A 72,089-nucleotide genomic window follows, 5' to 3' on the forward strand; every position below is an offset into this window, starting at 1 on the left:
TCTCTCTCTCTCTCTCTCTCTCTCTCTCTCCAAAAAATATATATGGACCATTTAGCCCAAAATATAACAGTAAACAAACAAACAAACAATCAATAAACAAACAGCAATGACCCCCCTTAGGTCGAGAGGTGTGAGGGTAAACTGCCTAACTTGGTAACAGTGTATCATTAACAAACAATTCTCCCTTAATTAATGTCAAGAGTTGTTTGCTTTACTTAATTTCTTTGGTTATTTGATGCTTGCTTTATTCATCTCCTGTTTGTGTTGTTTGTTTCTTGAGGTGTTTTTATTGAGTGAAATTTCGTGTTTGTTTCGTGTTTTTTTTTGAGATTTTTTATTGGTGTGTTAAGCAGTAGTCAGTTGGGTCTTATACGTGTAGAGGTCAGGTTAGGTTAGGTCAGGTCACGTCAGGTCAAGTTAGGTCAGGTCAGGTTAGGTTAGGTTAGTTGTGGAAGACTTGTTAATACAATCCTTACTATTTAATTTGTTTTCGCTAAGTATTTTTGTTTATTTTTTGCTGAGGTAAGAATATATTGTTACCTTGGGTGGTTTTCCTGAATTAAAATAATTTCATTCTCGTAAGCAGCTTTTTCTTTCATTTAGACAACTACAATATTATTTTTTTTACATGGCATTTCTTCATATGTAATTTCTTCATCATGAGAAAACCACTTTCAGAATTTTTTTTAATTTTTAATTTTTTAATTAGTCTTCATACATCAAAAAGCTTTAACCTCTAAACAAACCAAAATAATAATAGTGTTTTTTCGCGGTTTGTTTTGACGTCGGAATTATTTCACCTCGAGGTATTCCAACAGATAAATTAATTCCCTATTCTTGGCGTCTCTTTCAAGTTATAATTCTGCAACTCCTCGGGCGATGTCTTCAGAGGGTAAACACCGTCTTGAGATGGATGTTGTGTGTGTGTGTGTGTGTGTGTGTGTGTGTGTGTGTGTGTGTGTGTGTGTGTGTTTATTTCCTCACTCTCTCCCTTTCTCATTCTCTCTCTCTCATTTTTCTCTCGTACAGTCTCTCATCCTCTCTTTATCTCACTCTCTCTCTCTTATTCTCTCCCTCTCCTCCCTCACTCTCCCCGGCCTCCCACTCTCTTCCCGGTCTCTTCGCTGTAAAGGTCAGGTCAGTTGATAAACAAACCTGGATCAGATCACTTGGAGGAGGATTCTTATTTCTCTTGTAGTCGAGGCTAAAAAAATAATGTTCCCCGTTTTGTGTGTAGCTGAGAGAGAGAGAGAGAGAAGAGAGAGAGTCGAAGAGTGTTGGAAGTATTTTGAGTTTAAATTTTTCCGCTCTAGTGAAGTTCTTCTCATTCTTGTGTTTTATTTTTTTTAATTTTTCCTTTGTCTTATTTTGTCCTGTTGTTGTTGTTGTTATCATGTGTTGCTGTTGTTATGTTGTTGTTGTTATCATGTTGTTACTCTTGTTATGTTGTTGTTATTCTTGTTATGTTTTTGTTATTATTAGTATTGTTATGTTATTGTTGCTGTTGTTCTTTTTGTTACGTTGTTTTTGTTGTTTTTACTGTTGTTATGTTGTCGTTATTCTTGTTATGTTATTATTGTTGTAGTTTTAATTTTCCAACTTTTAACCTTTTATAATTATTTACGCGTCATTTTACACGAGAAATACAGTCGTGTAATATTGTACGTTACATAAAAGGTTACAGCGACTATAATAAGTACTTATATATAATATGTCTATACTATATGTACACGATAGAGAGAGTAGGGAATGCAAGTCTGAAGGGCAGCACTCTCGCCACCGATATTGACCAGGACGTGGTGAGGGAGGGAGCACTGCAGTAATGGGGCCACCATGATCCATAACTACCATAATATAGCAGCCTTGACTACCATGACGTAACCCTGACTACCATTAACGTAACCCTGACTACCATTGACGTAACTCTGACTACCATTGACGTAACTCTGACTACCATGACGTAACCTTGACTACCATAACGTAACCCTGACTACCATTGACGTAACCCTGACTACCATAACGTAACCTGACTACCATTGACGTAACTCTGACTACCATGACGTAACCTGACTACCATGACGTAACCCTGACTACCGATTGACGTAACCTGACTACCATTGACGTAACCTGACTACCATTGACGTAACCCTGACTACCTTGACGTAACTCTGACTACCATGACGTAACCCTGACTACCATGACGTAACCCTGACTACCATTGACGTAATAAACAAGAAACAAAAGAGCATCGGTAGACGGATATAAACACTTATTACTAGGAAGAGGATTGACAGCGGCGTACTACAGGATCTAATTCCCTTTATAGTTTCTACCTATATGATCCAGACTTAGAATTTAATAGCATAATAGGATAAAAACTTGAGGTCGCTCGCTAGTGTGTTGGGTGTGTGAGATTATACAACTTGGTAATAGGGAATGAAGAAAAACTAGTTATAGGGAAAGGAAAAAACAACATCTAGTTATAGGAAGGGAAAAAATATACAGTAAAGGAAAAAATAACAAATTATAGGAAAAGAAAAAAAAAGAAAACGTTTATTATATATTTTTTTAGAGGGGACTGAAAAAAAAAATTCTGGTGTGTGTATTTTTTTCCCTGTATGGATGATTTAAAAGGTACTATGGTAATGCTTTTATTTGGAGGGTGGGGATGGGTAATGTTTGGGATCTATACTATACATCACCGCTCAGGCCACTATCACCATACCGATACCATAGCAAATCTCTATAGTCACTATTACTGTCTGGGATATTTCTCTGTTATCACCACAACCACCACCACCACTACCCTCACTACCACCACTACACTACCCTCACTACCACCACTACCACCACCACTACACCACCACCACCCCTCACCCTACTACCACCACCACCACCACCACCACCACCTCCACCCACTACTACCACCACTACCACACCTACCACCACCACCACCACCACCACCACCACCCACCCACCACCACCACCCACCACACCACCACCACCACTATCCACTCCAGCCATTCCTCATCCCTGATTGGTGGGAAGGTATATATAATAACTCCACTGCTCTAGGTGGTGGTGGTGGCGTGTCTACATCTATAAAATAAAGACCTTGGGGTGGGTAGGGCTTTATATCTCCGTCAGTTGCCTGGTGTATTCAGTATCTTCGTCAGGTGGGTGTTGGCAGGACGTGTTGTTGTTGTGTTAAAGTAGAGAGATTTTTTTTTCTGTGATTGGTTGTCTTCGTTGTCATCATCATTATCATCACTATCATCATCACCACTATCATTATCATCACTATCGTCATCACCACTATCATTATCATCACTATCGTCATCACCACATCATTATCATCACTATCGTCATCACCACTATCATTATCATCACTATCGTCATCACCACTATCATTATCATCACTATCGTCATCACCACTATCATTATCATCACTATCGTCATCACCACTATCATTATCATCACTATCGTCATCACCACCATCATTATCATCACTATCATCACATCATTAACCAATCGGAGACTTATTACCTCACTGCCCTGATGAAGGAGTGAGCAAACACTAATCTGATTACTAGCTTTTGAGTTAGATTGAGGAGGAAGAAGAGGAGGGGGAGAAGAGGAGAGAGGGGAGAAGGAGGAGGAGGGGGAGAAGAGGAGAGGAAGAGGAGGAGGGTGAGAGAGGAAGAACAGTACAAACAAACATTACACCTAGATTCATGAAACAATGTTGATTGAAAGCAAACAAAACTAAACAATTCTGACTACGACCTGTTTATTTTTTTTTTTATCTGTTTCATCTCTATTGTTTGTGTTGTATGTCTTGTTTACTCTCTTGTTTGCTAAGGTTATTAAGAGCTCACGACACCGTTAGCTTGATTGTACTCTCTCTCTCTCTCTCTCTCTCTGCCGATATAAATAAACAACATAAGTGCACTTTATTGGCACTAAGGGCAACATAAACACACTTTTACCTTAACATAAATTCACTCGCAGACACACTTTTTCCTTCTTCCTCCTTCCTCCTCCTTCCTTCCTCCTCCTCCTTCCTCCCTCCTCCCTCCTCCCATTTTCTACTAAATTTTCGTAACATAGAAATAATTTAATACGTCACCGTCACCATCGCACCATCGCTTCGCCCTGCCTCTCTCCTCCCCACACTCCAACACTCTCTCTACCTCCTTCCCCACCTCCTCTCTGCACACCTCCTCCCTCCCACCTCCCTGCCTCCTCCTCCTCCCACTCCCCTCCCTCCTCCCTCCCACCTCCTCCCCTCCCTCCCTCCCACCTCCTCCCTCCTCCCACTCTCCCCGCCTCCTCCCTCCCACCTCCTCAGCCTCCTCCTCCCACCTCCCCGCCTCCTCCCTCCCACCTCCCCGCCTCCCCTCCTCCCACCTCCCTCCCTCCCACCTCCCGGGCTCAATAAAACTCCGTAAAACACCAAATTCTCTGGAGTTTTTGGGAAGAAATTTATGTACGTTTGTTGCTGGTTTTGTTTTTTTATGGACTGTGTGTGTGTGTGTGTGTGTGTGTGTGTGTGTGTGTGTGTGTGTGTGTGTGTGTGTGTGTGTGTGTGTGTGTGTGTGTGTGAAAGAGATTCGAGAGAGCGGTAATGTGTCTGGGTTTTGTTGTCTCCAAGGCTTGAGAGAGAGAGAGAGAGAGAGAGAGAGAGAGAGAGAGAGAGAGAGAGGTTACCACCACCCACCCACCCACCGACCCACCCACCCACCCACCCCGTCACCGCCACCTTCAGGTATTCCAGTCAGCCCGTGAGTATATCGTCGCACCACACACAATATTGAGCCTTCAGTTTAATAAGTCTTCCTCCTTGACTAAACCTGAAGGTATTTTTCTGGCGTGATTTATTCCTGACGAAGATGACCTTCCTTGACGACAAATGTGCTTGGCATTTTTTTCTTCTGGGAGTAGCCATCCTCTCGTAAACAAATAGGTAAACAGTCAAACATTCACAAAATTCCACCATAAGACAATATACTGTACAAAACAACAAAAAAAAACAAAGAAACTAACATTAGCTCATAGGTGACTAACTGTAATTTGAACGGATACATATATATATGTATGACTGTATCGTATGTATGTATGTATGTAGGTATTGTATGTATGTTTGTATGCGTTTATTGTATGTATGTATGTATGTATGTATGTATGTATGTATGTAATATGTATGTATGTATGTATGTATGTATGTATGTATGTATGTATGTATGTATGTATGTATGTATGTATTGTATGTATGTATGTATTTGTTGGATTTATTGTAATTAGTGAAGGTTATTAGATGATTTTTATTTACATGGTTGTGAGGTGGTGGGTTAGGTTAGGTTAGGTTAGGTTGGGGATAAAATGAGAGAGAGAGAGGATACTGTAAAAAATTAAATAAACAGAAAATGAAACGAATAGAGAGAGGGGGGGAGAACGAACTACCTAACGACCAGGTGGCCTGTGCCCAATCCCAAGAACCTTTATCAGAAAAATATTGCACCAAAAACCAACTCAGAGATTTTACAGGAAAAGTTTACAGAGATTTTCAGGTGCATATCGGAAGGAAGGTTTATGTGTGTGTGTGTGTGTGTGTGTGTGTGTGTGTGTGTGTGTGTATACGTATAAGTCAGGGTTATTTGCCAGTGTATTATTATGATTAAAACACCTGTAAAACACCTGTACTAGACACATTAAAAACCACACACTCACTCAATCTCCCCACACCCACACCGCGAAATTGCCGCCAAATTACAGATGTTTATCGGTAACCTCTCCTGTATATTTGGCAGGAGTTGATGATGTCCACGTGGGGGAGGGGTGAGGGGGGGTGATGGGGTAGGTGAGGTGAGGGGGAGAGGGGTGAGGGAGAGGGGTAGTGAGGGGAGGGGGTGAGAGGGAGGGGTAGGTGAGGTGAGGGGGTGGGAGAGGGGTAGGTGAGGGGGTGGGGAGGGGGGTGGGGGTGGGGTGAGGGGTGGGGGGTGAGAGGGGTGGGGGAGGGGGTGAGGGGGGGTGAGGAGGGGGTGAGGGGTGAGGGGGGGTGGAGAGGGAGGGGTAGGGAGGGGGTGAGGGGGGGTGGGAGGGGTGGTGGGAGGGGTGATGGGGGTAGGGAGGGGTGAGGGGGGTGAGAGGGAGGGGAGGAGGGGTGAGGGGGGGGGGGTGGAGGTGAGGTAGGGAGGGGTGAGGGGGTAGGTGGGATGAGGGGAAGGAGGGGTGAGGGGGTGAGAGGGGGGGTTAGGATTGAGGGGTGAGAGATAGATAGATAGATAGATAGATAAGCTTCTCAAACATCAACACGCGATCAAGAAATAACACCGACACAAATATCTGTCTTTGTGTGTCTGTGTGGCTGTCTGTCTCTCTACCTGTCTGTCTGTTTGTCTCTGTCTGTGTCTGTCTATTTCTGTTTCTCGCTCTCTTTTTCCCTCTTTCTTTGGCTGTCTGAGGTGAAAACAAAACAAAAGAAGAGAAGAATCACATTTCACTGTTACCAGATAATGGAGTGAACATGTCGACCAATTCACCGTTAAGGCAGGCAGAGGGTAAACACGAGGCGGGGTTGGCTACACTGCATGATACTTAACAATGTAGGACCCTGCGGCTCAGCGTCGGGAGCGTGACCAAGGAGGGAAGGGAGCCCCCAGGTCCTTCTGTAGGAGGGTGGGGAGAGGGAGGGTAGGGGAGAGGAGAGGGAGGGATAAGGGACGGGGGGTGTGGGAAGGAAGGAAGGTGAGAAGGAAGGAAGGAGAGAGAGACTAGGTGGGAGAGGAGGAGGAAGTGAGGCTAGGAGTTACCACGTTAGAAACACCACTTCTTGTACGATCAATGAAGTTAAGCAACGTTGGGTCTGGTCAGTACTTGGATGGGTGACCGCCTGGCATTAATAACACCAGAGGCATAAGGACTCAAATGGAAACAAGACATCTCAGGGTTCTGTCAGCTGTACTTGGTCAAAAAAAGGTAATTTATGGCGATTTTGTGGTTGGTTGGTTTAATTGGTTGGTTGGTTGGTTGGTTGATTTATCTTGTAATATAACGAATCACTTGTAGATGACACTAAGCTATATTAAGGCTTTATATACCGGGTGTTATAGGGAAGGTTTGTTTTGAGGGGCGTCGAACGTAAACACGAAATTATAGAATGGTTGGAAAATTGTTACCTATAGGAACAGATTTTGCCATAGTTTGTTTTTCATGAAAGTGTCTGTTTGTATGTATACAGTATAGTAGAACTAAAACAGAATCGAAAACAGAATCGAAATCTCTATCCAGGGAGCCATGCATCGCGATCCTCCTTCCCGCCCCCCCCAAACAAAAAGCAAATCGCCAAACCACATCTCTTATACATAATCATTATTTCACCGTAGCTGACGTTAGCAATAAACAGCCTTGATGAGGCAGTAAAAAAGAGTTATAGAGCAATAATATAAATCTCATCTCCATTTACTTACATTAGTGTTTAGTTAGTATGGAGAGGAGGGGGTAAGGCGGAGGGTGTTTACAGAGTGGCGTTCGCGTAGATGTATAACGTCAATAGGGCTCCGCTAGTAGTTAATGTGAACGGTGGATGAAAAATAGTCGCAAATTGACGCTCTGGGAGGGGGGGTAAAGGGGTGTTTTGTTTTTATGTTCGTAATATTTTATTTTTTTATTTTTTATCGCGTTATTAGAGACGTTTTTATCTACGCTTTAGAGACGAAACGATCACGAAAAACACTGGTTTTTTTTGTTTTTTGCATTTTAAAACAGATTTACTATGTATTTTTATTTATTATTTTTATACGATTTAATTACGGGCGGTCAAATATCATTTAATTTACCTGGATAAAAGTGAAGGTAAAAGGTTAATTATAATAAACAGGGTAGCCAGGTGGGAGAGGTGGGGTTACTGTGCTTGCATCCGGGGCACCTTAGTCCACCCAGTGTTAATGGTACCTGACTCTTATCATATATAAAGTACAGGGAGCTCTTGACTAAATTGAACCCACGTATGAAAGAGAGAGAGAGAGAGAGAGAGAGAGAGAGAGAGAGAGAGAGAGAGAGAGAGAGAGAGAGAGAGAGAGAGAGAGAGAGAGAAGAGTATACGGGTGGAATATATACGGATAAAAAGTAAGTATTGTTAGTTTATGATATTTTATGGTGTGATAAAATAGCGGGGTGTTTTATAACCTATTGGAGGATATATCAGGGTAGACCAGGATGGAGGTGTGTTGGAGGGCTGTTGGAGGGCTGTTAGAGGTATGTTGGAGGGCTGTTGGAGGGCTGTTGGAGGGCTGTTGGAGGGCTGTTGGAGGTATGTTGGAGGTATGTTGGAGGGCTGTTGGAGGTATGTTGGAGGGCTGTTGGAGGTATGTTAGAGGGCTGTTGGAGGGCTGTTGGAGGCTGTTGGAGGTATGTTGGAGGGCTGTTGGAGGTATGTTGGAGGGCTGTTGGAGGGCTGTTGGAGGTATGTTGGAGATATGCTGTAAGTATGTTGTAGAGAGGGTGGGAGGCAAGATAAGGCTATAAGCAGTCTCCTATGTCATGTGGGATTTACGTATCAGCCCAGAATATTTTTGCTCGTAGAATATTTCCCGGCGTCACAGTGTTGAGTTAGCGCTTTAAGATAATGATCATCTGTGTGAATTCTGGTCTCTGAGATGGTAAACTATGTACAGGTTTTGAATTTTTTTTTTTTTTGTATACGTGAGGCAAAAAATGTTGATTGAAGTCGTTTTACAATGAGGCAAAAAAGAAAGAAAGAAAGAAAGAAAGAAGTTAAATGGTCTTAAATAGTTATAGAATGAAGTAAAATTTGAAGCAAAACCTGGCCATCAATGGTTATAGAATTAAGTAAAAAAAATGAAGCAAAAAAAAAAGTGGATTGGACTCGTTTTAAATTCAATGAAAAATCGGACTCAGATTATCTTAAGACTCTTGAGGCAAAAAATCATTCCAAACTGAGGCAAAAAAAGAAGGTCTATTGTTCGTGGCTCTGTTGGTTCTATTATACGTGGCTCTGTTGGTTCTGTTATACGTGGCTCTGTGGGCTCTATTATACATGGCTCTGTTAGTTCTGTTATACGTAGCTCTGCGGGCTCTGTTATACTTGGCTCTTTGGTTCTTTATACGTGGCTCTGCGGGCTCTATTATACGTGGCTCTGTTGGTTCTGTTATACGTGGCTCTGCGGGCTCTGTTATACTTGGCTCTGTTACATATCCGACTCTGTAAAGCCTCTTCTAATATGTCCTTATGTACTTTGGTTGAGAAAAAAAAAAAGAGAGAGAGAGAGAGAGAGGCATCGTTTGTGTTAATGCAGTCTATAGGTTAAAAAATATATACCTTTGTAGTCACGATATTTAACACACACACACACACACACACACACACACACACACACACACACACACACACGTAATTATTATGAAAAAGAAACGGGTAAAGAGTTTATTTGCTTTTGCTGTTATTTTGCGTCATCTGAGAGTCGACTAATTATGAAATGATAGTGAACATGAACAATTCTCTTACCCTCCTGATGAACATAACATATGAACAATTATACATACATGAACAGTTCTTCTTCATTTCAATCGTGTGTTGAAAAAACACTTCAGGTTCAACGGCTAGAAAAGGTCAAATTAATAATATAATTAGTCGGTGTAAGAGAGACGAGTTACGTAAGATCTGGATTATATGATAAAATAAATCTTATTACGTGTGTGTGTGTGTGTGTGTGTGTGTGTGTGTGTGTGTGTGTGTGTGTGTTAGCCCCGCATGGTAGTTGACTTGTAACTTATTCACACACACACACACACACACACACACACACACACACCACACACACACACACACACACACACACACACACACAAACAACACACACACACACACATAATAGATTCAACAGTCAAATTAGTGTGTGTCATGCCATCTACAGGCTCGTAGTACTATTATATTTCCATAGAGTTATTTTAATGTGTTTTCATCGTCTTGCACTGATTATATTTTAGCAGTGAGATAGTTCTTTTGTGTGTGTGTGTGTGTGTGTGTGTGTGTCTGTGTGGTTTTGCGCTATATTGGGATAAATGAGTAACTGGCCATTGACAATTAGTGTATTCATAATAAGTAAAGAGGATTAGCTTCATACCTGACTAACCTAAACTAACCTAACCTAACCTGACCTGACCTGACCTAACTTGCATCTTAAACGAAACAGAAAAAAAAATCACATCCGAATTAGTTTTCATTAACTTGCAACAAAAACAATAAAAAGTTATTCTTCTAGGGCAAAAACTTCAGTTGCTTTGTAAAACACACACACACACACACACACACACACACACACACACACACAGGAGGCAGAAGAAGTACTCACCAGGTGGACAGCAGCAGCAGGAGGAGGAGGCAACAGGTATACCTCCACCACCATACCCTCCTCCCTCACTCACCTGACACTCGGTCCAGGTGAGATTCTTTCCTCCTGTCTGTCACTTAACCTTCGTCTCGGTCACTTTCTCAGTTGGTGACAGTGACGGGTGTTGTTGTCCTGGTGGCCACTTGTTCTCATCCGTCACACTCCTCCCATACACCGACCACCACTTTTAATGAAGTTTTTTTTTTTGAGGTGCTTCACGTCGCCGCCTCCGCTGTTGTTCGTGTCGAGGTTGGTTCACGGAGACAGTAACTCGACTATTAGTGGTCAGTAACTTGACAATTAGTGGTAAAGGTCTTGAAATATGACAGCAAAGACGGTCAGAAGTTCCTCTAAAGGATATTTTTTCATCACTTGAGTTTGGTGTTATAATTGTTTTCGATAATTAGTAAATGAAGAAGTTTTTTTTTTCCCCGATCAAATGTCTGGATATTCTTATTTACGAAGTTATCCCAACGATATAATGAGATATTTCTATAATACTCCCTGACGCAGAGAGTATGTTTATGTGGGGTTCCCGGGAGAGTACAGCGCGCTTCTCAACAGAGCCTGTGCGTGGACAACCTTGCCAGTGTGAGTATCTGGGAGAGAGTGAAGCAGACTGCTCTCACTCCTCACCACCACCCAGCCAACCAGCGGCACCACCAACACTCCCTCAGTCACCCACCACCTGCCGTCGGTTGGGTGTCGCGTGTTCCTGCCTCTGTCCCTCTCTGGTGGGGTTGTGTGTCTGGGGGACGATTGACTCAAGAGAAGAAAATAGTCAAGATCAAACACAGAAAATAATATATTTCTCTATGACTAATTGTGTTTATCGTCTCCCACTACACTTCTTATTAAATGACAACTATTTTTTTTTTATCAATTTACATATCAATTTATAAGTTATTACAGAGATTAAAATAAAAATAAAATCTTTGTATCTATTTCCTGCGCTTACACGGGGGAAGAACAGAGACACGTGTAATCAACAAAAAGTTCCTCATTAGGTCACACTTATAAATCACTAGAACAGAACAGAACAGAACAGAACAGGAAGATAGTTGTATCCATAAGTCTGGAACCTAACTTAAAACACACTCTAATATTCCCTCGTATTTTAAACTTGCAGCCTCGATCACTGTGTTAATCCACCTGACACACACACACACACACACACACACACACACACACACACACACACCACCGTATGACGACATCCTTCTGATACTGCATGGAAAGCAAATTATAGAAAGGCAAGGTGAATATGGAGAGAGAGAGAGAGAGAGAGAGAGAGAGAGAGAGACTATCAGATACCCATCAGTCTTTCACATCAAATATTCTTTGACGAATATAATAATACATGCACCTCGCACGTCCGAACAAGACCACAGATTAAAATAAAGAAGCATTTATTTATCTGTTCCCCCATTTCAGTTGGGCGCCACACATCTCAGTTTCCGAGAGAGCTGCTTCCTCCATCTCGTATTCAGTCAGCGGTTTGTGGTGTTTCAACATTTGGTCAATTACAGAGTTGAAATACACCATATACATCACAATACAACAATTACAAGGGATTCTGAACCCTCTGTTTCTACCTGTATTTATTTTTGACTAATTATCCCTTATATCTTGTTCCAATATTCACTCTGAAACTATATATATATCCTTTTAAAAGTAGTAAATAAACTCTTGAGGGTTTTGGAGCTGTTTTTTCATAGGTTTAGATGTTGTGAAATTATTGGAACTCTTTTGTATTTGTGTATTTCTTAAAAAGTTTAATTTCTTCTTAATAATTAATATATATCTTGTTATTCTGTCTGTTTGTTTGACTGTCCTCCTGTGTCTGATATTATAACCTATTATTAAATAATTTATAGTTTAAATATGTAACTTAATAATTTGTTCTGTCGTGAATTAGAATAGGCGAAGCACATTCAAGCTTCTTTACTTGCATGTATATGGTAGGCAGAAACAGTCATGCAATCAGGGCGAGAATTGTCACTGTTTTTAGGGTGACATTATTCTCATATGTAATGCAACGTGTGGACTCAGGGTTGAAGGTTACTGAGAGGTTATAGAGGTGGATGGGTGTAGTGGAAGAGGGAGAAGGAGTAGTCTTGTGTTCATTTTCTTACAGCAGTTTCCGGACAGATGAGATGTGTGTGTGTGTGTGTGTGTGTGTGTGTGTGTGTGGCGAGACTTCCCTCCATTTTCCAGAAGATTAAACCCCTTGAGCCACAATGTCCTCCCCCATGAAAAGAATCTTCAGTAAATAATAGACTCAGGTTGTGGTTGTTGTTATTGTGTGAAGAGGAGAAACAAAATCGCTATAAAAGTTGTAGTATGTGATGCCTAAGACCACCAAGCGCTTAATGTTCTCCTGGTGTTGTGGTTCTCAGAATGTCTTAAATTTTTCCTTTCTCTATACTAGACATTTTGAAAATTATGAAAAATAAAGGTATTATTCGTTCTACTGATGGTCTTGTCACCTTTGTCTTCTCTGATTGACGACTTCAAGACTGTTTCAACATCTTTTTATTCCTCTTTGCTCTCGGGATGATGGTGATGGTGCCATGATATATTTCCGCTTAGATACCGTCAAGAGCACCCAGTCTCAGTCCACTTCCCAACTGCTGACTCACCGTGACTCGAAAGATGTGTTACTCCTCCATCGGTTATCGAGGTATCAACATTGCGTAAATCTTGGGGTATCGAAGATCACTGGTCAGCAGCAGGTCTTCAACTCGAACATATCTTAATGGTGACGCGACGATTACTGTGGATTATGGCATTAATTCCTACTTAGTTTGTATCAGTTGTTGATGGTGAAAGTTTCCTCCGCCTTTCTTTGTACCCTAGTCGATGTTTCACCAGTCATGAATCGCTTGAGACAGGAAAATTTTTATACACAACGTCTCATGGCCGCTTCCTCCCATTCTACGAGTAAACGAGTCAAGAATTCTTTTTTTAAATACCTTTATCGCCATCTTGTCATCCTGAGAGGTTCCTGCAACACGAAATAAGACTTTAATGTGTGGATGACTAGACACTGTAGCCTTGACGCGTGAGAATCTCTACCGTAATGACTGACCTTCTCATATGATTCCTCTTGTCCAGCGCTGAGGAGTTTGTTATTGTGGGAAGTACAGGGACAGTGTAAAAGGCTTCTAAGATTACATGAAGAATCCCCACCCTAGCTTGTTTTACCTAAGGATTAACCATTTTAACACTATTTGGGGGTTAGGTTATGTTTTGGTTCGGTTAGGTTGGGTTAGTGATTCATCTTTTAAAGTGGTTAAAATATTGGAACAAAAACGAGACCTGACGTAGTGTGGCTTCTCGGTAATTATATATGTCTAGATTATCCAACTTTCATATTGACGAGATATCTTTTATTTACTCTTATCAGGGATCTCAGGTAGTCCGTCTTAAGATATCGCCTGTGTGAGAGATGGTCTGTCTATCAAGACCATTAGCCGAGAGTGCATGATTGGACGGGGCTCTTACCTGTGCATGATTGATCACACCTCTTACCTCCGTCTGAGTGAGCAACACAGTTTATCTCTACCCCGGTGATGGGGTCAGACACAGCACAGTTCACCTCCACCTCGTACAAGGGTCGGACACAGCACAGTTCACCTCCACCTCGTACAAGGGTCGGACATAGCAGAGTTCCCTCACACTTAGAGAAAAACAGTATTAGTCAGATCAGGAACGGCTGCTAACATTCCTCTCCCTAAACACTGCCGATAAATAAAGTTAGCAAACTCTGGAGCAAACTTTAGCATGTATAAAGATTAAAATAAATTTGCACGTGAAATTAAGGTACTGAGCAAAGATATATTCTGTTTACCCTGGTAGAGAAAATAAATAATTAATGATTAGCAAAGTGAATAACTAATTGACAGGTGAAGCTAAACAAGTGTATAAGAAAATAGAAAAAATAGTATAGAGAATTAAGTAAAAATAATATATGAAGGGAAATATATAATAATAATAATAATAATAATAATAATAATAATAATAATAATAATAAACAGAGATGGAAACACGAACTGATAATTGAATCTCCATAATTACTTCTCCCCCCCCCCCGATCCCCCAGAAAAAAAAGCTGTATCAGTATTAATTTCGAAGCATTACTGAATGAGCAACTCCCTGTCACTTTCACGCCACACCACGCCACACCACACCACGCCACGCCACGCCTCACCACGCCTCACCACGCCTTTCCACGCCACGCCACGCCCCACACGCCACGGAACACAGAGAGATACAGAATAACTAATCTATCATTTCAGGTTGGAGGCAGCGTGAATATTTCTTGAAAAGTGAAATTAATCAGAAGTATTTAATTGTAACTAATTCTGATATACATCTGCGCTTGGAGGTGTGGAGGCTGTGTGTGTGTGTGTGTGTGTGTGTGTGTGTGTGTGTGTGTGTGTGTGTGTGTGTGTGTGTGTGTGTGTGTGTGTGTGTGTGTGTGTGTGTGTGCGTGTTGTAGCTTGCGGTTGTCTTGCATTCAGATACACGGCTGCCTCACCTCACAGCGCGCAGGTGAGTCACACAACGTCAGGTAAAAGTCTAGGTATTTTTATTAAAGTAACTACTAATTCTCGCTAATTAACTGTAAATCATAAAATTGTTCTCCTGAGGCAACAAACTGAGTGTTTATGCAGTCGTCATTGTCACATAAACTACGCAGCACAGGTAAATATTAGGACCTTACCTGAATATTTCTTAATTAGGTGCTACAGGTAACCCTTCCCCTCTATCAGTATTATCGTTCACTATTTTCTAAGTCATCCATCACACCTGACAAGCAGATGAATGATGTGGGAGAGCCTATGGAATTATAAAATCGCTTCACAATTTATTTTTTGTGCATTTCCTTTTTTTTTTTCAGTAAGACTTAACTAGATCAGTGTTACTAAGACTGTATGGGAGGTTTAGTATTTCTGTTGTGTTGCTTTTCGCCCAATACGCTTGTGTAGAGGTTTACTTAAGAGGTGGTACAGTTGTTGTTGGTTCAGGTGGAAGGTGTTAATTAGTGATCTTGGTTGTGTTACCTGTGTTGGATGAAGTTGGTCCATAATCTTCTTTCTTCTTGTTCTTCTTCTTTTTGTTCTTCTTGTTCTTCTTCCTGTTCTTCTTTTCGTCTTCTTATTGTCTTCTTGTTCTTGTTCTTGTTCTTTTTTTCCATCTTCATTTTCTTTTTCTTATTATTATTATTATTCTTCACCACTAACCTCCTCATCATCTTCTTTACCCCTGCTCGGTGTTGACTCTACACACACACACACACACACACACACACACACACACTCATCCTTCAACAATGAAACGAATTACGTCATGCACTTAAGTCAGACGACCAAGACCACCTCATACTTCGCCCTGTACACAGAGAGAGAGACTTGACCTGAGTTTGTTTATCTAATACCATAACAAACATACGGGTTCCTTGGCTTCAGACCAGATTCTAAAAGGTTCTTACGATAAATATTCCTCGTAAGTGAATAAGTAATAATGTTTGTAAAAGAGTTAACATTGGCTAAAGGGATAAAAATAACGTCTGAAAGTAATAGTAGTGGTAGTAGTTTGTTAGGTTAAAGTGAGACATTTTAAACCAAATTACTTCACTTAGTATACCACTTAGAGGAAAGGAATTACCAGACAGAAACTCTCTGGTAAGGATTTTCTATGTTAATTTCTTCCCCTTAAGTGGTGTTAAGTGGATGTATCTAACTAAAGGAAAGAAGATGTAATATAATTATTATTGTTTTGTTAATGTTATAGCCTCTGATGTTATTCTGGTGTTTTAACTTAAAAGTATTAATTGATTAGGTGTGTTACTTAGTTCTTTAGGAGTAGTGGAACGAAATCTTTGAAAAATCTGAAGAAATCTGATGTTGGAGTGTTACAGGAAGTGCCCATGCCTGACGGGGACGTGACTTAGGGGCGCCTCACCCTCAGGAAAAGAGGGTCATTTTTTTTCTATCATTTTTTCACGTCTCAAATGGAAGAGAGAAAATGTATGTATGAGAGAATGGGAGAGATAGTGAGGGAGAGATGAGGGAGAGGAGTTACTGACAGAAGGAAACGAGGAAAGAGGAGGGAGAAGGCCATCTGGGAGAGGACAAAGAGATGCCGGAAATTACTCTCTCGCCCCAGTAAAAGAGAACAGGTCAAGCCATCGAGGTTTTATAAATGATTCTTACCCGTGTGTAGTGAAGAGGAAGGCGGAGTGAGGGTGAGGGGAAGTGAAGTTAGTGTCAGGAAGAGGGGAAGGAGGAGAGAAATCAGAGGAAAGGGTGAGAGGAGGCGAGGTTAGTGCCAGGAATGGGAAAGAAGGAGAGAAGGTAGAGGAGAGGAGAGGAAGAGAAGATGAAGAGCAGGAATGGAGAGAGTCACCTGATGGAAGAAAGGAACGAAGGAAGAATGCACACCATAATAAAACTGAACAGGTATAACAGTACAGGTGGTTCGTGTTACCTGTATGACACCAACTGTCTTAATTACCAGGTGCTTGGTGATGCTCCCGGCTGTTCCACTAATGGGCGACGCTAATGTGTGTGTGTGTGTGTGTGTGTGTGTGTGTGTGTGTGTGTGTGTGTGTGTGTGTGTGTGTGTGTGCGCGCAACGAATTCCCATATTTATGCCTTCATTATTCACAGGGTAAAATTTCTAAGCCAAAAATTTCCGCCAGATAGACGATCAGTAAATTCAACCTCACTTGAGCATAATATTTGTATTGAAAAGCCATTTATTTACAAAGAAGAAAAATCCCTCCAAGTGATTTACAGACGAGAGACATTTACAATAATTCAAGATTTTAATTTACACCGGAGTCACTAAAGTCAGACTACGAATGCAAAAACATAAAAAATAAAAAAAATTAAAATAAAATATATTTACAAAGATTTTATTCAGATTAAATTCCCTTCAGGGTTTTTACAGCAAGAGTGTTGTAAATTGCCAAGAGGGGTGAATTAAAAGATCTTTACATACGACCTTTAGTTACGACACTTGTTTGAGTACGTTCGGGTAACATACGAATTTTAGCTGGATTATTCTTGTTGTTGTTGTTGTTGCTGCTATCAACTTTAATATTTTTTACTGGGCGGAGTTTTTTCTTGTGGTAGTTGCTTGTGTATTTGTTTGTTTTGTATGCTGCTGTTTCTCTTGTTGGTCCAGCTGTATTTGTTATTATTTGTTCCTACGTATAACCAACACAGTGTTATCCCACACAGTTTCGTCGTCAGGATATACACACGCGGGACTTTACTCAGAGATTCCTGCCTATCATGTTACCTCCTCATCGTATAACCCCGTGAGTGGCTTTTCTCTTGTAAAATAATCCTTTCCTTACATCAAGTTAGTGGTTTACAGTGTCTTCCAGCTCGTTTTTATGTGTACATGGGAGCCTTGTCTTGACTGTGTGTGTGTGTGTGTGTGTGTGTGTGTGTGTTTAGATTGGGTCGTATCTAACGTGATGCTCCTGCCAGACGTATATCGTGCTGTTGTGGTGTGTTGGATAGATGTTTACGGGGATTACCCCACCCGGGCACAGGTCACTGACCCACAACAGGGCCTGGGGCGAAATATTAATAATAATAATGATAATAATAATAATAATAATAATAATAATAATAAATACAAAAATTAAAAAACAAACATTAATAGTGGGAAACGATATATGTATGTTGTGTTGTCAATAGTAAGAGAAACAATTGAGACCCTGCGTGGTGAGACAGGCAGACAAGCAGACAGACAGACAGAGAGACAGACTTTGAGCCAGTGATCATAAAGAAATATATTCAGGTGTGTTCGGGAAGGGGAAAATGTTTCTCACCTCAACACCTGAAATTGTTTACACACACACACACACACACACACACACACACACACACACACACACACACACACACACACACACACACACACACACACATACACACAGAGTATCGGGATAACACTGAACCCAGGACACGACCTCTTAAAGTTGGGTTTGCATGAGGCTGGTCCTTCCCTTGCCTGGGGTGATCTGGTGTGCTGACGGCCCTTTCCCACGCCAAGCTGGGGGTCAGGCAGCTTTGAGCCACACTGAAGATTCAATGGACGGCCAAAAAAAAAATGATATTACGACACCTGTAAACAAATGAGTAAGTGTGTGTGTGTGTGTGTGTGTGTGTGTGTGTGTGTGTGTGTGTGTGTGTGTGTGTGTGTGTGTGTGTGAATACTGAATTAGTATGAAAGGAAGACCATAATTGCATTCGTATATCCCAATCGTTCTCTTCTTGTTGTGTGTATGAGAGAGGGCAGCAACAACAACAGCACATATTGCTCCATGACACAACCTGATTGGCCCATTAATAAAAGAATAAAAAACTCGTCACAGCCACAAATTACATCAATAACACTGTAGATTTTTTGTTGTTATTCACAGGAAAATATTTCGATTGTTATTTTCGAACACAATTCTTTTTATTTTTTTTTCCGGATATTTTTGTACAGTTTTAGGACACTTTTTATATATTTTTTAACTTCTTTTCGGATATTATTTTGGGGTCAGTTTTTGGACACTTGACCGGAAAAGTTTTTGGACGAATTTCGAAGTTCTATTAAGAGTGACGGTGATGTGAGAGTGAGTGACGGAGAGTGATAAGACAAGTGTGTAGCAGTAGTAGTAGTAGTAGTAGTAGTAGTAGTTGTGGACGTACAGAATTCTTATACAATATTTACAAAGAAATATCTATCTACTTCATAAACATACTTCACATAAGACAAGTGTGTAGCAGTAGTAGTAGTAGTAGTAGTAGCAGTTGTGGACGTACAGAATACTTATACAATATTTACAAAGAAATATCTATCTACTTCATAAACATACTTCACTAATGATCAATATAATGAAAATAACCAAAAAATGAATAATTAGTTCCCACATTCGTATTTATCAAGGTATAGGTCTTGAGATTAGTTTAAATGAGTTATAGCTAGGAATAATTATGAACCGTTTTCTGTGATGTGATTTGTTTTCTATGGTATTAGGGGAGAGACTATACTATATGATGTAGTGGAGACGGGGCGGGATTTTATATTGACGACAGTAGGTGTATTGATGAAGAATGTGTTACAGAAGTCTTATATGGGGAGATACAGGAGAATACAGTAGTTGAATTATTATACTGTACTTTCATCCAGATTAGATCAATGTGTACTTCCTGCCTATAGTTTAGAGTGTTATTCCTATGTACTGTCCACAGGGAGGTGCAGGTACTGTCCTCTATTGTTGTTATATATTTAAGGTGGATACGGGTACTGTCCATAGGGAGGTACAGGTACTGTTTGTTAATGTTGCTATACTGTATATTTAAGGTTGGTACATGTACTGTCCATAAGAAGGTACGGGTACTGTCAATTTTTTTGAGATAGTGAAAGTAGACGATCATGAAGGTACTGTCCAGGTTATATATGTTTTCGTTAGATATTTTCTACTTTTGGATATATTTTAATATTTTTTTCTGGCTCTTCATCAAAAATACTTAGTAAGAGAAATGGGTTAGGTTAGGTTAGGTCAGGTCAGGTCAGGTCAGGTTTTTTAGGGAAGTAAAACACATCAACTGTCAACATCACGAATTTATTTTGTTAATAATTTTAGAAAAATGGAAAATCTACCTTTGGAGTTTTGAGTCATTAGTGTTTACACCTGGTAGTCACCTGTTAATAATGTGCAGGTGTAAAGTCAACGATGGTATTTGTTCATTTTCTGTTAGTTTATGTTTCAGTTTTGTTCATTTTAACGTTTCTGAGTTGATATTGTTCACCACTTGTTATTTTATTAGTCAACATTGTTCATTTTTTATAGCTTTCATGTTCATTACTATTCATGTCCTTTAAGTATCTAAGTTATTTTTGTTCATTAACGATAACTTTATGCTTCAAAATTGTTCACCTTGTGTAAATTGTTCAATATCTGTATCTTATCTGACATACAAGTTCCTTTAGCGGTAAGACTCAGTATGTCACACTTAGACTCAGCAGAGTTTCACAAGTGTATTAGATTAACCTCAGCACCACAAACCTCATCTCTTGGTCGTCACGTCTTAAGTATGTATGTATGTATGTATGTACGTATGTGTGTATGTATGTATGTATGTATGTATGTATGTATGTATCTTAGGTTCTGTAAGTTATATATCAAGATGGAGAGAGGGGTGTGTGTGTGTGTGTGTGTGTGTGTGTGTGTGTGTGTGTGTGTGTGTGTGTGTGACAGTACGAGAGAGAGTGTGGTTGGTATGTAATTGTGTTAGAGAGAGAGAGAGAGAGAGAGAGAGAGAGAGTATGAATGTGTTAAGGTGAAAGAAAGAAAGAAAGAGAATAAACCAAAATAAAGTAATGTCTTTAATAAACTCATTATATTAAAGAAGTATAAATCAATTCTCCATAACAAACGGCGTAGCTGTTATCCGCAGGAGAATTCACAAATGACTTAATATTCGTAATCCACAATAATTCACTTTTCATAATCTTCCCCCCATAAACTGGTCTAACAAAAGGCACACGGGTACCCTATATAGCCTTGTGTGTGGGTGAGGTGTCGTCAGTAATCCACATAGAGAGGTAGAGGGCGGCGTCCTTGTTGTCTTGGCAGTTTTCGGGCGTCTAGAGGATGTTGGTACTCGTAGAAGTGTTATATCATCGTTGACTGGTGTGAGAGAGTACCGGAGACTAGAGTAGAGGTCGTGTTCTCCCTCTCTCCTCCAATGGGAGTCTGGATGATCGTCGCTATAGATGAACCTTCTCTGTGATTGGTCGTAACTATCGCGCCTGATTCTGATGTGTCCTCTGGTTGGTTAGAGCAGGAACCAATGACGTGTCAGGACTCCACCATATGCGCCACCTCACGGAAGCCAACTAAGAACTTGGCGCTGCCGCTACAACTCTCCAGACCTGCAACAGAAACACACCTTTATCAAAATACACCTTCTTATCTATATTATCTATGCACTAATATTCAGTCACAATATTATAGCTGTTAATATAGTACCATAGAGCTTATATTAGTCGTTATTATATAGAAGAGCGATATATATAAGATTCTGTCCTGGAGAAAATATTATAATCTTTTTCTTGATGTTCAAATACAATACATTATCCTACTTACTTGTACACTGCCTCTTGTTACACTGCCTAAATGATGGTTAACTGGATGGCTATACCGTAAGTTCTGCCTAGGACTGGATATCACCGTCAGAAAGGAATGGGCCATTGTTTTGATTTGTGCTCTCTCTCTCTCTCTCTCTCTCTCTATATCTCTCTCTCTCTCTCTCTCCCTCTCCCTCTCATTTTGCCTTCCTCTCTCTCCCTGCTCCTCTCCCCCACTCTCCCCGCCCCCTCTCCCTGCCTCTCTGCCACTCCCTGCTTCTCTCCCTACCTCTCTCCCTGCTCCTCTCTCCCACTCTCCCGCCCCCTCTCCCTGCTTCTCTGCCACTCCCTGCTTCTCTCCCTGCCTCTTTCCCCCTCTCCCCTTTCTCCTGCCTCTTGCCACTCCTGCTTCTCCCTCTCTCTGCTCCTCTCCCCTCCCGCCCCTCTCCCTGCCTCTCTGCCCTCCTGCTCTCCCCGCCTCTCCCCCCTCTCCCCACCCCCTCTCCCTGCCTCTCTGCCACTCTCTGCTTCTCTCCCCTGCCTCTCTCTGCTCCTCTCTCCCTCTCCCGCCCCCCTCTCCCTGCCCCTCCTCTGCCACTCCCCTACCTCTCTCCCTGCCTCTCTCCCCCCACTCTCCCCCGCCCCTCTCCCTGCCTCCTCTGCACCCTCCCCTGCTTCTCTCCCTGCCTCTCTCCCCACTCTCCCCGCCCCCTCTTCCCTGCCTCTCTGCCCTCCCCTCTTCTCTCCCCACCTCTCCCTGCTCTCTCCTCCCTCTCCCTTCCCCTCTCCCTGCCTCTCTGCCACTCCCCACCTCTCTCCCTGCCTCTCTCCCCCACTCCCCGCCCCTCTCCCCTGCCTCTCTGCCCTCCCTACTTCTCTCCCCTGCCTCTCTCCCCCACTCTCCCACCCCCCTCTCCCTGCCTCTCTACCACTCCTGCTTCTCCCTACCTCTCTCCCTGCTCCTCTCCTCCCTCTCACCCCCTCTCCCTGCCTCTCTGCCACTCCCTGCTTCTCTCCCTGCCTCTCTCCCCACTCTCCCCGCCCCTCTCCCTGCCTCTCTGCCACTCCTGCTTCTCTCCCCTACCTCTCTCCCTGCTCCTCTCCCCCACTCTCCCCGCCCCCTCTCCCTGCCTCTCTGCCACTCCCTGCTTCTCTCCCTACCTCTCTCCCTGCTCCTCTCTCCCACTCTCCCCGCCCCCTCTCCCTGCCTCTCCCTCCCTTCCTCCTGGACTTACATGAGGACAGTGATCCTGGGGAAGAACCTTCACCTTCATAAGCGTAGTTTCTCAGGTCGTCGCCGGCTGGAGGGTTGCCAAGACAGGTCCTGCTCGGTCTCCTCTCCACGTCAGCAGCTCCTCCTCCCGTGGCCGCAGGAGCCTGGCGTCTGTCTCTCTGGTGTGGCGCCGCTGGTTCACCTGAGGCGCCATCACCCTCCTGCTGGAACTGGTGGGTCGTGTCGTCCTTGCTAGCGGCTGGTGAGGACATTTCTATCTGTAGGACGTCCACGTCTGAGGCAAGAATGTTAAATGGTTAATGAACTGTCAGTGGTTTTTACATGCTAGTGTGTCTATTCCACCCAGTTGGTAATTAGTTGGAATTACGTTACAGTCGACCTAAGTTTCGCTATTTCCAGGTGGTGTAGTGGATGATGCATGTTGCTCGTTATGTTGTGCGTCATGTTACCCAATAACCATATTAAAAATGATTGATCCTTCTAACCTCACAGAGAATATTAGTACATAGCAACTCGTTCTTCTCGTCGTATCATGAATTTGTCAGGTTTCTCGTCTGGACATAATTTACGAGAAAGGTTTATGAGTAATTGCCTGTATCATTGTTACGATATTTTGTTTAGATTTAAACTTCAACGACTTAACATAAACTCAACATAAACCCTGATTCATCCTCCTGTGTAATGCTGGCATGGAGGACCCGAGAGGAGGCTCAGCAGGTGGTGACTCACCTGCAATGTTGGGGTTCTTGGTCCAGGCTGGCTGGCCGTTGGCTCTCGGGGGCTTCAGCAGCTGCAGCTCCAGCAGGTTGGGCGTGTGGCTGCAGGGCGGCGATACTTGTTCTTTACAGGTGACTGTGTCGTCCTTGTCGTTGGGGGCGCCCCTGCGTAGCGCGGACCGTCGGTGGTGCTGGTGCAGCAGGAAGGCGCAGATCAACACTGTAAGGCGGAACCAACCATGAGCTGGGCGAGAACCAACCATGAGCTGGGCGAGAACCAACAATGAGCTGGGCGAGAACCAACCATGAGCTGGGCGAGAACCAACCATGAGCTGGGCGAGAACCAACCATGAGCTGGGCGAGAACCAACCATGAGCTGGGCGAGAACCAACCATGAGCTGGGCGAGAACCAACCATGAGTTGGGCGAGAACCAACCATGAGCTGGGCGAGAACCAACCATGAGCTGGGCGAGAACCTACAACCATTTTATACACTCCTATCATTCTTGGTGTATGTTTCCATTAACAGGATGAAGGTTTTCCGCACGAACTAAACCAACTTGATTATTCCCATAAGAAAGAAGAAACTGTATTTAATTCAATGTTGTGATTTATGCCACTGCTCTGAGTAAACAACATCAACATAACTCACGCAGCAGGAAGATGCACCACACAACAATGGTGACCAGAATCCCAAGAGGCAGCTTGAGGGATGTCTCCTCCACGTGTGGCAGGTGACAGTGTCTTCCACTGAACCCCGCCGGACACACACACACGTAACCTGACACACACAGCGAACAAATATTAACCTGTTTAGCAAAATAAACAAACGAACAGTGAGTAACACTGTCAGTATAATGTCAGTATAATTTGTGACAACATAAAATATTGCTTATTTGTATCTTTAACTGTCATGGAAACAAAACACACACACACACACACACACACACACACACACACACACACACACACACACACACACCCACCCACCTGGCTGGGTGTTGAAGCAGGAACCACCGTTGAGACAGGGCTGCCACACACACTCGTCCTCGTCGTCACAGGAGGTCTGGCTGCTGGTCAACACACGTCCCTCACCACACCTACAGGGACAACACCTGTCATTATAACCCTTTACTCTCAACACTACTTCACCCACGACCTTCACTAGCTAGATACAACGACGGTGAATGTTATTATACATACAACACAGCCAAGCTTAAACCTTCAGGAGCACACAAGAACAAGTCATTTACGGAAGCCACAAAGTAAAAAGATATTTATCCATTGGTCCTTTTATATAGAAGAAATGGGTCGAAAAGCTTGAAAAAAAAAAGACTGATGAATAGAAATCTAAAAAACCCACAAAATATCTTATAATACATCGATATTTACGAACTTGTTTCCTAATACTTGTAGTTATAAGAGTAAACCCTGAAAATGTTTATATGGACATTTAAGAAAAAAAATATAAGAACACATTTACAGCCATAAGACGAAACATTTACACACTCAGAACATCCACCACTCAGAATATTTCCTCGGCAGAATGAATAGATGTCTCTGAGTGTTAGTAGTGTACTGATCTTCCCTTACAACGTGTCCACCTTATTGCAGAGTTATTATACAGGTGTTATGCAAGTTATTACAACAGGTGGAAATAAATGTTGTAAATAACCTGACTGAACTCAACACACAATACTTTTTCCTTGTCCTTGCACTCGACCTTAAGCGACGCCTCTGCATATCATTACTCTATTCACCTTTGTCATTTAGTTAATTAATGTACCCAACACCTACAGCCCTTCCCAGAAAATTGTTTGATGTTTTGTTACAGTTATCGTGTATTACAGTAATCATAGAGGTATGTTGTGGGATGTAGTATTGTTGTGCTTTTAGAGGATACGGTGGAGGGGTAGGTGGGGGGAGGTAGAGGGGAGGGGAAGGGGTAGGTGGAGGGAGGTGGAGGGAGGAAGGGGGTAGATGGAAGGAGGTGGGGGAGGATGAGGGAGTGAGTGGAGGAGGTGGAGGAGAGGTAGGTGGAGGGAGGTGGGGGAGGGAAGGGGGCCAGGTGGAGGGAGGTAGATGGGGAGGGAAGGGGGTAGGTGGAGGGAGGTAGATGGGGAGGGAAGGTGGGTGGAGGAGGTAGAGGGAGGAAGGGGTGGGTGGAGAGGGAGAGTGAGAGAGGGGAGGGGAAGGGGGTGGGTGGAGGGAGGTAGATGATGGGGGAGGAAGGGTAGGTGGAGGGAGGTAGAGGGAGGAAAGAGGTAGGTGGAGGAGGTGGAGGAGGGAGGCTGTGGTAAACTAATGTGGAGTGTTGTGTCTATATTTTTTCCACCTCTTGATGTAAACAAATGGATAAACACACAGACAGACAAACAGACTACTACTACTACTACTACTTTTTTTTTTTTTTTTTTTATAAACGTGGCCTCCAGCCTCCCCCAATAGCCACACCTTCGCCACCATTTATTTACCTTAATATTAAATATCCTAATACATAAGCAACTATCCTATCTGTGTTAAATTAGTTGAGCCGCAGATCGATGCGGCATTCGGTGACTGTAGCCTCATAGTCGATATCTGCAGCAGTTGACGGAGTAGGGGCAGAAGCTCTCGTTCCCCTGAGGCAGAGCAAAGCCGACCGAAGGAGAGAGAAGGACAGTCGACATCTCATCCAGGCTGTGACATAACTTCTGGGCTGCTGCTTCTGTTCGGAGATCAGCTCCGCGAGTCTGGCGTAGAAACATCTTGCGCTTGGGCCCATCCCACCAGCGGTTGTGAACACTAGCGGAGTGAAGCTGCCTTGATCGACATTTTGAATTCTCTCCCCATATGCCCTTCTCTTGTCGTTCTCGTTCCTCCTATGTGCAGCATCGAGAGCTAGGTTACGGTGACAAACGGCCATGGGATCAAAAATCCTGATGTCGAAGGCTCGCTGTCCCCGCGTCCAGAATCCTCGAGCACTGACGTCCACACGGGCTTCGTTAGATGTGTTTGAAGTCCTGTGTTGGAGGATCTCGCCATCCAGTGGAAGGAGGGTCGGTTCTACCATGACGTCCCGGCAGGTTTCCTTCAACATATTTGCTGTGAGATCCCTTACCTCGTCATGCCTCATGCATATGAAGCCCCCCTTCTTGCAAACCATGGCGTGATCGCCATCATAGGAATAGCCACACACGCATTGGGAGGGCAAACCATCTACTGGCCAACCGTACCTTAGAGCAATGGCATCTGTAAATTCTTGTTTGTTAAGGCTGAAACCATTTGCCCTTATCGGTAACGTAGTTAACCAGTTCGAGGCGCCCACCTCCTGCGCTATAGCTACTTTTTTTGTCAAATTTTCTGGAACCTGCAGCAATAGTTGCTGCAACATGTCATTTTGGCAGTGCTGCCGATCTGTTGTAATGGATCTACGGATCTTATTAACTTCGCTGGTGTCCACTTCCCCTGTTGCATTCTGGGCTATTATGTGGTCAGTGAGGGCTGCCGTGAGCTTAAGTGAATTTTGATGTTCAGAGTCAGCAATCTCCTCTGGATTAGTTAGTCCCATCCCTCCCAGTCTTGGTGGAAGTGCAAGAAGTGTTCTTTCTACTGGGGTTAAGTCGTGGTGTTTCACTAGTTTGGGAATGAACTTGACACTGATTGCTTCTTCCAAAGGGTGGAGGAGGGGTCGGATCTCAGGGATGGTACGCATCAGGTAGTTCCAACGATGCTTGACTCCATGTGTGAATGCTGCAAAGGCCGCATGTGGCTCTGTGTTAGCAATCTCCGATAGAGCATGGATTTCGCTAACCCACTCGTTCACCTTTCCCCCTACGTACTGGGTCTTGAAGTCCGTAGTGCCAATTACTGCGCCTAGATGTCTTTGGCCGTCCTTAGTTATTTTGACCTCACTTTCGCCGAAAACCTCCACAGCCCGATCATAATGATCTGGCTTCACGATGAGGAAGGATTTGCTGGCGTTTGGGTGGTACCCTATTTGTGGACCTCGCGATGTTACCAGGTCCCACCACTTTTTGATGTCCTCCACTTTTCCTGCTCCTGTGAGGTCATCAGCATATGCCACTTGTTTGACCCCAGTTGTTTCATACTTTATTTCTTGTTGGAGCACTGATAGGCCTATTGCATACATTGCCATTGCAACGGGGTCTCCCTGTGTTGTTCCCTCGGTCGACTGTAGGATGGTATCACCTCGTAGAGCCTTGTTGTTTACTACGTAGAGGTCTGAAGGATTCCTATACGAATTTTCAACATACATCGCAAAGCTAGGACACTTGATCTTGATGTTGTGCAGTGCCGCCTTGCGGTTAAGTATGTTGAATGCGTTTGAAGCATCCACCAGGAGAACGGCCTCACAATCACGCTGCTCAAATATCAATCTCATGGCGTGAATGGCCGCCTCCCCACCAGCCTGGTGGCCAGCACACACTTGTAGGTTCCCTGCTGCTGCCCTGACATCATCCTTTACCACCTCCATTATACTACTACTACTACTACTTTGCTGTCATCGGAATCGAGTATGACGATCATCCAGCTATGAGCCTATGATATGTGTTATTAAGGATGTTACCTTCGTTGGTGAGCTCTGATGTGACTAGAGATGCCGATGCGAGACCGGCAGGGCCGTCCACAGATGTTGCACGTGTGGAGGGCTACACCTAAGGCGGGAGGGGCGGCGGGAGCGTCTTTTCGGTGTTGGTGCTTGTCTGCCTCGGTATGCAGTCGGGCTAACTCGAAAGTATTGACACCTTCTAGTGTGGTGTTCCTCCAAGCGTTACGGTGTGGAGTAATCGTCTCCCAGGTGAGGGGGTCGATTTAGCACTTTTTCAGGTTTGTCTTAAGACTATCCTTATACCTTTTCTGTTGCCCGCCAGCGTTACGTTTACTATTCGTTAGGTGACTGTAAAGTAGCTGCTTTGGCAGTCTACTGTCGTCCATGCGGCTAATATGCCCAGTCCAGCTCCTACAGTTGGTGTCAGCGAGAATACTCGCAATTGTTCTCTTGTCTTCACAGCGAACTCGTAGGATGGAACGTAGACTATGTTGGCAAAAGTTTCCAAGTACATTGAGGTGCCTTCTATATGTGACCCATGTCTCGCTGCCATATAGCAGGGTGGGGAGAACTACTGCTCGATATATGTGCAACTTTGTAGATAATTTCAGCTCCCTACAGCTGAAGAAGTGGGTACGGAGTCTGCCAAAGGCTTGAGATGCACATCTGATCCGATGTTAAATCTCTTTATTGATGTCCGCGGTGGTGGACAGATGGGAGCCGAGATACCCAAAGTGAGTAACATTAGAGAGGGTAGTACCGTTAAGCTGGATGGATGGTGGTGTGGCTGAACCAGGGGCAGGCTTAAAGAGAATCTGAGTCTTATGTACATTCACCTCAAGGCCGAAATGTGCATACACATCTACATAAGTGTTGCGGATCTCCTGTAGGTCGCGTTCAGTGTGAGCGACAAGGGTGAGGTCATCTGGATATTGAAGCTCAGTAATGGAAGCTACCAACAACTTTGTTCCTGCCTGGAGTCGTCTTATGTTGAAAAGCCCCTTCATCTGGTACAGGATGTCCACCCCACCGGCTAAATTGGCACTGACACGAGTAATGAAGGCAGCCAAGAAAATGGAAAAGAGATTTGGTGCCAGTACACATCCTTGTTTTACTCAGACTGGGTGCCATTGTGCAGGACACTGCCGTTCATGCCATCGTGGGGTTGCCTCACAATGGTGATGAATTTTGGTGGTCAGCCAAAACGGCTGAGGGTCCGCCAAAGGGTTTTCCTGTTGACTGAGTTGAAACCCTTGGTTAGGTCGATGAAGGACATGCACAAGTTACGACGCTGTTCTGCATTTTTCCTGCATCTGGCGGGCAGCAAAGATCATGTCAGTGGTGCCACGTGATGGTCTAAAGCCACATTGAGATTTGGGGAAGAAGTTTTCCGCCTCAGGAAGAAGTCTGTTTATGAGGACTCGGGCGATAATCTTGCCAGCTACGGACAGCAGCGAGATCCTGCGGTAGTTGCCACAGTCTGACCGGTCTCCCTTGTTTTTATAAATATTGACGATGGAGGCGTCTTTAAGAGTTTGGGAGATTTCCTCCTTTTCCCATATATTTTCCAGTAGAGAGTGGAGACGGCTGGTAAGCAGAGGTCCTCCTGCTTTATGCACCTAGGCTGGGATTCCATCGGGCCTTGAGGCTTTGTTATTTTTCATCTGTGTGATGGCAGTAGATACCTCATCCAGGGATGGAGGATAGCTGATGTGGGTCAGCTCTGGATGCTGAGGGACCTGCTGGGTAGTCAGAACATCCACATTGGTGTTTTGGTTGAGCAATGAATGGTAGTGCTCTTTCCAGCACTGAAGGAGGCCTTCATCGTCTTTAATTATGTAGTTACCGTCAGATGAGCGGAAGGGGGCTGCGCCATGAGTGGTTGGCCCATAAAATATTTTAATGAAATTGAAAAATTCGCGCATCTTGTGCTGATCTGCATGTTTTTGTATTTCACATGCTTTATTTTTACGCCAGTTATTCTTTAGAATGCAAAGTTCCCGCTGAGCTGCCGCTTTCTTCTTGCGGAAGGTATCAGCTTTGGTCCAAGACTGAGGGTTGTTCTGCCAGTCAGTAAAAGCAGCACATTTATCATCGATGAGTAATTTGATTGCCGGGTCATTTTCATCAAACCAGTCCTGGTGTATTCTTTTGATCTGGCCGAGGGTCTCTCTGCAGGTTTTTGTCATAACACACACACACACACACACACACTACAGAACCCTTCCTGTGAGAGGTAGTATCACGACCTCCTTCAGCGTGGGTGAGTAGTTTCTCCCTCTCTCTCCCGTCCGTCAGGCACTGTGTCATCCTCACAGGGAGACTCATATATATATATATATATATATCCTCAACATCATAACGTTCCTCACCCTACACCTCCTCCTCCTCCTCCTTGTCCTCCTTTTCTTCACCTCTCCCTCCTCCTCCTACCCCCACTCCAGTTCAGACTTGCTTTGATGCTCAACTTTGAAGTTCTTCTACATAGAGCGGTGACGCCTACCATATCCCCCCTCACAAATAATAATAATTATAACAACAACAATAATAATAATAATAATAATAATAATAATAATAATAATAATAATAATAATAATAATAATGATAATAATAATAATAATAATAATAATAATAATAATAATAATAATAATATTAATAATAATATTAATAATAATAATAATAACAATAATAATAACAACAACAACAACAGTATATCGTCAACCATTATGCATATCAAAGTATATTAACATCTTTTTTATAAATTTAATTAAACAAAATAGACATTAATTATTATTTTGTGACGGCTAAAATGAATTGGTATTTAATTAAGTTTTACCGTGAAGTAGCGAGGTGTCATGTTTCTGGGAGTAATGACTTTGGCTAATTTACTGTAATAGTGAGTCTTGTTATTTTGTCGGTGTTTAGTAGGTAACGTATTATGGTGTGTGTGTGTGTGTGTGTGTGTGTGTGTGTGTGTGTGTGTGTGTGTGTTACGTCTGAGAGTGGAGGAGGAGGAGGAGTTCATGCCTCCAATATTCAACAGTGTCTCGCCCACGTCCTGAGTCTCAAATAGCTGAGGAGTGACAGAAGGAGGGACGGGGAGTGACGGGAGGAGGAATGGCAGTGACGGGAAGTGGCAAGGAGTGACGGGAGGAGCTGAGATGTTGGCCTCCACTCCATCAAAGACCTGGGTGACTCCTGGTACACTAACATCAGAAGCGGCTTGACTAGTGATGGCAGGGTGTCACACAGGCTAGAGTGAGAACCTTTCTACAGGTATGCATGAGAGAGGAGAGAGAGCGAGAGCGAGAGAGAGAGAGAGAGAGAGAGAGAGAGAGAGAGAGAGAGAGAGAGAGAGAGAGTCTCAGTCCTCACCTACCTCACTCTACACTTAGCTACATCATCACTTTCACTTGGTAGTTTTTGCTTTACGTTGGAAGAGCGAGAAGAGTATAAGGATAGACAAATTCTCATTACGAAGAAGAAGGTGATAAAGACACGTGGATTACATAGTGAAGATTACCTGAGAAGCGGAGGGTTAAAAGGTTAGGTCATTAGTGGACAGAGTTCGGTGCCTTGGTACAGACCCGCAGTGGTAGGACCTCCAGGTGTCGACGCAAGTGAGCGGGGTCCTGCAGGACACGTTGGCACAGGCAGGAGGGGCGCCACACCCCTGCTCCACGTCCTTCAACACGCTCGCCTGACCCCACGCTGTGCTGTTGACCGCAGGCGGCAGCGGCACTCCACGACCTGAGATCCGCAGGTCGTCCATGCATCCTAAAGGTGGAATTAGATTAGTGTGTTTTAATGTTCCGGTTTGTCAGTCCGTCTGTTTGTATTTATGTCTGTCCGTCTGTTTGGCCCCCTCTTCTCTCTCTCTCAGTCCTCACATACCTGCAAACGCACACAATTTAGGCCCACATATTCATTTTCTCACGTGACGCACCCGTCTTCCTGTCCTGTACATCTTGTTCTGTATGTGTCTACTCCCTCCCTCCCGTCTTACTCTTGTTATCACCATTAATCTATTTATTTAGTGTCTTGGCTGGTTGAAAGGCCAGTCTCCTCCTCCCCTTCCTCCCCCCTCCTCCTCCCCCCTCCTCCTGCTCACCATCAAAGTAGTCGTTCTGGATCTTAAAGACGCTCACGTCCAGGAACTCTGGCGACCCTCCTATGTGGACGCCCTCTTGTTTGTCCACCTCCAGCAGCTGACGTCCCTCCAGCACGACGGAGGCGTTGTACAGGTCACCGTCCCCGTCATCCACCGTCAGAAAGGTCGCCGACCCGTACCTGTCAACACACCTGGGCGTCAGCGGCTGCAACTCTCTCAGGTGTCAGGGGTAATAATGTGATGCGGCTCCAGTAATGATCACTCCTCGCAAATAACTTATGACGAGATGTTTATAGTACAGGAGGTAGTGACGCCTTTAAGAGAGTACCCGTGAGTCTCACAACAATTAACTTGGGGATTAAGTGAAGTTCTTTCATTTTTGTCTCTCTGTAAATGAACCAACAGACTCAGGACAACGTGTACATTGTTGTGTTGAATTTGTTCAGCAATTTTAAGTGAAAAGGGAAACATAACAGAGGGTGTAAGAATGTGTGTTAAGTCAAGAGTGTCTGTGTGTGTGTGTGTGTTGCCGTCGGTCTGATAACTGATTTAGGTCTTAATTTTACGACGATTAATTTAATTGATATTGTGATGTATTGTTGCGCTTCTAGGTTACATTAGGTTGGGTTAGGTTAGGTTAGGTTAATGCTAGGTTAGGTTAGGTTAATGCTAGGTTATGTTAGGTTAGGTTAATGCCAGGTTAGGTTAGGAGATAGATAGTAGTGACTCAGTACCTGGCAATGTTATTTACTAGGAAGTGCCAGTACCTTGCAGCGGTGGGGGTGCGCCAGTACCTTGCAGCGGTGCCAGCACCTTGCAGCGGTGGGGGAGTGCCAGTACCTTGCAGCGGTGGGGAGGCCAGTACCTTGCAGCGGTGGAGGGGGAGGCCAGCACCTTGCAGCGGTGGAGGAGTGCCAGCAGCGGTGGGGGGTGCCAGTACCTTGCAGCGGTGGGGGGTGCCAGCACCTGCAGCGGTGTGGGGAGTGCCAGTACCTTGCAGCGGTGGGGGGAGTGCCAGTACCTTGCAGCAGTGAGGGAGTGCCAGCGGCCGTCGGTGAGGGAGGCCCGGGAGAGACAGAGGGAGGTCTGGGGTCGAGGGTGGAGGTGCAGCACCACACACAGGCGGCCGCCCATCACCTCTACTGACCAGCTGTCACGCCCATGTTGTGACGCCAACGCCACCAGCTGCCCTCTCCTCCTCCACGTCCTGAACCTGCGGCGCAACACATACCTGAGGTTACCTGAGACTACCTGGTGAGGAGAGTGAAAGGGACAGTACCCCTGGTGAGGAGAGTGAGAGGGACAGTACCTGGTGAGGAGAGTGAGAGGGACAGTAACTGGTGAGGAGAGTGAGAGGGACAGTACCTGGTGAGGAGAGTGAGAGGGACAGTACCCCTGGTGAGGAGAGTGAGAGGGACAGTACCTGGTGAGGAGAGTGAGAGGGACAGTACCTGGTGAGGAGAGTGAGAGGGACAGTACCCCTGGTGAGGAGAGTGAGAGGGACAGTACCTGGTGAGGAGAGTGAGAGGGACCTACAGGGTGAAGGAAGACAGATCCACAGGTATACAACAGGTGTGACATTACCGCTGGCAAGAAAAAGTTCAATAAGTTAATTTCTAATTCCAAGATGAAAGGTGTGTTCGTCCAAGAGTTAGCCCAGCGTTAACTTACTCTCGATGTTTCGTTCCAAATTGTGGTTTTGTTTTCTATTTTCTTCCAAATCCCTGAATTAGGTTCTACTGGACACGATGATTAAGGATCTGGAGTGAAAAAGATACAGCTTTTTTAAGTAATTATTCAAAGGTCTCTTGGAAAAATGTCGTGTGTTTTACGACCTTAATTACTCGCTTCCTGTCAATCTTGGATGATGATATTTGGTGGTTTGCTGTTATTATTTGTTTGTTAAAGTCGCTAAATACGGTGAGTTGAACTTAAAGAAAATAAAGTGTTTTGGGCCTAAACAAATCACCAAGGAAACCGGCTAGACACACAGTGGTGTTGGGTTTACCTGAGGGAGATGGAGGTAGTGTAGCCGAGGGGGGTGAAGGAGAGAGCCAACTTGACGTAGCTGTTGAGCAGGAAGGTGGTGGGCGTAGTGGGTGTGGCACACCCTGGCCCTGACCACCCGAGCTGGCACTCACACCGCAGCGATCCAGGTGAACCTTGACACCTGCCGAGACACCTTGATTAAACGCTATAAATAATACTCTCTCTCTCTCTCTCTCACTTAGTACACACAGTAACATTAAGACGTATCACAGTGTCAACACGAGTGACTGACCTGCCGTGAAGGCCACAGTAGAGGCCGCTGGAGAGACAGTCAGCAGCGACACACCCGGGAGAGCTGGCGCGGCTCAGTACCTCACTACCCAGGTCCACCAGCTGAGGGAAACACAAGGATTACCTCACTTAACCACCATTAACCTGTAAATAATTGTGTATTATAAATTATAGTACCTTTTAAATTAATTCTAACTCTGGGGCAGGATTCTTAGCATCTGTTGAGTCTTATTGGCAAAAACTACCCTTATACCTTCACTACTACACCCAGCAGAGTGATGTGATTCTGTCCTCACACACCTCAAGCCTCCTTCACTCTTGACATAACCTCAATACCTGGCACTAGTCAACAGCTCAGGAGGTCCTTGCCCACATCATCATCTATATGTACCTTGAGTGACGTAAGTGTGTGTGTGGCGAGATTTACCAGAAATAGTTTTACATTACCATGATGTTCAGTGAGTTAATACTACTACAAACACATTATGAGGTTCTATACAGGTTGACATTAACTGTTTCTAGATTTTTAGTTAAACTAATGATTCGCTTTAATAGTTATTACTGTAGTTCAGTTTGAGGTAAACACCTCTTGTGTTACAGTGTTCCCCCGTGTACAGGTTATTGCTCTCACCTGGCCGTTCACTCTCAGGTTCTTGATACATCCTCGGAAGGGAGGTGGGCGGGGGGACGACGGGCCGTCGTGGAGGGTGTGGGGTAGGGACGGGTGGGCCAGCCCACCTATTTGCAGCGGCCCACTTGTGTTAAGGATCCCCGCTACTTGGGGCAACCTGGCGGCACTCTTGCAGGGCAGAGCAGAGTGGTTGTGGGCGGGGCTGGAGGGCGGAGTGGCGGCCTCGTCTAGGCTGCCGCCCGTACACAAGTCCACGATCAGCTGCACTGTCTGGGTAGGAGGCCGATAAGAATCTGTATTAATCATAACAATCTTTAAGTTCTCTACTCACACCGGCATCACCATTGTACCGGGAGCGCCACCAACACAAGTCACCGTGATGATATATTTGTCAACAGATTGATCACCACAGATGACTCTCAGAGTATAAACGTTGGTCTGCCTCACCGTATACTGTACCGTGTTCTGTGGCAGCGTCCAATACCTGACACAAACATGTCTGTAATCTGTCAACCAACACAACACACACCGCCTTAGGCTTATTTAACTACGTTCCCGGCCAATATTTGTTTTATGTAAATACTGTATTAAAGGTTATGGTAACAATATAAACATAATCAAGTATATATTATCATGTTTTAATTGTACACGTGCAGCACCTCGCGTGTGTTGCTCTCGCTGTGTTAACGTGCAATTAAGAATCATCGCCCCTCCCTCCTCCCGTGTTACTCACCTGGTCCTTCCAGATGAGGTCGATCCTGTGCCAGGTGTTGTCAGCGAGGGAGTAAGAGGCGTTGAGGACGAGGGTGACGGGGCCGCCCCCCAGGTCCAGCAGGAGGGAGGGGCGGCCCTGACGCAGCTCCAGCAGCAGCAGGTCACTAACAGCCCCCGCCGCCCCCTGGTCTGACCCCGAGTACAGCAGGGTGGCCGCCCCAGACCTGGTGAGCACCTCCATACTCAGGTGGACCTCGGTACAGGACGGGATGGGCGGCACCCACGCCCACCCGCCCCCACCACCCTCGAAGTGTCTGATGACCACCTTACAGCGGGAACCCCAGGTGTTGTGGGGACATATACACCTGTGTTGAGATAATGACCTTACAACAGGTGTGATGGTAACATATACTGTACACCTGTGTTGAGATAATGACCTTACAACAGGTGTGATGGTGACATATACTGTACACCTGTGTTGAGATAATGACCTTACAACAGGAGTGATGGTAACATATACTGTACACCTGTGTTGAGATAATGACCTTACAACAGGTGTGATGGTGACATATACTGTACACCTGTGTTGAGATAATGACCTTACAACAGGTGTGATGGTGACATACTGTTGAGATAATGAACAGTGATGGTGACATATACTGTACACCTGTGTTGAGATAATGACCTTACAACAGGTGATGGTGACATATACTGTACACCTGTGTTGAGATAATGACCTTACAACAGGTGTGATGGTGACATATACTGTACACCTGTGTTGAGATAATGACCTTACAACAGGTGTGATGGTGACATATACTGTACACCTGTGTTGAGATAATGACCTTACAACAGGAGTGATGGTAACATATACTGTACACCTGTGTTGAGATAATGACCTTACAACAGGTGTGATGGTGACATATACTGTACACCTGTGTTGAGATAATGACCTTACAACAGGTGTGATGGTGACATATACTGTACACCTGTGTTGAGATAATGACCTTACAACAGGTGTGATGGTGACATATACTGTACACCTGTGTTGAGATAATGACCTTACAACAGGTGTGATGGTGACATATACTGTACACCTGTGTTGAGATAATGACCTTACAACAGGTGTGATGGTGACATATACTGTACACCTGTGTTGAGATAATGACCTTACAACAGGTGTGATGGTGACATATACTGTACACCTGTGTTGAGATAATGACCTTACAACAGGTGTGATGGTGACATATACTGTACACCTGTGTTGAGATAATGACCTTACAACCATACTGTACACCTGTGTTGAGACCTTACATGGTGTGTTGGTGACATATACTGTACACCTGTGTTGAGATAATGACCTTACAGTGATGGTGACATACTGTACACCTGTGTTGAGATAATGACCTTACAACAGGTGTGATGGTGACATACTGTACACCTGTGTTGAGATAATGACCTTACAACAGGTGTGATGGTGACATATACTGTACACCTGTGTTGAGATAATGACCTTACAACAGGTGTGATGGTGACATCTACTGTACACCTGTGTTGAGATAATGACCTTACAACAGGTGTGATGGTGACATACTGTACACCTGTGTTGAGATAATGACCTTACAACAGGTGTGATGGTGACATACTGTACACCTGTGTTGAGATAATGACCTTACAACAGGTGTGATGGTGACATCTACTGTACACCTTACAATATATTTCACTTGTCATTGTTGTTTGTTATACAGTCTAAGATAAATGCTTATTTAACTCACCTGGTGCCCGTGGAGGTGGGCACACACCTGCCGCCATTGAGGCAGGTGTAGGGGGTGCAGATGGTGTGGTGGGCAGGTGCGGTGTTGCCACAGCCACAGGTGGTGAGGACCTCCACCCGGGGACCCACTACGGCCGAGGTGTGGGCGTCCACCACACTGAACCCCTCACCCAAGGCCGCCCAACACCCACTGATACACCTCCTTAACTCTTGTCCTCCAGTGTGGGCGGAATTGTGGGCGGTGTGATTGGCCTTTTGAGCACCTCGTTGACAGGTAATCACGCCCACGTCTCTGATATCAACACCGGTGGCTTGACTCAGCTGACCGTGTGAGAGAAACTCGTCAGGTAACTAAAGTGTCATAGCTGAGGATTAATGATTAGTTCTTTAATATGTTGGGACTTCATCTCTCGGTCATCAAGACATGAATTACAATATACACCAAGACCTTCTAAAACCTAACCTAACCTAAACTCACCTCACCTCACCTCACCTCGTACTTCCTATGCATTAAAAGATGATCGAAGTTGAGAATCCCGGATGATGTGAGCCAGACCCGGGTGGTGGGCGTGGTGTGTCCTTCCAATGGTTCTACCGACACCAACCGCACGCCCTCACCACCTCCATCTACCCACATCCTTACAGCCGCCACCAGTCGAGTGAGTATGGATGTTCCGGCCTGTAGAAGGGTGAAGGGGGGGGGGGTATCATTGTATGTTACGTTATGGATAAGAATTTTTAAACGCTCTCTCTCTCTCTCTCTCTCTCTCTCTCTCTCTCTCTCTCTCTCACCTCTCCTTCCTGCCTCACGACCTGGTGGCTGTCAGCTGCTAAGGTTAAGGGTGTGGCGGCGATGACGTCACGGGGGTCGAAGGAGTTGACCTGGACTGTCACGTTGGCCTCCACGTCCATTTGACCTTGGCTCAGGTCACTCACCTTGAACCTCAGCTCATACCTGGAGGGAGGGGGAGGGTCTAGTTAAGTCTGGGGTTATTTAAGAGGTTCTGTCTTCATAGAATACCTGAGAGATGTTCTGACATATGACAGATTTACAGATTGTCCCGTAGGGGGCTAGTCTATTGAGCACCCCCTTACATCCTGTGCAAGGTGAAGCGCAGAAGCGTTCAGAGCGCCCATCTGGGAAGCATGCTAAGTTCATGCTTTCCTTTATGACTCATGCATTAAGGGCGTAGAAGCCTGAAGGGTCATTGGTTTTGTCAGCAAGTTACATAAAGTGACAGAATGATGAGTGTGTGGGGGGAAAAGTTCCCGGTACATTTCATCTGTTTATGGCAAAGCGTGGCAGGTCCCTAATAATGTCAAGTGCCAGACCTGTCACTAGGAGGAGGGAAATCTGGTCAGGGAGGGAAGAGGTGTTGGTAACGGCTGGGGACCTGTAGGAGGAGGTCATAGGACAAGATGAGGTAGTTTTAGATACACCTTTCTCGAGGTCACCTTCACCTACCACCAGGTGTAGAGGGCCAACCACCAGGTGTAGAGGGTCAGGTGTAGAGGCCATCAGGTGTAGAGGTCACCTTCACCTGCCAACCACCAGGTGTAGAGGTCACCTTCACCTACCAACCATCAGGTGTAGAGGTCACCTTCTCCTTCACTTACCGGCCATCAGGTGTGTCAGGGGTCATGGTCAGGTCGCCGGTGGAGGTGTGGAGGAGGAAGCCAGGCTGGCGGCGGTGTCGCCAGGCGTAGATCTTGTCTACTGAGTCCCAGTCATCCGGGTCCCTCACGTACACCTTCCCCAGGGGCACCACCACCCCCTGGTGCTGGGAGAGAGAGAGAGAGTCATCCCAGGGGCACCACCACCCCCTGGTGCTGACGGAGAGAGAGAGAGTCATCCCAGGGGCACCACCACCCCCTGGTGCTGGGGGAGAGAGAGAAAGTCATCCCAGGGGCACCACCACCCCCTGGTGCTGGGGTTGATGATCTGCACTAATATATACACAGTAGTGGTCAGTGACTGACCCTGGAGGGTGTGGTCAGTGACTGACCTGCAGGGTGTGAACAGTGACTAACCTGGAGGGTGTGGACAGTGACTGACCCTGAACAGTGACTAACCTGGAGGGTGTGGACAGTGACTGACCCTGAACAGTGACTAACCTGGAGGGTGTGGACAGTGACTGACCCTGGACAGTGACTGACCTGGAGGGTGTGGACAGTGACAGTCTTGGCGGCGGGAGTCATGGGGTTGTCGTTAAGGTCGGCGACGTGGACGGTGAGGGTGACGGTGGCGGAGAGGGGCGGCCACCCAGCGTCGCCCACCACCAGCGGCACCAGCAGGGCGCGGCGCTCCTCCCGGTCCAGCCCCGCCCGCGCCCACACCACGCCCACCCCGCGCCCCTCGTCCCCTTCTGTAGGAGAGAACACACACATGCGTCTATATAATTTAGTAGTTAATACAAGACAACAAAGGTATAATGACGGTCATATAAATCATCATATACAGGTCATATACAGGTCATATACAGGTCATATACAGGTATTTTATTGACCCATTCGTTCACCTCCCAGTAATTAAAGGAATTGATTTAATTTATAATACATGACAATAATGAAATAAAATTTACAAAATGATGTAAAATATGTTGAACTGTTTTGTTATTTATATTGAAACCTCTGGCAGTTTCATGCACAATACACACACACACACACACACACACACACACACACACACACTGTTTACTAGGGATGAGGAGCCTACATGGTTAGTAAACAGACACCGGAACATCTGACAAACCTCCACCCTTGCTTATTTCACCTGAAGATTCACCACCCTAACACCACCCTAAGACCACCCTAAGACCACCCTAACACCACCCTAACACTATTTGGGGGATGAGGTTAGGTTAGGTAAGCTTTACGGTGATTAATTTTGAAGTGAATTAAGGTCGTAGTCCGGTCTTAATTATTTAAAAATTCTTGATCATTGTAATAGAAAACATTTATATGGATACAACTAACCCAAGTGTACAGTGTGTGTGTGTAAAAGCCATAGACATACACTCAGTAATTTAACCGTAACAACTCACTCCTGTCGTGGGTGACGGTGAAGGTGCTGGTGACGTGGTGGGGCGCCCTGGGGTCAAGGGTTAGGGTAAAGGGTGGCCCGTGACCCTGGCGCCAGTCGTCAGGGTCCCCCAGCGTCACCCGGGCCACCACCTGCGCCCCGCTGTTCTCCCTCACCTCCACCTGCCGCGGCTCCGCCAGGAACGGTGGGTTGTCGTTCACGTCCGTCACCTTCACCTGACGCACAATTACCTTCACATTACTGCTGAACCTAACCTAACCTAACCTAGCATTAGCGTCCTTCTCTCACATCACTTAACATCACCGGTCTAGGAGGCGTCAACCACTCTAGATGGATTGAGCTCTAGAGTGCACGGTGGCTGATGGTGAAACACACTAGAGTAATTTTCACCTGGGCACCGTTAACTTAGAGCGCATTTTACCCTCAGGTGAGATGAACTCTAGTGTTTTCACCATAGTAGAGTGCATCTCACCTGGTCAATCAACGTGGCGTATATTATAGTGAAGGTAGAGTATAATTAAGGTGGTATGTAATTAATAGAGCTTAATTAAGATAGAATATAAATAAATGACGATGAATAATTATCAGCTTAAAAAGTCTTAATGTAATCAAAAGAAAATTATAATTAAAATAGAAGAACCTAATTAAGATAGCTAGATAGATAAAGTATCAATAAATACTCACGTTAAGGGTGGCTGTAGCGGTCCTGGGCGGCACGCCATCGTCCACCGCCCACACCAGCACACGATGGGCGTCCGCTCTCTCCCGGTCGAGGCCGCCCACCAGCCACACCGCCCCTGACCCGTCCACCCCAAACTGCCGCCCGGGGTCACTGTCCTCCGCTATCTTGTACTGCACCCGACTCTGTCCTCCCTTGATGGTGTGGTCAGGAGGGAGGGTTAGTGGTGGTTAGGTTAGGTTAGGTTGGTGGTTGTTAGTGGGTCAGGTTTAAGTTAGTGGGTTAGACAGATATTACTGAAAGCCATTTAAAAATTATTAAAAAATTATCTGCTACAAAATGTTTGATTTAGTATAATCTTTTTTGACAGACAAGTGAGTCAATCAGAGTACCGTCTTCATATCTGAGGGTTGGCGACCACAGTCCTCCACTCTAAACCTTCTGGGTATGTTTTTACCAATTCTCTAAGGTTTTGCATCTCTCTGGGGACTCAGCTTTTAATTTCATTCACCCATCTCGGTCTCTGCCTTTCCCTGGCCCTCCTTCCCTCAACTTTACCCATTAATATTTCTGTTATTATTTCCTTAAACTTATTTATATGACCAAAGTTTCTCATTTTTCCTTTTCTGTACATTTCAAGTATTTCTCTTAAAGTTTTTGCTAATCTTAGTACTTCTTCATTTGTTTTCCTGTTATTGTAGCTTATTCTTAGCATTCGCTTATAACGCCACAACCTCTGTCTGGTGTAAATGTCCACGCTTCTGACCCATACAACAGTCCTTGCCCAATAAAACCTTTCAGCGGCTTTTTTCTCAAATTGAAGTTAATGGAGGGGTTAGGTTAGCTTTGTAGATAGATAGAAATAGACCAAATTTTACGTATAATGTTTATAAAAAAGATTAGGAGAGAGAGAGAGGGGGGGGGGGGTCATGTAGATGCCTCACGTGGTCAGGGTCAAGGGCGGTGAAGGTGGTGAGGAGGGTGCCGCGGGGCGTGTCCTCCGGCAGGGTGAGGTGGGTCAGGTCCTCACTAAACACTGGGTCGTTGTCGTTCACATCCACCACACGCAGCGTCACCCACGTCTCCGCTACGTGGCCCACCACACTCCATCCTTCCTCTCCCTGGTGGTGGCGAAGTAGAGAGTAATAACAACATCAACAACAATAATAATACTCTAATAATAATAACTGTGTAATAATAATAATAACAATAATAATAAACACAAAAGTTAATTCAATATATGTTCGTGTTCGCTATAGTGTCCGTGACATAATATTTCTGTACACAACAACATTTAGCGCCAGAATTCACCAGTCAACAAGACCTAATTGAACATTCGACAGAGGTAAACAAGACCTGAAATTGCCTTTGAAAATTAGTTCTAGACACATAGGAGATAAATTGCTCTTTACTACAGCACAGAGGCCACGTAAAAGCGTCCCTCAGGTGTGTTGGAAGCTCTGTAAATATATTAAAAGAAGCCACATTATATTACCTGTTAACTATGGACTCTCATTTGACTATTTACTCGGTGATATAGTGAGGAGTAAACGATATGACCCGGAGTTAAGAGATATTTGATTATTAAAGTCTTTTTTTTTCATAAGTTTGTATTTTATTCTTTTAAATTCGTGATGTTTGTGTGTATTATGTAGGTGTTTTTTACATACATACATACATACATACATACATACATACATACATACACTATCTGTTCCTCATACCTGTACTCTGTTACGTCACACTAAACAAAGACACGAATATAAAACATTACAGCACCTCCTCCTGTTCCTCCGCCGTACCTACCTGGCGTAACCTTACCTCCAATTAAGAGATGACAGGCAGGTCACACACACACACTTGGGTTCATACAAAGGAGTGTTAATTTCAAGACCTGGATTACGCAGTTCAGTTCTGGTCACCGTATTACAGAATGGATATAGAATCCTTGGAAAGAATTCAGAGGAGAATGACAAGACTAATCCCGGGCATTAGGAACCTTGAGTATAGAGACAGGTTAAAGCATCTTAATTTGCACTCCCTTGAGAGACGTAGAGCGAGGGGCGACCTGATAGAGGTGTATAAATGGAAGCCAGGGCTAAACAAAGGTGATATAACAAAGGTACTCAAACTATCCAACCAGGAGCGAACTCGTAACATTGGTTTTAAATTAGACAAATTTAGATTTAGGCGCGAAATAGGTAAACACTGGTTTATAAATAGAGTAGTGGATAAGTGGAACAAGTTACCAAATATCATCATTAACTCGAATACGCTGAATAGCTTCAAACACAGGTTGGATGGATATATGAGCAATAGGGGTTGGGTGTAAATGGGACTGCCTATAGTATGGGTCAATGGGCCCGCTGCAGTTCCTCCATTCTTATATTCTTATCTTCACACACACACACACACACACACACACACACACACACAAGGTAAAAATAACAATGAATGATGTTGATGCCTTTTGGAGAATGATTAAATTTCAATATTATTTTAACGTATGATTTTTTGAGAATGATGCCATGTTTAATTTAGTTTTTTTGAATTATTGTCATTTTGTAATTTTTGTGTGTGTGTAGTCAATTGGTGAAGAATATTTAGTTGTTGTTTTTCAGAGGATGTAGCAGCACTGTAATATAGTTAAATTAAATCCTAGATGGTTGTTTATCCTGGGAATTTATTGTTTATATTTTCTTGTTTTTTGTTGTTGTGATGTTGCTGTTGTTCTTTTCTTCCTTCTTGATCTTCTGCTTCTTCTTGTCTTTCTCCTCCTCCTCCTCCTACTTCTTCTAACCTAACCTAATCCTCCACAGGTAGTAATTAGGGCATTTAAAGAGCAGGTGAAATATTATCGGGGGTGACTAATCTTCAGGTGATCCCTTAAACCTTGTCTTGAGATTAAATAATGAGATTAAATTCCTCTAAAACCCAGGTATGACGTCACTAGAGGAATCTGTTTAACCAACCAATCAAAAGTCGGAATTATGCAGACGGTGGTGACGTAAGAACCAATTGGAGAGGATCTAAGAGGATTATTGTTTTGATACGAGATGTAATCCTTTCATTATATTGTGAGATGGTTGTTGACACATCGGATAGGAGGAGACATACACACACACACACACACACACACACACACACACACACACACACACACACACACACACACACACACACACACACACACACACACACACGCGGCATCCAATTAAAGTCTACGGTATCGACCCATCATGTTTAACTATATGTAACTTGACTTCTTGTACACACACACACACACACACACACACACACACACACACACACACACACGTGACCTCGGGTGACCTACCATATCCGTGACTTGCACCTGGAAGCGGAACTCTTGTCTGTGTTGAGGATCCTCGTAGTCTAGAGGCTCCACCGCCCTCAGTTCTCCTCCCGGGGCTCCACCACCACCACGGTCCTCCACTTCGAACATTCCACCCATCACCACTGCCGGGCACCACCTGGGGAACACACTCAACAGGACCTATACTGACACCTGCTTCTTTATAAACACCTGCGTAGGATTTTAACTACCAGGCACCTGTTATCCATACCTGTTGTTAACTACCTGCTGGGTGGGGGGGGAGGAGGTTAGTCAGGTGACCCCTCAGGAGTGGGTGTGGGAGTGCTGACCCTGTAGGAGTGGGTGTGGGGGGGGAAGTACTGACCCTGTAGGTGAGTGTGGACCCTGGGAGTGGGTGTGGGAGGTACTGACCCTGTAGGGTGGGTGTGGGGTACTGACCCTGTGGGAGTGGGTGTGGGGGAGTGCTGACCCTGTAGGAGTGGGTGTGGGGGAGGTACTGACCCTGTAGGAGTGGGTGTGGGGAGGTGCTGACCCTGTAGGAGTGGGTGTGAGTGCCTGACCCTGTAGGGTGGGTGTGGGAGGTGCCTGACCCTGTGGGGAGTGGGTGTGGGGAGGTACTGACCCTTCAGGAGTGGGTGTGGGGGAGGTACTGACCCTGTAGGAGTGGGTGTGGGGGAGGTACTGACCCTGTAGGAGTGGGTGTGGAGGAGGTACTGACCCTGTAGGAGTGGGTGTGGGGGCGGTACTGACCCTGTAGGAGAAGTTGTTGGCCACGTCTTGGTCGACGACGGTGAGGGTGGCCAGGACGTGGTCGGGGGTGAGGCTCTCGGACACGTTCAGCGTCCACTCGGAGCGTGAGAACCTCGGCGGCACGTCGTTCACGTCCTGCACCTCCACCACCACCGTCCCTGTACCTGGGGGAGCCAAGGGGCGACACCTGACACACCTAGCACACCTGACACACCTAGCACACCTGACACACTATTACTTAACATTAAGGAAACGTTAGCGATAATATAGTAATAACTGTACTTAAGATCACTCACAATTTCACTCGTAAACGAACCTTTGTATACAAACTTGAACAAAAAGAAACCGTAGTACACTGTGGTACACCCACCCCGGAGGCTGCCCGTGGTACACTCACCCTTGAGGCCACCTCCGTCAGTAGCCACCACCTGTGGTACACTCACCCTTGAGGCCACCACCGTCAGTTGCCACCACCTGTGGTACACTCACCCTTGAGGCCACCTCCGTCAGTAGCCACCACCTGTGGTACACTCACCCTTGAGGCCACCTCCGTCAGTAGCCACCACCTGGATGGTGTACCTCTGGGTCTTCTCACGGTCAAGGCAGCAGAGCGCCGTGGTGATGAGGCCCAGCTGATTGTTTATACTGAAGATGGCGCTGCCGGACGACTCGTCAACAGCGTTCTTCTCCAGTGAGTACGTCACCCTGGCGTTGTCTGCCTCCTGGGGGTCGTCGTGGTCCCTGGCCACCACCTGCACCACGGAGGCTCCTGGACGGCAGAGTGTAAGGAACAAATGGTCAATATTACATAATATTCGGGCAGTACTAAAGTGTGGAGGACCGAAGCAGTGGTCGTCCTTAAAGTGTATTGAGAGTCGTGTGTTTCTTAAGAAATAATAATCGTAGTATGACCGTGTACAGTGTTTATAACCCACATTATACAAGGAAAACTCTGCGACCATCTCTTATATTATGTAAATTGTCTTGGTGAAAGTAAAACTAACATATACGTGTACAAAAATTATAGTGTGTTTCGGGAGATATATTATATATATCCCCCCAAAACACTTGATTTGTTTTTTCAAGTTCTGCAGCTCAGAGTTGGCCACCGAGACTCACTGTGAAACTCCTGACGCAGAACTTGTGGGAACTTGCTGAACCTCTTGGTGGATACTGATGTTTGTGGTGACCCAGCAGGTGACGTGTATTTCCAGACGGTGCTGATCACGAGGCTATGTGTGAGTGGGTGTGTAGGTGCGGAGATATCGGTGGGGTTTGTGGGTGTGTGTGGATGTGGGTGTGTGTGGATGTGGGTGTGGTCACGTACTTCAGGACCTCGTACCTTTGGGTGTGTCCTCGGAGATGGAGGCGGTGGTGGTGTGGGCGGGGAAGTAAGGGGCGTTGTCGTTGACGTCCTTCAGGTTGACGCGTACGTCGGTGTGCGCCTCCAGCTGCCCGTCCGTCGCCGTCACCCTCAGGAGCCACTGAGCCCGTCCGTGTGGGGGGTCCCTGTCCAGTGGCTGGGGGTAGTACAGGGTTCACGACCAGCCAATAACCTTCTCTCTCCTAGGAATCAGCCAATTACAGGCCCTTTTACATCAATCGGTCATGCATTCTGTGAGAATCGGCCAATAATATTTTATCTCACAAGAATCAGCCAATGACACACATACTCATGAAGAATTAACCAACCAATCATTGTTTAGGTTAGTTACTGCTTATCTGAGAGCCAGCTTATCATACAACACCTCACATAAAGAATTAGCCAATCACAAGTAAAGAAAACAAAAACAAGTCAAATAAGCAAAATGATTGGTCGTCGTCAAAGACCAATAAAAACATCAAATTATAGCCATGCCGGTCACTATACGGCGTCTCCCTCCCTCCCTTAATGAAGCCCTTGATAACTACCGTCAACACCCACACAAATACACCGTAATGAAGCGCCGGTAGAGATGGGGAGGCGAGAGTGTCTCACTTCCACGCTCTGTGAGAAAGAGAGAGGGAGAGTCTCACACGCTGGGGGAGACTAGAGGGGAGAGGACCCGCTAAGGGAGGATATGTGTTGGGAAAAACTGAGAGCTGATGTGAATAGCGAAGCTGAATATCCAGAGATGATTATACGGTGAGAGAGAGAGGGTGAGGAGAGAGAGAGGAGGAAGGGAGGGAGGGTGAGAGAATGAGAGAGAGGGAGGATGAAAGGAAGGAAGAGAGGAAGGGGTGATGAATGTATGGTAAGAGAAAGGGTGGATGGGTGGGAGAAGAAGCAGATAGGAAAGAGAGAGAGGGAAGGTGGGAGCATGAGTGGGGGAAAAAGGAGGGAGGGAGGAAGAAAGAAAGAGAGGAGGAGGAACTGGAGAGAGAGAGAGAGAGAGAGAGAGAGAGAGAGAGAGAGAGAGAGAGAGAGAGAGAGAGAGAGAGAGAGGAGAGAGAGAGAGAGAGAGAGAGAGAGAGATGTTTGATGTCAACAAGAGACTCGTCCCCTCCCTTCGTCAGTGTCCGCCCCTCAGTGATGACGTCATGTATGTACCCTCAACACAAGAAGGGATAACTATCATATTTCAACTCCTCTTATTAATCCCCTCAACCCCCTCCTGTAACGTCTACTGTCATGAAGGGAAATATACTGTATTATTGTATTCTCGCTGTAAGAACCTGGATATAAGAATATTTGATTAGTATTTTATGTGATTTATTTGTGCTCCTGTGAGTTAAAATGTCGCTTTTTCAGTCTTGCTTCTAACCTTTTACAGTTTGACTATTTTGTATTCCCTCTCCTCTCCTTCTTTCCCCCCCTCCTCCTTCACCCTCCAAGGTTAATGTATCAGTTCAGGCCATCATCATCATCATCATCATCATCATCATCATCATCATCATCATCATCATCATCATCATCTTCCCCTAATACACTTACCTTGATTCACAGTCTCAGTTCGGTTCATTGATTATCATGTTACTGCTTCTGTCTCATTAGTGTAAGCTCCCCATAGTCTCACTTCATCATTATTCGCCTCTTCCATTCCTCCCATTATTCACCTCTTCCATTCTCCCCATTATTCACCTCTTCCATTCTCCCCATTATTCACCTCTTCCATTCCTCCCATTATTCACCTCTTCCATTCCTCCCATTATTCACCTCTTCCATTCCTCCCATTATTCACCTCTTCCATTCTCCCCATTATTCACCTCTTCCATTCTCCCCATTATTCACCTCTTCCATTCTCCCCATTATTCACCTCTTCCATTACTCCCACTTCTCAACTACTGGTTCTTTCTCTCCTGTCACAGCCTTACCATAACAACACATAACACTTTCAATACGCACCACAGACCCGTCTTGTATGTGATGTGTCAAGTACAATTAACCTGAGTATTGTGTACCTGTCCTGGTTCATCATAAGAGTTAGAATGATATAAGGAGTGTTGAGGTAAAGATTTAACAAGCAAACCGGATTTAACAAGCAAAAGTAGGTTATGTTGTGATGTTAAATAAATTGTTGGTAAGATAACAAAAGCAAGATATACCATAACAAACGTATTTCTATAAGGCGCCCCGAGTTCCCTACACAATATACCACAAGGAAAGATATAAAAAATATACCCACCCCCCCAAAAAAAAACATTCCATTCATTTTACATAGCTGGACTACACACGCTGACTCAGCTATTCACTGGATGTCCTGCCTGCAACTTCCTCTTTCTGCCTGCCGCTAGACCAGATGCCTTTTCAACCCTGAATTCTAGTGGATTGGACTCAAACCCAACCTCCCTCCCACATCCCTCCCACATCCCTCCCACATCCCTCCCACATCCCTCCCTTTAACTCCCACGTTTCTATCTCACCCTTTCCCCCACCTCATCCCTCCTCTTACCTCCCCTACCATCCTCACCCTTATCCCTCCTCTCTCTCTCCCCCTCAGACCCTCACCCATCCCTCCTACCCTCACGCCTCTTCCCCCACACCCTTCTCTCTCCCATACTCACCCTTCCCTCCCATCCCTCACCCTACCCCTCACCCTCACCATAATCAGTACAAAACAAGGAACCAACCTCATCTTCTCACCCCCATTCGAATACATTGTAAAAAGGCAAGAATGTGAATTAGTGGAAATATAAGAGACTTCAGTTAGTGTGCAGCGTGAGAAGGGAAGTCGACAATGGTTTAAGATAAATTGCAAGATATGAGGCTGGAGTTATCCTTCGTAGGTGGTTGAAAAGCTCGTCAGGTTCCCGGTGAGCTGTGGTGGGGGTCGTGTGAAGCTGTGTGAGGTTGTTGGCTGAGGGTGTGTGTGTGTCGCACTCTCTGTCTGGCTCTTTCTGTCTGTCTGTCTGTCTGTTTCCCCTCTTTCTTTGTCCCTGTTTCTCTTTTTCTCTCGTCTCGCTCTTTCTCTGTCTCTCTCTATCTGTCTGTCCTTCATTCCCTCTTTCTCTGTCTTTCTCTTTGGTTCTCTCTTTCGCTCTATCTCTGTCTATGTATCTCTCTCTCTCTCTCTCTCGCAAAGCTCCCCCACCACTCCCTCCTCTCTCTCTCCCCAAAGCTCCCCACCAATCCCTCCCTCTCTCTCCCCAAAAGCTCCCCACCCAATCCCTCCCTCTCTCTCCCCCCAAACCTCCCCACCAATCCCTCCCTCTCTCTCCTCCAAACCTCCCCACCAATCCCTCCCTCTCTCTCCCCAAACCTCCCCACCAATCCCTCCCCAAAATAATAATAATCTCTTTCTATCGACACTGAGATATTTTCAAGCACAAACTAAAAAAATAAATAACATTGATAGAAAAGAAACGTCGACTTCCTGAAGGTGAAGGCAACAGCTCCTGACGATGAAGGCAACAGCTCCTGACGATGTAGTAAGTCAGCGAGTGGCGGAGGATTCGGGGTGGCGGGGATTGGGGGGAGGATCTCTCCCTCTTATAGTGGCAATATCCCCAGCGAGGAATAGACACGGGTATTGGCAGGGGACGGAGGTAAGAATGAGAGAAAGTGAGAGAGTGAGAGAAAGTGAGGGGGGATGGTAGTCAGGATATTAAAGGAAATTTTACGGATGAACTTTGTGATAATGACTCTTGACTTGTCCCAGTAAACATGGCTTTCACTCACACAGGCTCTCTCAATAAACAAGACCCCGTTAACTCACCCTTAACACGTGGACGGTGCCATTGACGGGGTCGACAGCGAAACAGGAGCGCGACCTGTTGTTATAGATACCGTCACCCGTTACGCTGTAGGTGAGACGGCCGTACTGTCCAGCGTCCCGTCCACCGCCGTCACCTGCTGCAAGAGGGTGAAGGTAGACGGAGGTGAGGTTAGGTTTATGATGGTGGTAATGTCTCCTACGCATTTCTCTCTGTCTCACTACCCACCCATCTCTCTCTCTCTCTCTCTCTCTCTCTCTCTCTCTCTAAAACACACACACACACACACACACACACACACACACACACACACACACACACACACACACACACACACACACACATAAACTAACGCGTCGAAAAAGTTCAAAAACACATAAAAAAGCCTCACATAGTATCATCATCGGCGTCTATTGTACTCGCCAGACATCAAAGACTCAGTCAGAGTTTGTTTACACATTACAGCACCAACAGTGACTGCTCGTGTTGCTGCTGCTGCTGCTTCTACATCTCTCCTCTCCTCTCCTCTCCTCTCTCCCTGTTATAGTTATCGGTAAAAGAGGAAAATGTTATTGCAGAATATGAGTTACACACACACACACACACAAAGCACGCTGGGATGTCCTCCTACCAACAAGAGAGTAATATTTTTACCATGTGTTGAGGGTGACATTGGAAGCTGACTGGTGTGTGTGTGTGTGTGTGACGGACGCTGAAGGACGTGTATTATGTTTAAGAGGGACGAGTTTTCCTGCCCACTCAAACGCCCCACTCAAGCGCCCACTCAGATGTAAACAAACACACCGCGTCTGTCACCCCCAGTCTCTCGTGAGAAAACCCAACATAATGATGCTGTCTCTCACATCCACCACAATAGAGGCAAACTGGAGAGAGGAAATTGACTACAAGGATGATAAAAAGAGAAACAGAGCTGGAAAGATAGGGAGAAGGATATGGACAAGTGAGAAACAGAAAGAGGATGAGAAGGTATAAGGAGAAAGATAGAAAGAGGAGAGGCATAAGGAGAAAAATATATAGAAAGAGAAGAGGCGTAAGGAGAAGATAGATATTAAAACATTATTGTGCACATTACAGCATGCTGTTAACATGGGCATCCGCTACAACATTACTACTTACCCTCGACCCGTCTTCTTAATTAAGGCAGAGACCGTAGCCTAAGTTGGGTCATTTGCCGTAATTCTCTTTAGGGTTATCAGTACAGTATAGGGTAATCTCTCTCTCTCTCTCTCTCTCTCTCTCTCTGGTGGTAGTGTCAAATGGTCGTCAATCTGTGTAAGGGAGTTAAGTGTTTCTATCTATATCTGGCTACTACCCGGCGGCGGTGGGTGCGTGAATGGTGGGGGGGAGGGGAAGTAGCCTTGTGTGGGTGCACTGTTTGTGTCTGTGTGTGTGTGTAACAGAGAGAGAGAGAGAGACGGGTGACGGTATCTACATCAACGGGTCGCACTCCTATTTCGCTGTCGACCCTGTCAAGCACCGTCCACTTGTTAAGGGTGAGTTAACGGGGTCTTGTTAATTGAGAGAGAGAGAGAGTGAGTGAGAGAGAGAGAGAGAAAGAAAGAGAGAGAGAGAGAGAGAAAGAGAGAGAGACTACAGGTTATAGTCCGGTCCAGATTAAAGTTGAGGATTGTCTGAAGGAGACTTCACAAAAATGGATATTGGACGAAAAGAAATGTTCCAAATCCCTTCACTACCAGATCTGATCTGGGGGAAGAACAGCTCATCCCCCACCCACCCAGCGGACGCCCACACATGGTAGACGATACAGTTTGTTTTGAAGTAAATTATATTTACAGACTGAGAAATTGTGAATATTTTTTGTGTCTGAAATTCATACCACTGTTGGGACAGATACAGTATACTTGTTGTGTCGTCAGCTCACATCACTGACAGTATGCACACAGTAAGCTTGTTGTGTCGTCAGCTCACATCAGTGACAGTATGTACACAGTAAACTTGTTGTGTCGTCAGCTCACATCACTGACAGTATGTACACAGTAAGCTTGTTGTGTCGTCAGCTCACATCACTGACAGTATGTACACAGTAAGCTTGTTGTGTCGTCAGCTCACATCACTGACAGTATGTACACAGTAAACTTGTTGTGTCGTTAGCTCACATCACTGACAGCATGTACACAGTAAACTTGTTGTGTCGTCAGCTCACATCACTGACAGTATGTACACAGTAAACTTGTTGTGTCGTTAGCTCACATCACTGACAGTATGTACACAGTAAACTTGTTGTGTCGTCAGCTCACATCACTGACAGTATGTACACAGTAAGCTTGTTGTGTCGTCAGCTCACATCACTGACAGTATGTACACAGTAAACTTGTTGTGTCGTCACTTCACAAGAGCTGCCCAAATCTGACACTAATTGACGACCAGAGGGTACTACAGATGCACAGATTGACAACCACCTCCCAATTCTTGCTTTAATCTATATGTAAATGTATACACAACTGAATACGGATGAAGAAACACCAGTCACATTCATTTCTCTTTCTTTTTTACTCTAGCATAGTTTTTCTTTTCATTCTTATTCTTGGATGATCTGAATGAAGACCAACTACACTTTCATTCATTCATTCATTCTTTCCTTCATTCTTACTATTGTTGTGATAATTCATTCTGCTATGGTGCATCTTCCCCTTCTTCCACAACAAGGACACACACACACACACACACACACACACACACACACACACACACACACACACACACACACACACACACACACACACACACACACACACACCCAACGCTATGCTATACACTAAATCATTATACAAATTCCTATTCACAAATACATCGATATATTAATTAATGCTGAACTGATTACTAAAAAAATAAATATTGCCTAAATTGTAAGGGAAATGGGGCTTTAATGAACAGGCTGTAATATACGTTTTAATTAAGGATAATGAGGTGGGCAACTAAGCGTTATGATATACAAAGGAAAAAGTTGTTTATTTATTAGTAATGGAAACTTATTTATTTGTTTCTCATTAATATTTGACCGTGAGAATACTTGTGTTGTTGACTCGTTACTTAAGTGTGGAACATATTTGATGCGGTCTTGCTTTATTTTATTTTCTTTCTTTCTTTCTTTCTTTCTTTCTTTCTTTCTTTCTTTCTTTCTTTCTTTCTTTCTTTCTTTCTCTCTCTCTCTCTCTCTCTCTCTCTCTCTCTCTCTCTCTCTCTCTCTCTCTCTCTCTCACCACTAACCTTGAGGATGACCTTAGGGAGATGTCGGTCGTCCTCCTCGGTGATCTGAGTCTCGTGGAGGGACCTAGGGAAGACGGGGGCGTGGTCGTTCTGGTCCTTCACCCTCACCACCACCCTCGTCTCGCTCCTCGCCTTCCCCGCCCGGGCCTCCACCACCAACGTGTACTGCAGAAGGAGGGTGACGGTGGTGGTGGTGGGTGGGTGACAGTGATAATTAATAGATAGTTTTGATGTATGTATGTATGTATGTATGTATGCATATACGAGTATGTAAGTATGTATAAATTTTGTTAGTTAATAAAGCGAGAAAATAAAATAATTATATATTATTTAGTATTTTGAGTTTGATTTCAAGTTTAATTTAGTTTCACAATCTATCACTAGCAAGTCTACGGACATGGCGCACCCACATTCAACCACAACAACTCTATTAGAGGATAATTACCTGTATTTTATAAAGGAAAAATTGTTCTGGTTGTACAAAGGGATAAAGTATATATGTGTTTGTATGTATATATATAAATTTATATATATATATATATATATATATATATATATATATATATATATATATATATATATATATATATATATATATATATATATATATATATATATATATATATATATATATATATATATATATATATATATATATATATATACACTATATATCATCCCACCCTCAGTATTTTTAGCTGTATGATTTATATCGTGTTTTATCAATATATCTTAATGTTATGTAAATATGGACTAACCTGAATCATAAATCATAATAATGGTAATGTATAAAAATCACAGAATTATTGTATTTATTTTGTTTTAGAGTATTGTAAAGTCCGTTATATCGAGGGTTTGTTAGATATGGGACTTCTGTTTAGCGGACTATCTATCATAATACACGGAGAGAGACGTTCGTTATATGGAGGGTTTTAAGAGGTATTGTATAAAGTTTTTAACCCAGCGACTCCTGAGAGAGAGAGAGAGAGAGAGAGAGAGAGAGAGAGAGAGAGAGAGAGGTCATGTTACGGAGATTTTTAATTAATAAGTGAAAGAGTTGTTGATTTGTTTATTTAAAAATGTAAACAAACTATTGATTTCTTCGGGCATTTTATTTTAGGTTAATGAATGAATGAATGATTGAAGGAATGAATGAATGCAGTGAAGGTAGAGTCATACGCCCGTATTATTAAACAACATCTTCCCTTGAAGGGGGTTGTCGTGTTTCAACCCGAGTTTTAAACTAATTGAGTCCTGAGGGACACCGTAGTACAGTACTTAACGGGGTGGTGTGGCGGTAAAATTAACTAATTCCAATAAAATTAATTTATAATATTGGAATTTCTGGGAAGTATATTTAATTCACCTTTGATTTGTTAGGATGGGTTAAATTAGGTTAGGGTGGGTTAGATTATGTTAGGTTAGGTTAAGTTAGCTTTCGGTTGGTTAATCATAAAATGAAATACGCTGGAGTGTTTAATATTCGTGTGATCGGAATATTTAAACTAAAAACACCTTTTATCAGTAAGTCATTAACCTGATGGGGGCCGCGTCGTTGTACCTGAAGCAGGGAGAAGCAGCGACCTACCTGTTGGGTGTACTCGTAGTCCAGTGGGTGGAGGAGGGCGAGGCGGCCGGTGGTAGAGTCCAGGTAAAAGACGTCGTTATCATTACCTTCCGTTATCCTGTACTCCACCGCCTCACCTGTGTCACGAGGGAGAGAGAGAGAGAGAGCTGGGTCAAGTTATTACTTCATTGTTTACTATTTGGAGGGTGACTGGAGGTGGTGAAGGTGTTATCGTTAATTGGAACATGATCTTAATAACCTTTGACCTTGAAATACTACGAGGTGATGGGTGACATAGGTAGGACTACAATAACCTACTGTTTATAGCAAAATGAAAAGGTAGGGTTAAGAATAGTACCAGAATTATGACTTACCTGAAGCCTGTGTCAATGGCACTGATTACCTGGAGCAGTAAGTGCCAAAAACAGTGCCACAGGAATAGAACATACTTAAAGGCTGGTGATTAGGGTCAAGAGGAGCAATAAGAACAATGCCGCAATACGGATTTACCTGGAGCCTTCATTAACTGTGGACCTACCTGGGACCTGGACCCGGGCAGGCAGACGCAGCAGCAGGTCGTGGGTGGTGTTGGTGTACCTGGACCTGGACCTACCTTGGACCTGGACCCGGGCAGTCAGACGCAGCAGCAGGTCGTGGGTGGTATTCTCCGGCACTTCAGTAACATACTCCCTGTGGTCGAACTCCACCGGGTCACTCCCCACCAACTTGGTCACTGACGGAGGAACAAACACGACAGAGTTACAACCTTCCCCAGAAACTCTACATAAAGTGTCACTAAACGAAGAAGGAAATGTTTCTCAGTATAACAACATAAGGACTTAGGTTATGTCAGAATACAGAATAAATCTATTTCTTTTATAGTAAGATCACTTTGGTATTATTGTCGACCATAAGAGTCACAGAAAACTTGTTAAATAAGACGGAATTTTCATTTTTGTCTGGCTTAAGAGGTTTAATTATATTCAACAAAGCTCAGGTAATAATCATCTATCGTTAATTAAGTTACCTACTGTAAATAACTAAATACATTCGACATAAAACCTTTGTTGACATCTCTTCTCTCATGACTAGTATCTGTAGACAGGAGGACATAACGCCAGATCACCTACACGTGGGAGCTATTTACCAACATTCACGGATCATCTCGACAATTTCCACCCCAGATTATTTCACCTAACCTAACCACCCTGACACTATTTGGTGGGATGGGGTTAGGTTAAGTTAGGATTAGTTAGGTTATAATGATTTCTAGGATCTAATTAATGAAATAATGATCTCTAGGTACGTCAGGTCAGGTCAGGTCAGGTCAGGTGTAGGATGCAATTTTCTCATAAAACAATATAAGAAAGTAAACAAAGAATTATATCACCTTGATGTTGTCAGTGTAGTGGTTTTAGTTAGTTCAGGGTTCACATTATTTCCAAGATTCCCGTCACCCATGTTTAGTCAACCACAACACCACAACACCACGCTCGGCAAGTGTTAACACGACCGGGGCCTTGTAGCGTGTAGGTCAGGGGTTGTTGTGTGTCAGGTCAGTCTTGTTGTCTCGGTTTAGGTCACATTATGGGTCACACCTGTCGTTGACCTCTTGTTATGACCTTAGGGTTTATTAGGTAACTTCGGTATGATGTCACCGTGTTAATATACGGGTTAGTTTCTTGTATGTATGTATGTATGTATAAAAATCCTCAGTATACTTTAATATTATCTCAACACTTCCGTCCTTACACACACACACACACACACACACACACACACACACACACACACACACACACACACACACACACACACACACACACACACACACACACACACACACACACTCCTTCCTCCTACCAAGGTTTTTTTTTATCATCTCTATCTGTCTCTTTCTTGGTTTTACTCCACCTCCTTCTCCTCCTCCACTCCATCCCCTCTTCCTCCTCCACTCCATCCCCTCTTCCTCCTCCATCCCCTCCTCCCCCTTCATTCTCCGCCCAAGTCTTCCTCCATTACTCATTATTATTCTTATTTCCGTTTTTCTCTCTCCCTCTCTCTCTCGTGTGTGTGTGTGTGTGTGTGTGTGTGTGTGTGTGTGTGTGTGTGTGTGTGTGTCCTTACTTTTATAACACGCTTTCTCCTGGCTATTTTTTCTTAACCTCCCGAGATATTAATGTTACTTTTGCCGAGTCCAAATAATTTAGCTATAACTGTTTTAAACTTTATGAGGAGGGAAGGTGAGTGAGGTTAGTTAGGTTGGGGGAGGGAGGTGTAAGAAGTTAGGGAAGTTAAGTGAGGGGAGGGAGGGGTGGGGTTAGGTTAGGTTATGAGGGGAGGGAGGGGTGGGGTTAGTTAGGTTATGAGGGGAGGGAGGGTGTGGGGTTAGGGTTAGGGCTATGAGGGAGGGGAGGTGTAAGAAGAAGTTATGAGGGGAGGGAGGTGTGGGGTTAGGTTAGGGGTTATGGGGGGAGGAGGGGTGTGGGGTTAGGTTAGGTTAAGTGGGGGAGGGAGGGTGTGGGGTTAGGTTAGGGTTATGGGGGAGGGAGGGGGTTAGTTAGGTTATGAGGGAGGGAGGGGTGTGGGGTTAGGTTAGGTTATGGGGGGGAGGGAGGGGTGTGGGGTTAGGTTAGGATTTGATAACATTATTGGTATATTTAGTTATGTTTAATTAATCTCATTTTAAACATTTACTTATAATCTGGTAATTTTATTTGGACATTTATTTTGTAATTTATCATGTCATTTAAATATTTAACCTAGAATTATATTTATCGTGTTAAAACTCGTATTAATTTAGTGACCTCATTTGAATATTTAAATATATATTTTATCATTGTCTGTAAATGATTTGTTTTCGTTATATATTTATCATATGATTCGTATTGTAATGTTATGTTCACCACCACATCTACCACTACCACCATCACCATCACCACTTCTACCATCACCACTACCACCACCACCCTTACCACTACCACCACCACCATCACCACCACCATCACCACTACCACCACCACCACCACCACCACTACCACTACCACCACCACCACCACCATGTGTCATCAGTCTGAGAGATTGTCGCAAATGGCCGACATGATAGCATCTCGATCTCACCTTTTGCCATAAAGTGTTTTTTATTTTATCTCATCTTCTTCTCCTTCTTCTCTATCAATTCTCTTCTTTTGTCCGTTTTTTAGTCTCCATCTTCCTATATATATATATATATATATATATATATATATATATATATATATATATATATATATATATATATATATATATATATATATATATATATATATATATATAGAGAGAGAGAGAGAGAGAGAGAGAGAGAGAGGGAGAGAGAGAGAGAGAGAGTACACCTTGACCCTACACAGTCACCAAAACTACACTACTTTCCGTTCCACTAATTAGTAAACAAACCAGATTACAGCTGTTGTTATTACAGTTGTTGTTGTTGTTGTTTTGGAGGGGAAATTACCAAACTAGATTACCGGTGAGGTTAACGGGGCAGAGGGTTAACAGGGCAGAAGGTTAACGGGGCAGAAAACATAGCGTAAACATCACCTGTGTTAACTATGTAGTGGGTAAATAATATGGTGTACCCAATGTCTCAGTACTGGGACCTCTACTGTTTATCTTGGCAGGCTGGTGGGTGTAGTGTGGTTCTTGGTACCTGTGAATTATGTAGCTTAAATGGTTGGTTAATTCAGTGGAGTCCAAACTTTGTGATTCCCAAACTTCTAGGATATATTTTCTTTTCTGCTGTTAAAAGATAAAGTTCGTATCACCTGAAGAATCTCCACCTGAGCTTATTTCACCTAAAGATTAACCATGCACCATAACCTATCCTAAGGTAACCCTGACTCCCATCCCATACCTACTGTCTCTGTTCCTCTTCTCTCCTCTCATCCCTTCCCTCCTCCCATCTCTCCCTTCCGAGGTTGGAGGGGGGGTAGGGGGGGAGGTTACACACAAGTATAATTTAATGCACTTCATTTTCTTTAATAATTTTAATTCAAGTTCCATATTTCTAGTTTTTATTGAAGTTTAAGTTTCATATTTACTGTTTATTTATTTATTATTATTATTATTCGTTCGTGTTTACTTCTCACTTTAGAAAAAAAAACATAAATGTTGAAATATTGGGAAAAATTATTCTTTCAAATTTTTTTTGGTGAAAACTTAACCAGTATTGAGGTTCATTTGCATATTGCCATATCAACGTTGTGTTTTAGCTAACATGGCATACATACATACATACATACATACATACATACATACTACATACTACATACTACATACTGGTATAATGTACAATCACATATTCGTGGATACAGATACATAGAGTTTATACATAATTTACCCATAAGCATACAAACATACCTATACACAACCTACCCACAAACATACACACGCTCCAACCACACACACACACACACACACACACACACACACACACACACACACACATTGCACGCAACATGAACGCACACCTGTAATTACTTCATTAACAAAGTAATTAAGGCTCCCGTTACTACATAAAAATATATACCAGAGGAGGTAAAAAATCAGGGTGTCCTGCTTCATTATTCGCTTACAAGGCAAGGTGTTGAGAGGAACATACAGTGGGGTTTGATTTGGTTGGAATTTAGGATTTGATTTGGGTTAAGTTAGAGATGGGTTGGGTTAGAGTTAGAGTTGGATTTTGGGTTTGATTGGATGATTAGAGAGTTTGGTTGGTTTGGTTGGGTTGGTTAGAGTTAGGTTGGGTTGGGATTTATAGAGTTGGGTTGGTTTGGATGGGTTGAGTTGAAAGTTTGGTTGGGTTAAGTTTGGTTGGGTTGGGGATTTGAGTTTGGGTTTGGTTGGGTTAGGTTAGGTTCTGGGTTGGGTTTGGGTTTGGTTGAGTTTAGGTTTGGGTTTATTTGGGTTAGGTTAGAGTTTGGTTGGGTTGGGTTAGGTTGGGTTTAAAATGGGTTGGGTTGGGTTAGTTTAGGATATATCTCGTTTGGATAGGGTAAGTTGGGATAGGCCTTTTGTTGTGTGTATAGAATTTTTACTTGTTTTACGTTTGTGATTGTGTTTGTTTGTTCTTCAGTTGTTTGTGCTGTATTTTAAGTAATTTATTTATCTGTCCCAACAAGCCTAACCTTATTCAACAAATAGCTTACCCAATAGCCAACCCAAGCCTTGTTTTTATAGCATATACATAGACTATAATTCCACATACGTTTTTAATATTCTTTTTACTGTTGTATTTGTATCATTGTCTAAAATCATGTCGGTGTATTAATTGTGTATTATTTATGTACATATTGCTACATGTTGCAAAGTCAATAAAAGCAACATTGCAATACACCAGCGATTTTGTTTGTTTGTTTGTTTGGTTGTTTGGTTGGTTGGATTTTTGTTCGGTTTACGTTGCAGTGTCAGGAGAGTAAAACAGTTTTTACTTTATGTCGACAATTTCCTTATGTATGGCTGAGATGGAAACTGCACAAGGACTGTTTATCTCTTTGAGGACGATAGTTTAACCCTGACGATGGTTTGACCTATTGGGTACGATGGTTTGACCTATGTGTACGGTGGTTTAACCCTGACGATGGTTTGACCTATTGGGTACGATGGTTTGACCTTTGTGTACGGTGGTTTAACCCTGACGATGGTTTGACCTATTGGGTACGATGGTTTGACCTTTGTGTACGGTGGTTTGACCTTTTGAGTACGATGACTTAACCCCTTGAATATGCTACTCAATTCCCCTGAGTCCGATGACATTGTACTCAAGAGGATAAGTCATCACGCTCATGGAATCAAAACAAACTTGATTTTTTATTGAATTTTAAAAGTAAACATTGTGATTGTGTTGATTACAATGTTAATTTGTTTTTTTCTTCATTCACAAATTATTGGCGATTCTCCTGAAATACGAAAACAAACTTAACGAATGAAATCGGTAGGAAAAAGCCTCAACTAACCGCAATATTAATGTCTGGGGAGCATTTTGAAGTTTAATATCAAAGTCCTTTATATTTTCATTGTGGTGATGTGAAATTAAAACGATATTGAACAGAAATATAAAGTGTTATTATTTTTCGAGAAATGAATATTGGTTGTAATTGAGGATTTTCGTGTTTTATTGATTTTCGGTATTCAGGAAGACTTGGTATTGTGTCGTAGGTGGTAGTGGTGGTCGCTCTCTGCTGACCCGGAGAGGAGGAAACTTATACATAATTCAGTGTTGAGTTTCATACATAATAACACAAGAGTGAAATGTGTGTGTGTGAGTGTGTGTGAGTGTGTGAGTGTGTGTGTGTGTGTGTGTGTGTGTGTGTGTGTGTGTGTGTGGAACTAGTCATTGTCTACATAAAAAATACAATTGAAAAAATAAATTAATTAATGAAAAATCTAGAATACAATGTTATTAAGTCACTTCCATTAGACAATACTAAGGGATAAACAAAAACATAAATACAATAGGAAGCGAGAGGAAGAGGAGGAGGAGCTAGGAAGAGGAAGGAGCGAGGAGAGGAGGAGGAGCTAGGAAGAGGAGGAGGAGCTAGGAATAAGAAGGAGGAGGAGCTAGGAAGAGGAGGAGGAGCTAGGAAGAGGAGAGCTAGAAGAGGGCGAGGAAGAGGAGCGAGGAAGAGGAGCGAGGAAGAGGAAGAGGAAGGTCGGGTTCGGGTAGCGTAGCAAATTCTCCATTTTAAGTTTGACGCTAAAACATAACCTCGACTCTTTGTTCTTAGTACTCCTGGTAACTCCTGAGACATTAACACTGTTTTTGTTTTGTGTTTACCAAGGGAATTTTTTTGTTTATGTCTCAGTGGCTAGTTTATTCCGGCGTTGAGTTGTGTGTTTCCCAGGACAGTTTGTGTTGTTCGTTCGCTGGTTTGTGTTGATCGTTCGCTGGTTTGTGTTGATCGTTCGCTGGTTTGTGTTGTTCGTTCGCTGGTTTGTGTTGTTCGTTCACTGGTTTGTGTTGTTCGTTCGCTGGTTTGTGTTGTTCGTTCACTGGTTTGTGTTGTTCGTTCTCTGGTTTGTGTTGTTCGTTCACTGGTTTGTGTTGTTCGTTCACTGGTTTGTGTTCCGTTCACTGGTTTGCTGTTCATTTCGTTCCTTTGGTTTGTGTTGTTCGTTCCTTTGGTTTTGTGTTGATTCTTTGGTTTGTGGTGTATTTTATTATGTATTATTTTATATAAATGATGATAAGATTAATATATTTTTCGTTTGAATAGTTTTAAGTTTTAATTTTAGGTTAGGTTAGGTTAGGTTAGGTTTGGTTAAGTTAGGTTTGGTTAGGTTAGGTTAGGTTAGGTTAGGTTAGGTTAGGTTAGGTTTGGTTAAGTTAGGTTTGGTTTGGTTAGGTTTGGTTTGGTTTGGTTTGGTTTGGTTAGGTTTGGTTAGGCTACGTCATGTTATACAATAAACACTAGTACAGGTCCGGAGTGTCAGCTGGGTGGAGGTAAACTTTGCACCTTAACTCAGCCTTTGTATAATACTTCACGGCTCCACCAGTAATTCTCCCCTGAAAGTCACTAATGGAAATTCACGCTTATACGAATATGTGTCTGTGAACCGAGACAGTGTTGGAGCCTTGTGACCTGTGTCTGTCTGTCTGTTTATGTATCTCTCTGTCTATTTGTGTGTGTGTGTGTTTATCTATACATCTGTCTCTTTATCTATCTGTCTGACTGTTTGTCTGTACGTTGGGCCATGGGACGTTTGGGCCATGGCCTGTCTAGAATGGACCAGTACACCCGCTGCAGTTTCCATCATTCTTATAATATCATTATCTGGTCAAGTCAGGTTAAATAAACAATATATGCAAATTGAGTTTTCAAATAATTTACCGTAAAATAAACACAAGCAAATGATGTTGATTGATAAAAAATAATTAAACGTTGATTTCTCTGTCTGTCTGTCTGTCTGTCTTTCCGGATCACCTGAAGAACCTCCACCTTGGCTTAATTCACCTTAAGAATTACCACTCTAACCGTATTTGAGGGCACGAGGTTAGGTTAGTGAGGCCTGACCTGACCACTGTTATGTGAACTGACTTAAGATGAGGTTAGAGGTCGTGGCGTCAGGTCATGATTGAGGACCAGGAGTAACCCTTTATGTCAGGGAAGGAGGGAGGGAATGGAGAGGAGGCGAGGGAAAGGGCGAAGAGGCGAACAGCTGAAGGAAAGGTCATGGGGAAATGAGAGAGAGAGGATGGGAAAAAAGTTAGCGGCGTTGGTGAAATTTGAGAAGGAAGAGAGGGAGGGAGAACGAAAACTGGAAAGGAGAGGGGGATTCTGACTTCGAGGGAAAGTTTGTAGTTTGGAGAAACAGGACGGGAAGAAAAAAATTGACGGAGGTTCATTTATCTCCAAGTCTGTATGTCAGTGGAGCGCTTTCAAGTTCCCTGTTATATTCAAAATAAACATAATTTTTTAGGGGGCGTCTTTCATATCTTCTCTTTCATCGCGTATTGCAGTGTAGATCACGTACAGACTGCACACACACACACAGAGACACACACACCCACCCCTCTGTCATGTCATGTCTGGTGGTCTTAACCTGACCTTTAGGTAAGATTTGACCCCTGGATGACCTAGAACCTGACTTAGTGACCTGACTTGGCCTAATAAACAGTCGCATATCGCACAGACGGTCAGTAACGTTCACACCAGCATTGTGTTCGTGTGTCATCTCCGTGATCTTAAGAAAGCAATAGAGACCAAAAACGTCCAGGAGAATTAACTTGGTCTCCAGAGTATGTGTTTTGACAAGATCTACCTGGTGGTGGTGGTGGTGGCAGTGGTGGTGGCAGTGTTGTGTTTAGCTGTTTCTCACATCTTCAGGTGTATTCTAGAGGTGAGTCTTCCTTACCTCTTTATCATCATAGGTAGAAAGGTGAAATAATTTTTTTTGATAGATCACCTGGCGAATCGACACCCCAGCTTATATTACCTAAAGATTAACCACTTTAACCTAATCCGCCCACTGGTATTAGGTTGGTTAATTCTCAAGGTGAATTAAGCTAAGGTTGAGATTCTTCAGGTAATTCTTTATATAGTTGTGTGATTATATAGTTCAAGATACCTGTGACCCTTGTTGATCATGACCTGGCCTCTTGATTGCTAAACACACACACCTACGATTACAGGTGAGGTATTGGTGGTCAAGGTAGTTTTAGTGAGGATGAAAAATGGTGCAGAAAGTCGACAGTTTTCAGAGTACTATGACGTGTGTGTGGAAGAATCTCGTTATAAAGGGGACAGCAAAAGTTCATTTATATTCTGTTTGGGGCAGAGATTCTTCACACAAAAGAGTAACTCCCAACATTCGCTGTAAAGTAAAATTGAACATTATGAGCGAGAGAGAGAGAGAGGGTAGATAGTTAGAGGAGAGAGAGAGAGAGAGAGAAATACGGTAGTAAACAGCGAACGTCATTCTAATAACTGTTTGTATACCAACCAATCATGTGTCGCCAGCCAATCACGTGAACGGACAACTCCACCCAGTTATTTGTTACACATATAACGATATCCTAAGTCCTCCCTTGTCTCTCTTCGTTAATATACTGTAACATATTTCATTTTTTTTATCGTCAGATGTGAAGGAAGGAATCAAAACAATATACGCAATAACCCGACGACAAACATATATTGAAATATAGTTTTTTCAGTGTTGTTTTCGTGCTGTGGTGTGAATAGTGGCGCTGTGTGAGAGGTGACACCGATGGTTAGTGGAAATTTGACGTGTGTGTGTGTGTGTGTGTGTGTGCTACTGACTCGACTCTTTGATTCCTTCGTCGTCAGAGAGTATGATCGATGCGTGATATTTAAGGACAGGTATATATGGTTAGGGTCAACAGGTGCGTACAGGTATATATAGTTAGAGTCAACAGGTGCGTACAGGTATATATAGTTAGAGTCAACAGGTGCGTACAGGTATGATTAGAGTCAACAGGTACAGGTATATATAGTTAGAGTCAACAGGTGCGTACAGGTATATATAGTTAGAGTCAACAGGTGCGTACAGGTATATATAGTTAGAGTCAACAGGTATATATAGTTAGAGTCAACAGGTATATATAGTTAGAGTCAACAGGTACAGGTATATATAGGTGTTATTTAACTTATTGTTGATTTGTTTTTGTTACAGAGGCGACGGGTTAGGAAATTCCTAGCTGACCTCTACAATTTCGAGGATATTATTGTGTAAAATGGATCAATATACGTACATATACATACACACATACATACATACATGCATACACGAACACTACACACACACACACACACACACTAAGGTTTATTTACGATATTAAGTAAGATTTACAGTTAATATACAATGTTACTCGTCAAATAGTCTTATCATATTTGTATCAAGATCTATAATGTGGATGATTGAGAATAAAGTGATTGTAATGTGAATAAACTCTCTTTTTTAACCATGGTTTTTTTATGCCATTGGTTGTACTGTGTGTAAGGAAGATGAAGTTTATAATGGTATTTAGTTTACTTGAAGGTATATTTTTAATTGGGTTACGTTATTGTGTTTGTTATTTATTTATTTTATTTTTATATTTACTTTTTCTCCATGGTTTAGTTTTCTTTATATTCTCACCACCATAATTTACAACTACCCCCCTCTCTGTAAACAGGCCATTAAAAATACCTCCTACACACACACACATACACACGATAAAATATTCCCCAGAGACAGACGGACGATAGTGGTAGGGGGAGAATCTAGGGACTTTACCCCCCATCTCGTCCAGCTGAGTGGGACCCTAAATTTCCCCGTCAAGAGGTTTACACTGTTTGTTTACCAGCTGTCTGCAGTAGTGTCGCCTCAGGAATAGTTATGGCTGTCGAGTCCAGAATTCATAAAATATTCACGCTATAAGTTTGTGCCTCAGGATAAAAGATAGTGTCTGGTATTTTACAAGAGATTATCTGGAGTGTAATTTCTTAGGTCAACTTCCTCGTTTTCTTGTTGTCGTTGGTGAAATAAGTCTGACAGATACATTTTTACATTATAAGTCTTGGCGGGGAAGAGGGAGGAAGGGAGGGGGAGGGTTAATATGTGAAGGTAATTGTATTTTGTGAGTTGCTGGATCTTGTTCATGTTTTGTTTGCTGTTGATGATTAATGCTAGTAGAAAGTCGATATTTTGTCTGTTGGTGATAAATGTTGGTAAAAGCTCGTGGGAAGTCGATGTTTTGTTTGTTTTTGGTTATAAATTAGTGGAAAGTCGATGTTTTATATATACATACCTTATATCAAGATCTATTTGACAATCTATTAAAAACTGAGGCAACTCTCACGTATGTTGGACTGTTGACAATGTAAGCGTGAGAAAAAGTCTATACTCGCCCCCCTGTGACTGTCCTACACCACAGTTATGGCCGCAATCATAACACAACAAAAGAAAATCATATACAGATATCTCGTCACGTATATTGAACGAGGAGATGCATTATGTATTTTGGGTTGTGTGTAGAGTATGGATTGAGGTAGGTACGTGTACTTGAATGTCTCTCTCTCTCTCTCTAATTTATTGGACACGTTCTCCCTCACACGTTCACGAAAGAAGAATAAAAATCAAACAGAGAGGAATTATTACAAAGGTGTTTAAGTGAGTGTTCTGTTGTTTTCTGAGATTAAAATCCCAGCTGTTTGTCAATTGATTTGATAGATTTTGTGTGTTTGATTGAGAAGTGATAGTAAAGTACTTGAGTTTTGAGAGAAAGAGTAAAGTGTTTGTTATGAGCAATGAAGAGAGAGAGAGAGTGCTTAAGGTCTGAGAGAGAGAGAGTAAAAAGCTTGAGTTCTGAGTAATGAAGTGAAAGAAAGAGAGAGAGACTGACCAAATTGAAAATACAGCGATCGTTCCCTATTTAACAAAACGACAACTTCCACCAGACAAACGACCTCTCACCCCCCCCGCCCCTCCACCACTCGCCAATTTTCTCCTGCGGCTCAAAATAATTATTCACAAGCGTCCGTCATCTAGCGGTAACATTATCATATATCAAGAGGTTTTCATCAGCGTCTATCCTCAGGTAACCACCACTTTAATTAATTCGTACCTGTTCCTGTTTAATAGGGGTCAGGGTTGTGGTGAATGATGTAATATGTATTCGTTTTTAACACACACACACACACACACACACACACACAGACACACACACACACACACACACACACACAGGGTTGTTGACCATCTTGTGCCAAACGCTTCAAGATAAATGATCCCACTTAGCCATAATCAATTATCCGGGTAATACGTCAGGTTATGGCCTCCCGTCAGCTGCACCCCAGAAGCTTTTAGTAATCAGGAATACAAATTTGACATTGAATACCATGACCAATTTTTTGTTTCTTAAGGTGCATTATTTAAGGTCAAATTATCTGGGTAATATTTCAGGTTTGTGTTCTCGTCAGCTGCACGCCACAGTTGTCAGGAGTTGAGGTTAATACTGTGATTTATTTATCTAAAGACAGGTTGTAATAAGGGGTTTCAAAGATAAGACGGATACTAAAAAATCCTTGAGCCAAATTTCTAACCCAGGGAAGCGATGGACACCACACTAGAACGCACTCGATCTTGATGTTTACCTCGCGCGCTTGAATGCAAGATCTCGGGGCGTAACTCTTTTGTTTTTCATATATGTTGCCAAGTTTACGATTCACTTCCTTTTCTCTTATGGTCACAAACATCGGCTTTTATGGGTAGTGGAATGTTTTCTAGGTAGAGGATGGAAAATGGATGATGTTTGAGGTTATTTATATGTGTGGGTGAGAAATTGCCAAGGATGTAAATGATAATAATTGATGTTCGTTTATCTATTGTCTAAACACACATTCTCTCTCTCTCTCTCTCTCTCTCTCTCCAAACACTCACCTCCAGAACTCAAAGTACACCAGTGTTTTTTTTCCCTTCAGTCATTTAAATTTTTCGGTCATCATTACCATAAATTTGTTAATGCTCTTTAAATACTAAATTATTCATGGGAAGTCAGTCGAAAATATGACGCCGGAATAATGTGAACCACTGGACAGTAAAGAATGCAGGAGATGGAAGAGAAAACGATAGAATAAGGGAGACAGGAGATAGTACAGAAAATGAGATAAAGTATGGAAATGAAAAAACAAAACATAGAAAAAGGTAAACAAAACGAACTCAAACAAACAATAGACAACACAAACAAGAACATGACAAAAATATATCATGTTTACATACACTCCAAATCTGGTTGAGAAATTTGCATACACAACTGGAGGAAGATGACCACAGCTAATTTACGACCTAGAGAGAGAGAGAGAGAGAGAGAGACTTGGGGCATTATCGTAGCGCATAAACAGAATGAAAGCAACAGTTAGAGTGATGGTAGGTACCTAAGGCAATTATAGTGTGTTTATGTTTGAGAATATGGATGTCGGGAGATGTATGCTTACGTTTGTGAATCTGCATATGGCGCACACGAACGAATCTCTCTCTCTCTCTCTCTCTCCTTTCAAGAACAGTGGTAACAGGTGTTTGTGTGAAAGCTTCGTACATTCTTGAGAGGAAAAAATCAACAAAAACATGTAGGTAATTCTCTAGCCTCGAATATGTGCCCAAGTTCTTTCCCTCGACGATGGGACTTGGAACACTTTAAGTCAAGATTTACTTTAATTTATATATATATTTTTTTTATAGGTGCGTGTGTGTGGGAGGGGGGATAATGCAAGAGGCTGTAGATGCAGGGTACTTGATGTTTTTGACGAGGGGAAGGTTGGCAAATCCCCAGCGTGGCTCTTATCGTGTTCCTGCAGGATATTCGAGACTCGTTCGATAAGTTTACCACCAACTGGGTTTATTGAGGACTGTAGTTACTGGTTGTTTTCTTTTCTAAGCAACATCATGAAGGTAGTGGGGGGGGGGGTTTAGGCGATTAAGAGGGTTTCCAGCAGGGGCCACTTATCGTCAACACAGCCCTTGGGACAGACCTTTAAAGCCAATTTTAGACGACATACAAACAGGATACGATTGGTTGATATTTACGATAATTTTTCAATAATAAAAAATAAGTATATTCAATTCCAGAGAGATTAGGTTAGGTTAGGTTAGAAAGACAAATAGTAAATGACGATAGATCAAATCTCTCTCGCTCTCTCTATCATTGTTGGAAAAAGGTTAGGTCTTGTCTTAGGTCACGGCTGGCTCTTGAGTGGAGTCAGGTCATGCTTTGCCCTCGTGTCCGGTCAATTCGCAGGTGATTTAACTTTGTGATTGGTTTCACCGCGGCTGAGAGTCTCTTTAGGTCAGGTCAGAGAGTTTGTGGCTGGAGTCAACTCAGGTCATGTTGAAGTCATTATCTGGCGTGTGTGTGTGTTTGTAGTGTGTTTCTGTCTATATATGTGTATGTGTGTGTCTGTCTGTCTGTGCGTGTGTGTGTGTAAGGCCGTAGTTTCCTCCAAGACGTGTTCTTATGTTAAGTGTGACAGTGTCAAGGAACAGCTGAGTCTCAGGCAAGTTACGTGGTCTGACCGTCTGCGCGTTTGTCGGGTCCATGGCAAAAACCCCACCGGACAAAAAATCCACCGGACATAAACCCTACCAGACATAATCCCTACCGGACAAAATCCCCTTATAGTAAAAAATAAAACAAAATCTATTTAAAGTTTATAATAGCGAACATTATGAAATGTAATTTATATGATAAAGAATAAATTAAAACTAAATAAGCATCAACGTTTATCTCATGTTAAAAAAATATAACAAAATCTAATTGGAGTTTTTATTAATTTCTTACAAATCCACTTAGACAATATCTCTTACTTAGACGATGTATGGACCAGATGAAGTGTAGGTTATACTGGACTATAGTCATATCATAAGCCTATATTATGCCCAATGCCTCTAAGCATTTACTCCAATGTCTTGCGGTCAACACAGATTCCTAAGTCGTTTTTGAAGGTCTCTGGTTTCCCGTTTCACACGTTTGTGAAGTGGTTGCCCTCTCGCGTCAAGTGTAAGATGCATGGACACAATGGCTGCGTCTTTCCTGAGGCACTCAATAGCAGTCCAAATTGTAGGGTGAGAGTAGCCCACCAGCTATTAGGGTGAGAGTAGCCCACCAACTATTCCAACTCTCACAGAGGTTGTTGGTGCGGTAGTCGTTGTCAACTGTAGCGAGGTTTACATTCCATTTCTCTGGTGGGAATAATGGAGGAATCCTCCGCACTCGCATTGTCACAGGACCTGGATATTGTCGGTGTGGCCAATGCGGCAGTGTGTGCCGGTGACGGAGGTCGCCTCAACGAGGTCCTCAAGGCCATCAGGGGTAGTGTCTATTATGTCGTCCACTCCACCAGAAACACGATCAACAGGAAGAGAGGCAAGTCCATCTGGCATGCCACAGAAATACTTGATATCGTCATCTTCTTTGTATCGGTTACTCAGCCCAAGGCTCTGGATCCTTTACCAGGAACTTTGTGAACAAGGTTTTTATAAGTTCGCCTCAGGTCATTAACAGACCTGAGAGACCAGAGGTCACGGGTCCCCCTGAGGTCTCACAAAGTGAGGACAGTAATGATATTTGTAAGAAATTGTTAAAAACTTAAAATAAGTTTGTTTTATTTTCTACCATGAGGTAAATATTGAGCTTCAATTATTTTTTTACCATATAACCCACACTTCATAATGTTCCATTGTCTTAGTAAGAGAAACTATCAAATTGGATTTGTAAGAATTATTGAAAACTTTAAATCAATTTTGTATTTTTTACTATGAGGCGATTTTGTCCCTTGTTGCTTTTGTCCGGTGGGGTTTTTGTTTCGGAGGAGAGTTTTGTCCGGTGGGGTTTTTGTTTCGGGGGAGAGTTTTGTCCGGTGGGTTTTGTCCGTATCCTGTGTTTGTCATTTTTATTTCCTCTTCACTGTTGATCTCGGATCACCGCTACAGGAAGGAAATGTAAGATTTATTTTTTTAATTGTGTATTTGTAAGATAATCTGTCTCTGGGTGTGTGTTCGTTTGTGTGGGTATGTTCGTATACATACATAATGGCTGCCCTCCGTGTAACGAGAATGGCCGGCCCAAGGGCCACCTAGGTGTTTGTTTAAGGTGTAGAAGCTGTCGCCAACACAACAACCACACCCTGAGTTAACGAGTTGTATGACTCAGTGTCAAGGAATAGTCCGAGAAGACCGGACAACTCGCCAACTGCACTGGCTAGCCATTACCCCGGAACACGATCCACAAATCGATTAACATCCAGGTCCCCAATTACTGCTGGGTAGACAGAGGCAAATGGCGTAAAGAAACTTGCCCATAGTTTCACCCTGCCCGGGGATCGAACCCAGGTCCCCTCGCTTGCGAGGCGAGCATGTTGACTATTATACCATCTACATACATATATACACCTGTCAGAACTTTTTTATTTTGTACTATTGTCAGAGTCGATAAAATGAGGCTCACTGCCGCACATCTGACTGAAACCTTAATCTATGACTCACCAAAACAATGTGGGGATAATACCCGCCATTACTACTGTTGAATAATGATAAACACGAAAGCTTACACGTGATTCATAAAAATACATTTATTGGAGATTAAAGTTTACTGTCTAAAAATAGTTTGTTAGTGGTAGTTGAAAATCATGTAGGTAATGCTAAACAACAACTAAACGGTAATAATAATAATAATAATAACAATAATAATAATTATATTAATAATACCAACAACAATAATAAACTAACAAAT

The 72,089-nt window shown here is 43.5% G+C and overlaps 1 protein-coding gene across 1 annotated transcript; it reads right to left on the reverse strand.

The window, feature by feature from the left end:
* Positions 1-20,036: 20,036 nt before the first annotated feature.
* On the reverse strand, positions 20,037-56,494 carry LOC121876495 (putative neural-cadherin 2). The gene is made up of 27 exons (XM_042381621.1): positions 56,482-56,494; positions 55,944-56,063; positions 50,517-50,653; positions 46,724-46,901; positions 45,917-46,150; positions 45,254-45,545; positions 44,632-44,788; positions 42,239-42,415; positions 41,300-41,488; positions 40,617-40,830; positions 39,730-39,938; positions 39,190-39,353; positions 38,365-38,527; positions 38,066-38,251; positions 37,574-37,893; positions 35,818-36,163; positions 35,085-35,354; positions 34,455-34,555; positions 34,182-34,343; positions 33,195-33,386; positions 32,174-32,352; positions 31,650-31,839; positions 24,501-24,610; positions 24,163-24,291; positions 23,524-23,730; positions 22,796-23,068; positions 20,037-21,365 (listed from the first exon to the last, which is right to left on the reverse strand). Exons 1-27 carry the CDS (start codon positions 56,492-56,494, stop codon positions 21,292-21,294), a joined length of 4,986 nt encoding a protein of 1,661 aa, XP_042237555.1. The 3' UTR covers positions 20,037-21,291.
* Positions 56,495-72,089: the final 15,595 nt, after the last annotated feature.

The sequence above is a fragment of the Homarus americanus genome, unplaced genomic scaffold (assembly GCF_018991925.1).
Source record: "Homarus americanus isolate GMGI-L3 unplaced genomic scaffold, GMGI_Hamer_2.0 scaffold42442, whole genome shotgun sequence".
Taxonomy (NCBI): Eukaryota; Metazoa; Arthropoda; class Malacostraca; order Decapoda; family Nephropidae; genus Homarus; species Homarus americanus.

What these genes read in the sequence shown, in the direction of transcription:
- LOC121876495 (XM_042381621.1), bottom strand. An exon ending in TCACTGTCCACACCCTCCAG is followed by an intron (nt 39,354 to 39,729) that starts GTCAGTCACTGT and finishes TCTCTCTCCCAG; the next exon opens with CACCAGGGGGTGGTGGTGCC. An exon ending in TGGAGGTCCTACCACTGCGG is followed by an intron (nt 24,611 to 31,649) that starts GTCTGTACCAAG and finishes TTGTCCCTGTAG; the next exon opens with GTGTGGTGAGGGACGTGTGT.